This window comes from Notolepis coatsorum (genome assembly GCF_963971535.1).
Source record: "Notolepis coatsorum genome assembly, chromosome: 10".
Classification (NCBI taxonomy): Eukaryota; Metazoa; Chordata; class Actinopteri; order Aulopiformes; family Paralepididae; genus Notolepis; species Notolepis coatsorum.
In genome coordinates, this window is record NC_140174.1 from 44,135,255 (window position 1) to 44,207,343 (window position 72,089).

At 44.6% G+C, this 72,089-nt stretch overlaps 2 protein-coding genes across 2 annotated transcripts in view; both read right to left on the reverse strand.

Annotated features, from left to right (window-relative positions):
- Positions 1 to 17,348: 17,348 nt before the first annotated feature.
- myoz1b (myozenin 1b) lies at positions 17,349 to 34,300 on the reverse strand. The gene is given in 7 exon segments (XM_084322642.1): positions 17,349 to 17,986; positions 21,450 to 21,630; positions 22,857 to 22,901; positions 22,904 to 22,925; positions 23,731 to 23,897; positions 29,958 to 30,051; positions 34,167 to 34,300. Coding segments are annotated over 6 exon segments (732 nt in total). The 5' UTR covers positions 30,043 to 30,051; positions 34,167 to 34,300; the 3' UTR covers positions 17,349 to 17,754.
- Positions 34,301 to 48,552: 14,252 nt separating this feature from the next.
- LOC311235559 (synaptopodin 2-like protein) overlaps positions 48,553 to 72,089 on the reverse strand; it is a gene marked incomplete at its 5' end in the record, with an annotated part of 28,677 nt that continues 5,140 nt past the window's right edge. Inside the window, 4 exons of the mRNA XM_084323028.1 lie at positions 48,553 to 51,648; positions 68,845 to 69,239; positions 69,656 to 69,919; positions 70,748 to 70,899. Coding sequence (XP_084179154.1) covers positions 48,815 to 51,648; positions 68,845 to 69,239; positions 69,656 to 69,919; positions 70,748 to 70,899 — 3,645 coding nt within the window. The 3' untranslated portion in view covers positions 48,553 to 48,814. The remainder of the gene's footprint in view (positions 51,649 to 68,844; positions 69,240 to 69,655; positions 69,920 to 70,747; positions 70,900 to 72,089) is intronic.

Consider the following 72,089-nt stretch of genomic DNA (forward strand, 5'->3'; position numbering starts at 1 on the left):
GGAAGAAAAAATACACCAGTCTTACAGTCTAATAAATAATTAAATGCATTCGAACAAGAAACCCATGTATAGACATAGCAGGCTAAATGGCTAAACAATTGCCAGGCCTACCTGTATGCGAGCCAGGGAAGTCTTGGGCATGTAACACAGCTCTCTTCATCTCAAAGTTTCCGTCTATCCACTGAGCAGTGAGGCTCAACATGCTGGCTTGGTTGAGATCTGAACTCCAGATATCCGTTGTAAAACTGATGTCATTGACATTGCTGTCGAGTAACTTGTGGACGTTGGTGGCTACGATATCGTGTAAGGCAGGCAGGGAGATATCCGCAAAATAACGACGACTTGGCTTGTCGTAGCGGGGCTCAGCGACCTCATGCACCTCGCTGAATCCTTCGTCTTCCACGACTGAAAACGGCTGGTCATCAACAGCGATCATCTTGGTTATTGCCATGGTCAATGCCTTTTGCTTTGGGTGGTTCTTGTTGAATTTCTTGTTCTTTTCTAACGCTTGTTCTATGGTGTTAGTGCTGCTACCGGCTGGTGCTGGTGTAGCTTTCTTCCGCTGCTTGTTAGCATGAGCTAGTTTATCATATTCTTTGTAGACTTCGGGATGCTTGTTTTTTAAGTGTTATCAAATTTGTTGTATTGAACGATTTTACATGAACTCCCCCTCGCATCACCCGGCCCTCACAATCATTGCATACAGCATAGCGAGGATCCTCTTTATACACTGTGAAGAATGACCAAAACAGACGACATGCTGCTCTCTCTCACCAAAGTTTTTTTCCTTCCGCCTCCAGCAGTACTTCGGCCCCGCCCCCACACTCGCATCTAAGCATACACACACGTAAACACAGGAATGGTCACATCGGCCTGTTCACATCGGCCCTATTTTGACATCGGACCGATACCGATGCTTAAAAAAAATTACCATATCGGCCGATAATAAACCGTGGCCGATATATCGTGCATCACTAGTTTTAATGATATGGCCACAAACTGGGCCAGCTCATACTTGAGGGGAAGGGAACAACGTGTAGAGGTGGGAGGGGTCCTTTCAGATCTGAGGACGGTGGACTGTGGGGTCCCTCAGGGAAGTGTGCTGGGGCCCTTGTTCTTCCTCCTTTATATAAATGATATGCAGTCAGCCTGCTCATGTGATCTCCTGCTCTACGCAGATGATTCGGCTCTCATGGTGTCAAATAAAAGCAAAACGGATATTGAAAGCAGACTTAGCATGGAGTTAGGGAATGTCAGTCAGTGGCTGTCAGAAAACCGGCTGTCTCTCCATTTAGGTAAAACAGAATCCATTTTATTTACTACCAGTAGGAAACAGAAAACACAGGAAGGTTTCAAGATACAGTTAGGTAGCTCAGTGGTCACCAGTACCAAATCAGTGGTGTATCTAGGGTGTACTTTAGAAAACACACTCTCAGGGGAAAGCATGGCGAAAAAAGTAATAGCCAAGGTCAACAACAGAATAAAATTCCTAGCTAGAAACTCAAAATACCTAGACAGAAAAACTCTTTGAGCAATTGCAGGGGCACTGGTTCAGTGTCATTTTGACTATGCTTGCTTGTCCTGGTATGACAGTGCCCCCAGCAACTTGAGAACTAGACTTCAAACTGCCCAGAACAAGCTAGTTAGGATAGTCCTGCAGCTCCCCACTCGTACTCACCTAGACCAGCCCCACTTCAACAGCCTGGGGTAGCTCAGGGTGGAAAAAAGAGTATCAATGATAAAGCTATGCCTAGTATATAGAATTTATAAATGGGAGGTGCCAAGCTACCTTCAAAATTACTTTCAGTATGTAAAAAACAACCATAGCCATGAAACCAGAGGTAGAGACACAAACATAGTTCCATTTAGATTTAAACTCATTTCCTACGGCCAGCAGACCTTCCTTTACTCAGCTGCAGTACTGTGGAACAGCCTGCCCAGCAGCATTAAACAGGCCCCCGGGTTAACTGGCTTCAAAAAGCATGTACGATCGATCATGTCGATCATGTCGATCATGAAAGAGAGGGTAGCATTTTTATATTTTTTTGTATCTTCAACTGTATCCATATTGTATCTTAATTCTTAACACAATCCCGCCCAACAACGTATATATCCGTGTTTCGAATCCATGCTTAAAGGACCGAGGACGGATATATCCGTGGCAAAGTTGTTTTGGCTTTTATTCCATTTTAATAACCTATTCAAGGTCGCCGAGCGGCACTGCAGATTTACCCTACTCTTTGAATTCGAGAAAGTGCATTACCGGCCAGATCCTCTTAGGGGCGCTGTATCGATAATGCAGTGTTCCCTGTGGCAGAAGCTGTCTTTTTTTTTCTGGATCGCTAATGTAGTTTTCTACTCACCTGAAGCGATCGCTATTGCCTGTTGCACGGAATACGGTTTGGATCGCGGATTTCACTATGCAATAAGGGGATATATCATCAGCCAATGGACATATCGATCTACATAACCTTATACCTTATAACGCTTATATTCACGGCGCTATAAAATGAGAACGTATTGATGAAAAAAATAAATCTTTAAGCCATTTTGAAGGGATGGTTTATGGTCTCAATTGACAATGAGAATGGACAGATAGCAATACTATAAAGTATAGATTTAGCTCTACAAACAGCCCCACGGACTGTGCAAGTCTGTTTACATAATGCTGGTCGTCTAGAGTGATATTAGACGCATCCCAGTGGCCGCCAATGTGTTAATGTTTTATGATGCTGTTTTATGTTGATGTTTTATGATGTTGTTTTATGTTGATGTATGTCCTGTTTTTTAATACCAGGGACCATGATGGAAATAAGTGCTTGCATTTTATCATGTTTTTATCCCTTGGATGATGTCTCTAATCCACAATCAAATCAATCAATCAATCAATTGAGATGTTTGGACTTGTTTTTTACAACTGAAAAAAAAAGTATTACAGATAGAGTTAAGTACAGAAAAAAGGTACCATTGGGCACCAATACCGAATTCCAGAAACTAGTACAGTTTAGATGTGAACGGTACACAACCCTAGTTTGTTGTCGCGAGCCGCCACGGGGGGGGGGGGGGTCGCCAGATGATTTGAAAAAAATTAAATAAAAAAATTTATGCAGTCAGGCCACTGAACTTAGAAGCAGGCCAGGCCAGTGTTTCTAGTTGCACCAGCGCAATAGTTAGATAACCTAGGTGGGGAACAACCAGGAGATCACTGCAACTCACACAAGTTGGAGAACTATCTCTCTCGCTCTCTCTTGCTCTCACACACACACAAGGGAGCCGCATGTGATTGGTGGAGGGGGGACCCTTACAAAAAACTGCTAATCATTGACACATGCTAGCCTGTAATAATCCCCCCCAGAAAAATCTACTTTGCATTTGATATATTGCAAATATATGCCATCACACACACTGGCATTTAAAGGGTTAGAATTATGAAATGAATATGTGGTGTTATGATCAGGGCTGAAGTTGAATAAGATTGTATTTTTTATCAATTACAAAAAAACTGAAAATCCATAAAAATCTGTGTTGTTGCTAATCATACATATGCTAGCCTGTTTTTTTTAACAATAATTTGTGATGCCATCACAAACACTGGCATTTAAAGGGTACAAATAAAAGAATTCCTGCACCAGAATGCAGGAAATGAAGTCTTTATAACAGAAAAATCCCCTGGTGGGGGACCCCCAGACCCCCTGCTTAAAAAGTGGCCTGACTGGGGCTATATTTTGCACTATATTTCCTGGCCTGAATGATTTCCCCAGTCCGGCCCTGGTTAAAAGCCTCCAATGCTTATTAGTGTGTGTGCGTTTGAACGTTTGCATGTTTCAACCATACATTTCCATTTATTAAAAAAAATATATATATATATATTTTTTTTTTTTATTATTATTTTTTTTTTTACCTACTATAATAGTGGAGGTCGCGGCTCTCTGACACCGTTATTTGGGGGTTGCGGCCTGAAAAGTTTGGGAACCCCTGGTCTAGCCTATGGTCTTTTCTTCTTATGCTATGGGGTTGAGCATGTATAGGTTGTATAGGTCTACCAGCTAGACAGACAGCTGCTACTGACACTGTTTCCTCTCACTTCTCACTGTGTATATATATATATATATATATATATATATATATATATATATATATATATATATATATATATATATATATATATATATATATATATATATATATATAATTTCAGTAAGTGCACTGTATTCTTCTAGGCCCAGTCTGTAATCCAAAATGTAATCAAATGGGTAGAAAAATAAAACAAACAAGAAAAGGAATCTAAAGGGATTTTCATTCTCTACTTGATAGACTGAGCTCTTGATAGAATTTGCTGTATTTTGTGGCAGTGAAAGGTTTGCTTACGTTGATATTATGTTTATACAACACAGGAGTAGAACAGACGCACACTGACCTCTGCCACCAAATTAGTTTGAAAGAAGATGCAGTAATAACTCTGAATTGCATGTATACAGATAGTATCACATATATAACCAAATAGTAAGATTGTCAGAACATTTATGAGTTATGCAGTGATATCAGAAAAGTAAACAGACTTTTCTGTGTAAGGAAATCAAACCTCTATGACTGCGTTCATCATTGTTTCCATGGTCACAGTGAATAAACAAACATGGCTAGACAGACGCTGTGAAGTGAAATTATCTGACTTCGGTACTTATTAGCAAAGTAGGCTAAAAGAAAGATAGGGGGAACAATTAACATTATATTATTTATTCAATATGTTATGTAGCACTTTTATCCAAAGCGCTTTACAATTTGTTCCTCGCATTTTACCCATTCACTCACACATCCACACACCGATGGCAGAGGCAACCATGCAAGGTAACGACCTGCTCATCGGGAGCAATTAGGGGTTAAGTGTATTGCTCGAGGACCAGGGAACAAAATAAGTACCCGCCAACCGCCAATGGCGGGCAGATTTAAGGTTTGGCGACTAACAATGAGAGGTCTGCCCGCCACCTAGCGTGTAGTTCATATCAATACTCTTATTTTGAAAATCCTGTGCGGGTCTCATTTCCGCCCCAAGCGCAGCTCCAGTCATAATATCTATGGCTCCGTCAGCTAGCAACGTTCGGTTCATATGATACTCTTATTTTGAAAAACCCCGTGGCAACCCCTGCGAGTCATATCCGCCCAGTCCGTGCTTCTGCTCGCATTAAAGCTAATCCTGATCAGAGGCAGAGCCATAGTGAACAGCAGACAGTGTGGACTGAGGAAAGGGAAAGGGGGGGGGGGGGGGGGGGCACTCTCCTAGAGCCATATGAAATCCGTTTTGTTATTTTCCAAATCCCATTTTATTTTTTCCCAAATTCCATTTTTTCCGTTTTAATATTTCAGGATTCTGTATTTTGCCTTTTATGCTCATTTTACCATCAGAAATAGTGTCTAATAAGTGGGAATGAATAAATGTCCACAATTGAATAAGATATAACAGTCCATTTAATGTTTTTAAGTGCTGCAACTCAGAAATACAGTTCAATTTTACACAATATTTTTCAATTAATATTGTGACAAAATAAAAATACATATTTCAAGTGTAAACAATAGATACAGCTAGCTACTACTGACATTATCACAATGACAATGTCAGTAACCTAGCTATATCTATTGTATTGTGATGAAATATAGTAATGCATAATTTAGGCACCTTTATTTCGTTTATAAAGGACAGTGTATAATGGCAATCGTTTGCATTAAACAAATGGATGGGTGCACTAGATTTAGCAAGAAGCTATCATTTCCATCTATAGTCCTATGTACTGTAACGTTTCATAGCTATTTAAGTTTATTTAGATTATAAAGGGCAGTGTATAATGACAATCGTTTGCATTAAACAAATGGATGGGTGCACCAGATTTAGCTAGAACTTCTAGAAGCTATCATTTCCATAGATAGTCCTATAACGTTACATAGCTATTTAAGTGTATTTAGTTTATAAAGGGCAGTGTATAATGACAATCGTTTGCATTAAACAAATGAATGGGTGCACTAGATTTAGCTAGAAGCTAAATGTCCTAACGTTATAGCTATTTAATCACAATAGTGTCGCAAGTGTTTTTGCGGGTCCAGTCCACGGAACGTTGACAGAATTAGCAAAACACCTTATCACCGGAGGCATAAAAGTCATTAGGATACTGTTCTGCTCTGAATTGAGGGCTTATTGTGGAATTGTTTAGCTTCTTGACGATGTTAAAACTGAAGCAGCCAGACGCTTGAGCACCGCGGCTGTGTTGTGTGTAACACGCTGTAGAGTCCCCGCCTCCCCGGTCGCGTGTGCACCAAACGTTCCACCCAAAAACGAAATTTCAGTCCAGATTAGGCCAAATTCTGCAATATTCCACGTTTTGCAGTCGATTCCATTTTTATTGGTTAATTCCGCGATTCCGTCCGCGATTCCGTGAACGCGGATTTCATATGGCTCTACAATTATCCTCAACACACACACACCGGAACACACACGCATGCATTTGCTACATCATTCAGTAACATTTGCAGAGCCTTATAACAAAAACATTATTACGGGTACGGGTACGGTATTTATTTTTCTATTTCATTGAACATTGCACATGTTAAAAGCCATTTTTTTTACTCAAAATGTGAGTATTACCAAGTCAACTTGTGTTCTTAAAACAATGACAATAAACATAGTTTTATTAGGTTGAAATAATGTGGTTGTGTACTTATTTTTCTGTTAACTTATTATGGATTGAAAACTGAAAACCTTAATGCACAGTAACTGAACTCGATATTTTTAAGTTCTGGTAACTTATTATTATTTATTTTTTTACAGTGTAGTCTTGCGATCAATCAAAACGTATTTACACGATATACCTCACATTCACCCTCCATTCACATCCTGGTGTTCTCCTGGTGTTCTCCATTAGGCCTGTAGGTGGAGCTATGACAGCACACGTACAGTACACACACCAATGGTGTGTGATGTGTCCAAAAATGAATGGGCAAATGTGAGTGAAATGGTCGCACTGTATGCAGCTGTTTGTCTGCATTGCATTCCCCCCCCCCCCACTCAGATTTAGGGTTGATACAACCATCATAATAATATTGTTAACACTTTGGTTGCCTAAGGTTAAATTAATGATATACCATAGATTGCCAGCGCTATTTGTCTATGGAGAAAGTCCCCTTCTTTGCAGGGCTATAACTTTTTAAATTCTATTGCTACATTGCCATTATTAGGGCCCATTCAAAGTCCTATATGTATTGTTCATTGTGTAGCAACGTTAAACTTTTTCATTCACATATTCATAGTAAAGTATGGTCTAATGTATAAGTATGTTTTCATCTCTTTCTGCAGCTTTCGCCAGAACGTGATATATAGCCCCAAATGCATTATATTGATGATGAAATACAGTTTGATGGCAATCAGCGCGATATAAAAAATTCCAACTAGACGTACTTCTAGAAGTTACTACACGTCATCTGATGTTGACCGGATGGGCGAGGGGGGCGTTTATAATTCCGTGGGCAGCGTTATACCAATCATCTAATGTGGGTCAAATGTTGATAATATCAGTTATTATCGAAGAAGGTAACGTTACACGCTGAAACTCACCCCAGTCTCCGCGCGCCGTTGGGCGATCATCGTCGAGTAGAAATTGTATCATTATGGGATATATTTTTACCCGGTCCATCTCCAGCTTGTATAATGGTATATACGTCCAAATCATGTTGTTTATCGAGTTATTGGCAATCGATCACCGTGTAGCGTGACGAGCCAGAGTCACATGAACCATAGCGAGCGCCCGGAAGTACTACGGTCGTCATGACAACCTCTATTCAACATCCTGTTTTGGCGATTGCGCCGATCGGCCACCAGATGGCGCTCCTGAACCGCCAGAGAGCTCAGTGGGTCCTGCTGGTGGATCTCAGGCCAGCGGAGGGACATTATGAATCCGATCGCAGATTTTTGAAATATTGATATAAGGACGCTGTACAGCGTCCCCCGGCAACTTTAGCATGGCCAGCAAAGACGTGAAAAGACGTGTCCCGGCACTCAAAGTGTTAATAATAACAATAACAATAATGATGTAATAATGTAAAAATTATCATTAAAAAGACCTGATTATGAGAAGAAAAAAATACGATGCAAGGAATATTGTTGAGGCACACTAGTTACAACTATATTTCAAACAGGCACTCCATGTCAAAAAGGTTGCTGACCCCTGGGTCTAGCTGCATCGCCGGAGAATCCTTGCTGGAGCTGGAGGCTACTCAAGTATACACACAGACAGTGGAGCTGTTTGCAGATAGCGAGCATTTTGACGTATTGTGTGGTGGCGATGTCTCGCAGATAATACAACTACAAGTATGATTATAATATATATTTTATTTAAAAAAAATCTTTTATATAAAATATATATATATATATATTTTTAAATCAAAAAAAATTTGGCAGGTAAGAAATATGCTTGGCGGGTAGATTCTTCCCATCTACCCGCCACTGGCCGGTGAGTCAAAAAGTTAATTTCGCTCCCTGCCTGCATCGCCTCCAACTTCTCACCCAGCAGCCCAGGGCCCTATTCCCCGTACCTGGTTCAACTAAGTCGATCAGGAGTCCCATTATCCAGCTTCAGTTAACCCGATGTTTGAAGCCGGGATTTTCATGTTCCTCGAAGGTGGATTCAGTCTCGTTAACTAGAACCAGACTTGAGACCCAGGATAAGTGCGCGCGGCCGCTTCAGTTGAAAAGCCATCACGTATCGATAGCAGAGATCCTGATCTTTTAACGGCATTGATTGATTAATTGATTTAAAACTTTATTAACAGATTGCATTACGGCTCAATCGCCTCGCCGACAAGTTAAATGCGTTATCTATAGGCTAATTTTAAGTCCCTCATTACCCCAATCAATCAGATTATATTTCTTTAAACTTGCCTGCTGGCAGTAGGTTTATGGAATGGATAATCAAATGAGATCTTGCTAGCGAAAATAATTAGTTAAACTGTTATACGGAATAAGGACACGGCTCTCTTACCCATTGATTGATGTATGGTGGATCTTTTACTTATCTACACTGTGGTGTAACGGTGTCTGCTTTTGACTTTCACACAGGCGGCCCGGGTTCAAATCCCACTTCTCCTAGTCTTTTCCTTCTTTTTGCAATGTAGGAATAATTCAATTTGGTGCACTTTGAGAGCTATATAAAGAATGACATCATCAATGCATGTAGATTTATAATATTTTAACTTAAAACTAGGCTACTTCTGCGTATAATCATTAATATTATATTCCAAAAAATTATATTGGAAACACGGGGTTTTGAACACCGGTCGCCCGGTTGCCAGGATTGTGCACTACCGCTGCACCACTGTGCCAGATGGGATAAATTCATTGTTTATACATTAATGAACGAGAGACCCGTGTTTAGAATATTCTTTATTTTGAATGAAGTTTTATCTCTTTATTCTCATTCATTAATGTGACGTCAACGGCTCATTCAATTTCTCAAATCCGTCAAACAGCGCATCTCATCAGACATTTTAATCCCAGTTACAATATCACACAAAATCCACAATCCACGCATAGACACTTCAATTTTATGCTTGAATGAAACAAAATCCAGGCGCTCCTCTCCTTCCTCGCTCCTCATCCACAGCGGAGAATATGAAAGGAATCAGAGCCAAACGAGCGATAGGTTTCAATCATTAAGGATATCCCCGCGGGATTCACATTTGCAATGCTGCGCGTTGTTAAAATAACCACATAATGTGTACATCGCACCGAGCGAGCGCCACGGTATAATATAACGTGCATTATTTAGGACAAAGTGAATTTAGTATCAGCATTTTGGGTCTATTTTACATTTCAAACGCCCCCTCTGGAAGAATGGAGCACAAAAACGTAATTCAGAATGGTATAATGCAGATCGTAGACTGTGGGAATAATTTCAGGAAACGGGCTGTCACTTCTTTGCGGGGGCGTGGCTATGGTTCATCCGGCTAACTTGAACTTAAACCCTGCTCTCAACCAGGCTCAAACTTTTTGATCTGTTGTCATGGTGATTTAGACAATCCAGCTTCGGGGAATGGGAAAGTCCGGCTTAAATCAGACTTGACCGAAAGTTATCCGGCTAACTCAGTTATCCAGGTACGGGGAACGGGGCCCAGGCCTTATGGTATCAAAAGCAATGGAGAAGTCAAAGAACATGACTAGAGCCATATGAAATCCGTTTTATTTTTTTCCAAATTCCATTTTATTTTTTTCCAAATTCCGTTTTTTCCGTTTTAATATTTCAGAATTCTGTATTTTGCTTTGTACGCTCATTTTACCATCAGAAATAGTGTCTAATAAGTGGGAATTAATAAATGTCCACAATTTAATAAGATATAACAGTCCATTTAATAGGGCTGTCTTAAATACTTCGAAGCTTCGCATGGGATTCGAATATGAAAATAAAATTGTATTATTAAAAAATATAGAAATATAAATGATATATATATATTTTTTTGCAAAATCAACTCTGCCTCTCTTTGGTAATTACAACGAGCAATGCTGTTTGTTATTTAAGATGAGGTCGGACTCGGCACTGACAGATTTGTGTTCATTGTGCTGCTTTTATAAAGCCTCAAATGACTTTTTCATGTCATTTGATGAAAGCAAAGTGTTTTGTTTGTCTAAGATTTAAAAAGGTTTAAACTTTACAGCACTGACAAAGTTGAACAAAGTGCTGTACAAGTCCCACAACATAAAAAAAAAAAAAAAAATTATAATTTCTTTATTTATTTTTTTTTTTTACAGTTGATTCCATTTTTATTGCTCAATTCCGCGATTCCGTCCGCGATTCCGTGATCGCGGATTTCATATGGCTCTACACTCTCCCTTTCCCTGTGTGTGTGCGTGCGCTTGGAAAGACGATGAAGTCACTAGTCAGGACTCAGGACAGGAGTATATTATAGTAAACTGAGGATTACTGAGGATGGACAGATAATGTTGATATTCAAATATAAAAAAGTTTCGAGAGGAGTGGAAGTTTGAAGACAGACTAGACTACAATATGATGCGGGGGTGTTGAGTTGAAACAGTGTGTGTGTGTCTGTGTGTGTCCGACCCCACTTCTATGTTTCAATAAATTATTTGCATTTAAAACTATTAATGCTGACTCATTCCTTCAGTCCACTCAAAATTATGCTAATATTCCTTATGTTGTTTATGATATTAATTGAAAATAGCATATGAAAGTATTGTATAGTAATAATAACACATGGTGATATTCTAAAAAGCTATTTATAATTTTTGGCTCGTAAAAAATCTGCCTGGCTGGTAGTTTTTAAAATCTACCAGCCAAATGGCTGGTAAGTCAAAAAGTTAATTTTGTTCCCTGTCGAGGACACTTCGACATGCTGCGCGGGAGGAGCGGGAATCGAACCGGGATCCTCTGGATTACCAGACGGCTGCTCTACCTCCCGAGCCACTGTCGAATAATATGTTGTAATTGAGTAATATGAGAATAGTATGAGTATGTCTGACAGTGAATACAACTCTCTGTGTAGGAGTGTGAAAGAGACCTATAGACCTTTTTCTATGTAATTGCGCTGCTGAGGAAGAGCATCGGCCAAAGTTGATCAGCTATTGATATTAGCAAACACTGAAACTATAAGTGGAGGATAGGTCACAATACTGGGAGTTACTTCTATGTCTCCCAGTGGTAACAGGGAAGCCATATTTGAATATTTCTCTATAATGACACTGACCAATCCTCTACTCCAAATGAAGAATCCCAATGTTATTTCCATGGGCTAGGAAAGTTCAATAGATATTTGTGAATATGAGCTACTCTCTCCTAAAGCCAGAAACCAGAGAATCAATACTCAAACGTGGGATGTCATCAAGTATAAAGTCTGGAGCTGCTCCCCTGACAATCATTGGGAGCCACAGAACGTTTTCTTTTTTATATCCAATTTAGTTTTATTCTATAGTAGCATTCTCAGTTTTAAAATATTAAATGTACCCCTATACTCAGAACATCCTCCTGGGTGCTCTCTGTGTCACCTTTACCATCTCTCCCAATTCATTGTCTATGGAGCAGCTTCAGACTTTATACCTGATGACATCACAATTCTAACTTTTAGCACTCTAGATTTTGGATTAGGGAGAGAGTTCATGTTCACTAATATTTTGGACTGTCTTCAACCATAGGAATGACGACATGAATATAGCTCCCCTTTAGCTGCAACATTCTTTCAATCTCTTTTGAGCTGATCAAAGGATGAATGAAATTTCAGTAGGTGCTCCCAGTTTATCTGGGGACATATTTAAGTGTAGCACACTGCCCGTTTGATCCGCGCCGTGCTGCAACTGCTCCGCCTCTGATCCGCATCTCTTTGATGAATGTAAACATTCTGGAAAACATCCTCCCGCACCCCTCCCTCTCACTTTCCTCCATCCCTCCCTCTCATTTCCCTCCACCCCTCCTTCTCACCTCCCTCCACCCCTGCCTCTCACCTCCTCCATCCCTCCCTCCTCTCACTTCCCTCCACCCCTCCCTCACCTCCCTCCACCCCTCCCTCTCACCTCCCTCCACCCCTCCTTCTCACCTCCCTCCACCCCTGCCTCTCACCTCTCACCTCCTCCATCCCTCCCTCCTCTCACTTCCCTCCACCCCCTCCCTCACCTCCCTCCACCCCTCCCTCTCACCTCCCTCCACCCCTCCCTCTCACCTCCCTCCACCCCTGCCTCTCACCTCCCTCTCACCTCCTTCTCACCTCCCTCCACCCCTCCTTCTCACCTCCCTCCACCCCTGCCTCGCACCTCTCACCTCCCCTCACCTCCCTCCATCTCACTTCCTCCCTCCCTCTCACCTGCCTCCATCTCACTTCCTCCCTCCCTCCATCTCACTTCCTCCCTCCCTCTCACCTCCCTCCATCCCTCCCTCTCACCTCCTCCCTTCATCTCCCCCTCACTTCCATCCACCCCTCCCTCTCACCTCCCTCACCCCTCTCCATCCATCCCTATACCCCTGCACCTCACCCCTCCATCTACCCCTCCCTATACCCCTACACCCCCCCCCCCCCCATCTCACCCAAGCAAAACCTTTCCTATCCCACATTCCTCCATCTCTCCATCGTATCGCTCCCTCCATCCCTCTGTTGTTCCATCACATCACCACTGTTGAGAGGAATGACACATAATATTAAACTCCATGCCTCTTTTTCTCTCTCTCTCTCTCTCTCTCTCTCTCTCTCTCTCTCTCTCTCTCCTCTCTCTCTCTCTCTCTCTCTCTCTCTCTCTCTCTCCCTCTCTCTCTCTCAGTCTTAAGCCTGAGCATTATGGGGAATAACAATACCACATACCTATATATGCATCACATACCTATATATTTCAATAAAGGTAAGTATGGATATTTTTTATTTATTCCATGTTTAATGTATCTTGCCCTCTCTCTCTCTCTCTCTCTCTCTCTCTCTCTCTCTCTCTCTCTCTCTCTCTCTCTCTCTCTCTCTCTCTCTCTCTCTCTCTCTCTCTCTCTCTCTCTCCCCCAATGTAGTTCAGTATAGGTTGGTGACAGCTACACCAGTGTCCAGCAATGAACAATGAGTTGCTAGTGTCCATAAGGACAAAAGCCTTCCTCTCACACACACACACACACACACACACACACACACACACACACACACACACACACACACACACACACACACAACCTCACACATTTTCTCCCTCTATACCGACATTCTTCTCTCCTTCTCATTCACTTCATCACTTCATTCTTGCCTCGATCTCTTTCTCACTTTCTCCTGACCTCTATTTTCCATACTCATTCACTTCCTCTGTTTCTTCCACCATCCATCTCTGTCTCTCTCCCTTCCCTACCCCCCCCCACACACACACACACACATACACAGACACACACACACGTGCATGCACACACACACACATGCGCACGTGCATGCGCGTATATGACACACACACACATGCATGCATGCACGTATACAGAAACACACACACATGCATGCATGCACGTGCACGTATAGACAAACACACCCTGTAAGTGGGTTATGTGTAACTTCAAATAGCCCAGGTTGACAATGGGGAGAGCCCCAGAGTTCATATTCCTCTCTATGATTCACCCCCTAAGCCTCCCTCTCTCCACCCTCATTCTGAGTGTGTGTGTGTGTGTGTGTGTGTGTGTGTGTGTGTGTGTGTGTGTGTGTGTGTGTGTGTGTGTGTGTGTGTGTGTGTGTGTGTGTGTGTGTGTGCATGGTCGCAAGGAAGCAAACAATCTCAACGTACTGAGATCAAGGTTTTCTTCCTTTCTTTTCTTTTCTTTATTTTTTTACAACCTTCAAGGTCATTTTCTCTCCCATATTGTGGAACATTAAAGCACACGGAATGTACACATGCATACAATACAGACGCACACTATGATCAGGGATGCAATACATTATCACCATCGTACAGGTGTCCACTCAAATTCTATTAAGGACAGATATAAAGGGGGTGTGAAATTTTGCTTAATATTTAGGCTATTGCATAACCACCCTTATTTAACGTGCCTGCTAAGAATCACGTGAGCTTTTTATACAGCTTATGACTTATGAGCCAGAGATAGAGATAGAGAGGGGGGGGGCTTTTAGAGGACTGAATGGGACGGCAGGAAAGAGAGAGAATGAGAAGGAAACAGTATGAAATAAGAAATCTGGAAAGAAGAGGGAGAAAGAATAAGGGAAAGGTTAGGAGGGAGAGAGAGAAATAGAGAGAGAAATAGAGAGAGAGAGAGAGAGAGAGAGAGAGAGAGAGAGAGAGAGAGAGAGAGAGAGAGAGAGAGAGAGAGAGAGAGAGAGAGAGAGAGAGAGAGAGAGAAGGGGCTTAACTGTTGATAAGGTCAAAGGAGGCAATCAAGCATCTCTTTCTTTCCTGTGTTCCCTTCATTATTTTCCTCTGTGGTGACCGACTGGTTTCCTCTGTGGTGACTGACTGGTTTAATCTGTGGTGACTGACTCCTCATCACTGAGAGGTTGGTAGAAACCTGGACAAACATGGACCCCCTCTCTCTTCTGACTGTGTTGAAACAGAACCAACACATAGCATGTTGCTCATGGCGTGCTGCTGAATACTGTGAAATAATGAGGTGCGATCATCAGGGTGTCTATTTCAGTCACCCGGGGGGACGCTCTTAAGCGTTTCCAGCATGATGGGACCCTGAAAAATTAACCTCACCCTGCGGGACACAGTCAAAAACATGCTGGTACTCTTATCATGTGAGGAGCCAGGAGACAGATCTAGTGCAACCCATTATGGGTCCCACACCATAGTAGCCAGATAGGGAGCATACCCCTCAAATTTGCCGGACAACCCCATACGCCTACCACCACCACCACCACTACTCACAGAGATGGCATAGATGACAGCAAAACAGCCTATACTAAAATCAATATAAACCAAATATAGAGAACAGCACAGTAACTTATAAGTAACACACTGCTTATAAGTCCAACCAGTAGATACTTACACCCTATTCAGTTTTGGGGTTCAAGATAGGCTATTCTGATGCCTGTAGATAAAACTTAAAGAGATGCAACAACATCGCACCAGCTGTGAGTTTGTGCGCGCGCCCCCGTGTGCGCGCGTGTGTGTGTGTGCGTGTGCGCGCGCGCGAGTAGGAGAAGCAAGGATGTCCGCTCGCTGATATGATGGCGTGCAGCTGCCTGCTCGCCCGGTAATGCGGGCGGCCCGGTAAGGGCCAAAACCAGTCATCTATCATTTGAACTGAAACCGCAACGGTAAATCAATAGTGGCCCGTGGGAGAGATGAAACCAGAGCGTGAATCCACCACAGGAGGATGCGGTCGGCTGGCGATCTATCAACAAGTCCACACCGACACCCCTCAGCCCCATGCCGGTTGCAGCCCCCATACGTCTACTTCTGAACATCGCCACTTGTTAAAACAAGCTGGTTTGCTATAATAGCTGCTAATGTAATAACCTGCGAAACAGATGAACTTGCAGGATGATGGTGCCGTGCGAGCGGCAATAAGTGCGTGCGACCGACAAGAGAGGACAGCTACGTAAGCTATACTGTACCTGTTAAAGGCTAAATAACAGCTTACTTCAGACAGACAGAGACAGACACTCACACTCTCTCTCTCTCTCTCTCTCTCTCTCTCTCTCACACACACACACGCACACTCTCTTTCTCTCTCTCTCTCTCTCTCTCTCTCTCTCTCTCTCTCTCTCTCTCACACACACACACGCACACACTCTCTCTCTCTCTCACACACGCACGCACACACACAGAGGGAGAGCACCGCGAGCAGCAAACAGCCGCACCGTAGCTGATGAGGATGATGATGATGATGAGGATGACACCCACCCTCAGTGATTGTCAGAAGAACACATCTGGAAAGAGACACATCTGGCGACACGCTGACTTTACCCCCCCCCCCCCCATGCTCTATTCTATGCACACGCTCATCCCGTTCCATATGATGGAGTTCAGTGCGTAGGTTACTCACGCTGGGTTCCGTGGTGTCCAGACTCCAGCCCCGGTCCGGTCGCGTGTCCTACCGTGTGATTTAACTGGAGAGAGGGCGAGCCGCGGGCGCATCCAGCTTCCACCAGCGCCATCCAGCGCTGCGTCGCGGCACGCCGCTCTCGCGATACCAAGCCATGTTCTAGCTCGCTGTGAGTATGTGACGTAGTGTTTAATGTTAAATTGTTAAGCCCAATGCCGCCGCCTTCTGGAGCTCGAGTTGAATGGGGCTTGGTAATATCAATGATGTCATTCTGTAGGCCTACCTATGCAATGAGCAGTTACATGGTCACAGAAAGAGATGTTTCACTCACAGAGACACTCTCTCTCTCTCTCTCTCTCTCTCTCTCTCTCTCTCTCTCTCTCTCTCTCTCTCTCTCTCTCTTCTCGCTTACTTTCATTCACACACACACACACACACATACACACACACTACTACTACTACTACTACTACTACTACTACTACTACTACTACTACTACTACTACTACTACTACTACTACTACTACTACTACTACTATTAAAACTTCCACATTTGTAAATCAGTAGATCATCATCATCATCATCATCATCATCATCATAATTTATTTAAGATAATAAACTGTAAGATAATAACCTACAGTCCAATTGGTCAGAGAAAGTGTAAAGCCCAAATCTAGATATTTATTGTTACTGTTGTGGAAATACATATATCGGTACAAGGTGACATGAAGAGTAAACAGTGTTTCTGTAAAGGGGGACTTTATTGAATAAATACACAAAAAAGTGCAGCATGTCCATCTAACTCTACACATGTGTGTGTGTCATCTTGACTTCCTTGTCAGATCCAAGGTTAGCAGAATGCAAAATCATAATAAGACTCTTTCACAATCAGGAAGAAAGGGCAAGAAATCACGTGAGACACCAGAAGAGATTATTATTGTTGTTGTTTTCCTTTTCCAAAAAGTCACTTTATATTCCATGCAAATAAATATACTGTATGTTCAACATGAACGCAGGGGGCTTGTAGGAGTACGCTCATGTGTACTGTCTTTTGTGTGTGTGTGTGTGTGTGTGTGATTTGCGTGCCCATATATGTGTGTACCTCAGATACATTATATGATCAATCGTACTGTCTCTTTCTCTCTCTTTCTCTCTCTCTTTAATAAGACCTCCATATTCGTTTAGCTATACCTTCATTATTTTCGCTATACCATGTGTGTGTGTGTGTGTGGTCCTGCATGTGTGTGTGGGTGTGTGTGTTCACAGGTCCTCCGTCTCTCCGTCAAAGGGCATGGTGTCCATGTCCATGTGGATGTGTGAGTTGTCCTCACTGCAGACCCAGCCGATGGGCGTGCGGTTGAAGGAGGGGCGCAAGCGGATGTCGGCCTGCAGACTGAGCATGGCCTCCGGATCCTCTGAGTCAAGGTGGACATCGGGCAGCTCAAAGGTCAGCCTGGTCGCCTTGTCTTGGCCGCCGTAGGGCAGCGCCGTCCTATGGGAGGAAAGAGGGGGGCGGGATGGGTGGAGGAGAGGGAGGGAGGGGTGGTAGAGATGGATGAGTGTATTCAGCTGCACTAAAGCCATCTAGATATAATGAGTTTCCTCTGATTTTGACATTGAACCTCTATGACCCGGCAATATCACTAACTCGCTCATGAATCCAGTCAGTCATTCGTTTATTCAGTCAGTCACTCACACGTTGCCGCTCTGCCCCCTAGTGGTGTCACACACACGCATTAGGTTGACATCAACGTCAATCACTCTTCCACAAAACGTCGACACAGGTTACCCGTTGAACACCTCATCATAGTAACATCAGTACAACTGCAAGACAGCATTCTGAGTCCTGCTTACTTTTAGTAGCTTATCACAGTAATGTTAGCTCATGGAAAGAATGACTTAAGTTGTCACAGTAATGTTAGCTCATGGAAAGAATGGCTTATCACAGTAACGTCAGACGTCAGTACAACTGCAAGACAGATATTTATACAGATATACACGTGAGTAAAATGTATACACCAGCAAAAATGTGTAAATAATAATAATAAAAAACATGTTGTCATGTGAAGAAAATTTTTCTTTTCTACTTTTATTTCTTGTATTTTTTAACAATTCATGAACGGTTGACTTATTTGGAGACACAAGGTTTTCGATGTTGACGAAATGCCAAGGAAGACAGCAGTGCTTTATTGTTGATGAATTACTGCCGGTTGTCATAGAGATGGATGTTCTGTGGGCGTGGCTTAGCAAGGATAGGCGACTGAGGTTTGTTCATCAGCCTGCGAGGTGAAGCACTCACTATGCTCCAGTATGCCCTGGTTATATCATGTCTCACATAACGTGATAATGATAAGCTAGGGGGAGCAGTGTGTGTGTGTGTGTGTGTGTGCGTGTGTGTGTGTGTGTGTGTGTGTGTGTGTGTGTGTGTGTGTGTGTGTGTTGTGTGTGTGTGTGTGTGTGTGTGTGTGTGTGTGTGTGTGTGTGCAGGCCCGGACTGGCCATCAGGAGCACCGGGAGTTTTCCCGGTGGCCTGGCCTGCACAGATTAAAAAAAAAATTATATAATTATATATTTATATATTTTTTTTTATTATAATAATTTAAAAAAAATTTTGCCAGGGCATTGTTTCTAGTTGTGGCGGCGGAGCGGCACGATCGTTTTTAGATAACCTAGGTGGGTGGGGAACAACCAGGATTTCACTGTCTGCGACAGAGTTGGAGAACTATCTGACTCTCTCTCCCTCACGCGGACACACACACACACAATGGAGCCGTGCTGCCGCTTGTGATTGGTGGAGGCGGGACCAGGCGATACAACTGATTGACAGCGGAGGCAGCGAATGGAATGGCAGATGGAACACTCCCACTTTTCTGAAAGGAGTTGTTAAATCTGACATTACAAAAAACAATATGTGGTGGTTATGATTGGGGCTGAAGTTGAATAAACAATTTATGAAAGAGAGAGTCAAAATAATTCCAAGATAATTCAAAGATTACACACCTTTGCCACATTGGCTACAAACATAATCACTGCAAAGTTATCAAAAAAATAAGAATCTGATCAGACACAAAAGTTAAGTTGTTGTTCCCTTTCTAATTTCCTCAAAAACATCTAGTCTAGTTAATGTGATCAATATTATTTGACAATTGATGCTTTTTGTTGGAAATTTAGTCAGTGAGCTCATACTTTTGAGCTCATTTTATAGTTAAAATGATTGAGACAACGCAATCTTCTGTCTTCGTTGTGCATGCATGCGTGTGCTCACCACACGCGATACATGTGTCACTATTCTGGCAGTGGCTACTGTTATTATAGTATTGTAATGAAAGGTCTGTTATTTAATGTTTGTGTAAAGGGCTATTTTAACTGTGATGGGTAGTGCATCAGTAAAGTGAATATGTGCTCTTGCTCTTGTTTGAATAGGTGGAGAGAGTGGTTAACTGTATTAGTAAATAGAAAAATATGTTGTGCTCTTGCTTTTTTCTTTTTGAAGGTGGAGAGAGTACCATTGCTAGTGCCACAACAGTTTTATTTGGGGTTCATAACAGTACATTGTACTAAGCAATTGTTGGCTCATTAGTTTGTGATTCACATGCACTAAAATTCACCAGAATGCAGGAAATTAAGTCTTTGTAACAAAAAAAATCCGGAAAAAAAGTGGCCTGATTGGGGCTATATTTCGCGCTATATCTCCCGGTATGAATTATTTCCCCAGTCCGGCCCTGTGTGTGTGTTGTGATTGTGTTTGTGTTTGTGCACACATGTACAGTATGTGTCTATCTGTATGTGTGTGTGTGTGTGTGTGTGTGTGTGTGTGTGTGTGTGTGTGTGTGTGTGTGTGTGTGTGTGTGTTGTGTGTGTGTGTGTGTGTGTGTGTGTGTGTGTGTGTGTGTGTGTGTGTGTGTGTGTGTGGGTGTAAGCTAGAATAGTGGAGGCAGTTTTTTTTTTGTGTATATGTATGTGTATGTATGTGTGTGTGTGTGCGTGCGTGGGTGTGTGTGTGTGTGTGTTGTGTGTGCGTGCGTGCGTGTGTGTGTGCGTGAGTGTTTGTATGTCTATGGGGCATATGGGGCGACAGTGGCTCAGGAGGTAGAGCAGTTGTCTGGCAATCTGGAGGTTCCCGGTTTGATTCCCGCTCCTCCTGGGCAGTGTATCGATGTGTCCTTGAGCAAGACACTTAACCCCTAATTGCTCCCGATGAGCAGGTTGGCATCTTGCATGGTTGCCTCTGCCTTCGGTGCGTGAATGTGTGAAATGTGAGTAAAGGGCTTTGGATAAAAGCGCTATATAAAAAAGCAGCCATTTACCATTTATGCATTACATTTACATTTAGTCATTTAGCTGACGCTTTTATCCAAAGCGACTTACAAGTTTTGTACGACAAGTCAGCAGGAAGGGTACAACTCTATCAGCTGAGTAACAATGTTCATCAAAGTGTTGAGTGCTACAATATAGGTTAGTATATTAGGACAAGTGCATGACAGTAAGGTCAGTAGTTAGGGTTATTTTTGCATGTGCATGTGTCTGTCTGTGTGTTTGTGCACGGATGTATGTGTCTATCTGTATGTGTACAAGCTACAATAGTGGAGGCAGTGTGTTTTGTACAGGTATGTGTGTGTGCGTGTGCATGTGTGTGTGATTGTGTTTGTGTTTGTGCACACATGTACAGTATGTGTCTATCTGTATGTGTCTATCTGTGTGTGTGTGTGTGTGTGTGTGTGTGTGTGTGTGTGTGTGTGTGTGTGTGTGTGTGTGTGTGTGTGTGTGTGTGTGTGTGTGTGTGTGTGTGTGTGTGTGTGTGTAAGCTAGAATAGTGGAGGCAGTTTTTTTTGTGTGTATATGTATGTGTATGTATGTATGTATGTGTGTGTGTGTGTGTGTGTGTGTGTGTGTGTGTGTGTGTGTGTGCGTGCGCGTGTGTGTGCGTGTGCGTGTGTGTGTGTGTGTGTGTGTACCTGTTGAAGCTCTTGAACTTGGGCATATCTCTATGGTAGATGATGGGTCCTGGCATGTTCGCCTTCATGGTAGCTCTGAGCTCCTCGTCCCCCTTCATGGCCCGTTCCCATGGCGATACGTAGGTACGCACATACGCTTTTCTCATATTCTCCATCTCTGCCTGGTCTACCTTCTTCTCCACTGTTGGGGAGAAATAAAAATTAAGTGTTTTATCTGAAAAGGGCATATTCACCATTTCATAAATCTGACCAAAAACTTGGTTTTCTGTCATGAATGTGAAACTCTATGTTATTATTAGGTCCGCCTGCCTCTTTGTCCATTAGTCAATTGACCTATGTCAAGCCCCGCCCTCTTTTCTAATGATCCAATTACAACTGTTGCTGTCCAAGGGAAGTCCAAAGGAAGCTAATTGGTCAGTTTGTCGACCAAGACTTTGTTAGTCGGTTAGCAGTTTTTTAGTTTTTCTTTAACACTAGCACAGCCATGGAGAAAATTATAATTTTTAGATGGAAGAGCTGCACATTGATGGGCAAAGAGCCACATGCGGCTTGCAAGCCACGGGTTGGCCACCCCTGCGCTAGACGCTTGCAAAGTGCTGTGACTTTCGTCTGTTCCAACGGCCCATATGTGGAATAAAGTTCTAATTACATTTTCCTGAAGTCATTTTGAAATTTCAGAAACCGTGCCAGATAAAACGGGTACTTTAGGAAAAGTCATTGAGTGACAGAGCTGGAGCTCGACCGAGTGACGACGATACATTTATTGAAAATGCCTAGGGGTCATGTGACCCCTTGTCGGCTGTGCTATGTTAAGGTTTTTCTTCCATGCTGAATGAGTAATATCCTGAAAAATTAGGGATGCTCGATATTGGATTTTTTACCGATACCGATATACCGATATTGTCCAACTCTTAATTTCCGATACCGATATCAAACCGATACCGATATATGCAGGGTCCCCCCCCCCCGCCCCCAAAACGGAATAATTTCAGGTAATTAACATTACATATGTCTTGTCATGGAATTAACACAACATTATGCATACTTTTGACAATAAATAAAATCAGAATTTGTTCTTACTTGCTTGCCTGGGTAAATAAAGGTGAAATAAATGTAAAAAAAAAAATTGAAAAAAAATTGAAAAACGATACAGATAATTTCCGATATCACATTTTAATACCAATATCGGCCGATAATATCGGTAGGCCGATAATATCGGACATCCCTATGAAAAAGGACAATCAATCTCTGGTAAACATCCTTTTGCATTATTGCATGTGGGAAACACAACTTTACAGATTTGTTGCTTTTTCAACTACAGTAAGAATTTTTGTCGAGGACAGCCATTATTGTGTGTGTGTGTGTGTGTGTGTGTGTGTGTGTGTGTGTGTGTGTGTGTGTGTGTACCGTCTTGCTTGGGCTTCTCAGGCTTAGGGGGGGGGACTGGGGGGACATCAGCAGGTTCTGGAGGTTTTGCTGGAAGAGGCAAGAAGAAGATAGTCCTGATCAGCACACACACTCTCACACACACACACACACATATACCATACACACACACACACACACATATACCATACACACACACACACACACACACACATATACCGTACACACACACACAAACACACACACACACATGTTTGTTACTCTCTTTCTCTTTCCTTCCTTCTCACACACATCTTATCTCTCTCCAACGCACACACAAACACACATACACAGACACATTATACAAACACACTATACAAACACATACTGTACGCGTTCTCTCTTTTCTCTCTTACACACCCGCAGGACCACATTCATTCACCTCTCTCTCTTTCAGTGTGGCAGCTCCACCCTCTGGAACTCCCTCCCCGCAGAACTCCGCAACGCCCCAACTCTGGACTCATTAAAAAAACTACTCAAAACCCACCTCTTCAACTTGGCCTTTAACCCCTAATTTCTCACTTTGTATGTTGCGTCTGTCCACTATGTTTGTTACTTTCGTTATTTCCCCCCCCTATGTAAAGCGACCTTGGGTCTTCTGAAAGGCGCTATATAAAACAAAGTTATTATTATTATTCTCTCTCTCTCTCTCTCCCTCTCTCCCTCTCTCTCTCTCTCTCCTTCTCTCTCTCTCTGTCTTCCGCATGACTCACTCTCCCTCTCTCTCTCTCTCTCTCTCTCTCTCTCTCTCTCTCTCTCTCTCTCTCTCTCTCTCTCTCTGTCTCTTCTTTCTCTCTCTCTGTATGTCTTTCTCCTTCAAACACACACACACACCCTCTCCCACCTGTCCTCTCACCATGTGCTCATTGGTGACGATGAACTTCTCCACTCTCTGCTGCCTCATCCTGAACATCTTGGAGCCCTTGTTCTTCAGCAGAGACAGCTCCTCCAGCATGGTGTCCTTGGGCGTCTTGATCTTAGTGCCCAGGTCAAACTCAGAGGCCTCCGGGTCGGACTCATGGTCTGAGGGAGGGGGGTGGAGTAGAGGAGGAGGAGAGGGAGGGAGAGGGAGGGAGAGGGAGGAGAGGGAGGAGGAGGAGAGGGAGAAAGGAGAAAGGAGAGGGAGAAAGGAGAAAGGAAAGGAGGAGGAGAGAGAGGAGGAGAGGGAGGGAGAGGGAGGGAGGAGGAGAGGGAGAAAGGAGAAAGGAAAGGGAGGAGGAGAGAGGAGGAGGAGAGGGAGGAGGAGAGGGAGAAAGGAGAAAGGAAAGGGAGGAGGAGAGAGGAGGAGGAGAGGGAGGAGAGTGAGGAGGAGAGAGGAGGAGGAGAGGGAAGAGGAGAGAGAGGGAGAAGAGGGAAGGAGGAGGAGAGCGAGGGAGAAGGGGGGGAGGGAGGAGGAGAGAAAGCGAGGGGGGAGGAGGAGAGAGAGGTAGGGAGGAGGAGGAGGGGAGGAGAGGTAGAGACATTTAAAGGATGGAAGATGAGATGAGCAGTCAGGTGACATGTGGGAAAAGGTTGGGGGGGCAACAGGCTCAGGAGGTAGAGCGGTCGTCTGGTAATCAGAAGGTTCCTGGTTCAATCATGGCTCCTCCCGGCAGCGTGTCGAAGTGTCCTTGAGCAAGACACTTAACCCCTAACTGCTCCCGATGAGCAGGTTGGCACCTTGCATGGTCGCCTCCGCTGTAGGTGTGTGAATGTGTGTGAGTGAATGGATGAATGTGAGGCATAAATTGTAAAGTGCTTTGAATAAATATATATAAATGCAGTCCAGTCCAGGACTATTCATCGTATACTGATTGATTACCAAACATACTGTATATGGCAGAGGAGTCAGTATCCCCAATATAGTTAGTACAACACCACTGGTTATGGAGAACTGGAAGAGGGAGGGATTTTGATCTGATTAAATTGGATTACAGCCACATTCTCCCCAACTCCGTATAACTGGAACAGAGGCTACTGCAGGAGCGTGAGGGAGGAGGGAGGCTTGGAGGGTTACTAGGCCAACACAGGATGGAAGAGATGCTATTAAGGAATGTCAGACTACAGGGCCTCTTGGAGGAGAGCTCCTAACCACACTTTTATAGAGGGAAATCCTCCTCCTCCCTCTATTCCTCCCTCCCTCCTTTCTGCCCTCCCTTCCACCCCCCCCCCCCTCCATCCCTCCCCTCCCTCCCCTCCCCTCCCTCCCTCCCTCCCTCCCTCCCTCCCTCCCTCCCTCCCTCACTTGCTTGCTTGCTTCCTCCCTCACTCCCTTGCTGTTGTGCTCTCTCTCTCTCTCTCTCTCTATGTGATGGAGAGATCTGACAGATTTTACTGCTCCACACAGTGCTGCTCATAAAACACTCTCCTCTTCTGTCACACACACACACACACACACACACACACACACACACACACACACACACACACACACACACACACACACACACACACACACACACACACACCACACACACACACCACACACACACACACACACACACACACACACACACACACACACACACACACACACACACACACACACACACACACACACACACACACACACACACACACATACATACATACATACATACATACATACATACATACATACATACATACATACATACATACATACATACATACATACATACATACACACATACACACAAACTCACTCTGATATCACTCATAACACCTGGAGCCAGGCCATAAAAATGCACATGCACAACCACACACACACACATGCACATGCACAACCAACACAAACACATATGCATTCAAACACACATATACACCCCCCCCCCCCCCCCACACACACACACACACACACACACACACTCACAGGCAGACATGCACTTTAAAACTGGAATTGTGATGCTGTGGTGAGAACTGTTAGCAGTACCTCATAAATCAGACATCAGTGAGAGAGACAGAGAGAGAGAGAGGGAGAGAGAGAGAGAGAGAGAGAGAGAGAGAGAGAGAGAGAGAGGAGAGAGAGAGAGAGAGAGAGGGAGAGAGAGAGAGGGGGGTGAAATGTGTGTGAGTATGCGCATGTGCAATATGTGTGTGTGTGTGTGAGACAGTGAGAGAGACAGAGAGTAACAGAGAGAGATAGAGAGAGAGTAACAGAGAGAGAAAGTAACAAAGAGGGGGAGAGAGTAATAGAGAGAGAGAAAGAGAAAAGAGAGTAACAGAGAGAGAGAGAGTAACAGAGATACAGATAGAGAGCGTAACAGAAAGAGAGAAAGTAACAGAGAGAGAGTAACAGAGAGAGAGAGAGAGAGAGAGTGTAACAGAGATACAGAGAGAGAGAGAGCGTAACAGAAAGAGAGAAAGTAACAGAGAGGGAGCGAGAGTAATAGAGAGAGAGAAAGATAAAAGAGAGTAACAGAGAAAGTAACAGAGAGAGAGAGAGTAAGAGAGAGAGAGAGAGAGAGAGAGAGAGAGAGAGAGAGAGAGAGAGAGAGAGAGAGAGAGAGAGAGAGAGAGAGAGAGAGAGAGAGAGAGAGTAATTGTGGCTGCAGTAGAGAGTGAAGTCTCAGGGGGATATTGATTAGAGTTAATTCTGAAGAATGTGGAACCAGAGCTGCCTGCTGACTGGGAAGAAACTGGACTGACTGACAGAGACACAGACCACAGACTCTACAGATGGACTGACTGGGACAGGCTACAGACATGATGGACAGACAGACAGACAGATAGACTGGCTATATATATATATAGACAGACAGACAGACAGACAGACAGACAGACAGACAGACAGACAGACAGACAGACAGACAGACAGACAGACAGACAGACAGACAGACAGACAGACAGACAGACAGACATCGTGCCTCACAGATATCAAGACAAGAGAGAGACAGACAAGCACATACCCATGCACACAAATATACAGATACACAGACAGACAGACAGACAGACAGACAGACAGACAGACAGACAGACATACAGACAGACAGACAGACAGGACAGGAAAATAGAATAGAATAGAAATACTTTATTCTTTGTAAAAAAAAAAAAAATAGAATACTGGCATTAAGGATGGATGGGCACACCAAGAAAGGTAGGAGGAACAAACTGACTGACTGACTGACTGACTGACTGACTGACTGACTGACTGACTGACTGACTGACTGACTGACTGACTGACTGACTGACTGACTGACTGACTGGTTGACAGGTGAAGAAGCAGATGGCCAAGCAGCCAGATTCACGTACAAACAGACAGAAATAGACAGTGGGAAGGCAAGCAGAGATGAACAGATTGGTGAACAGAACAGTTAAACAGACAGACACAGATTTTCGCCTGGAGCTAAACTGTGCTGGAAATATCTGTCTGTTGCCTTGTAATCTTGCAAAGCCACACCTCTCTCAGCGAGATTAGATGCCATGGGACGCATTTGTCAATGTGTTTATTCAGTTGTATTAAAGCCCCACTGCAGACATTTTAAGTGTAGATCGTTTTCACATACATTAATTGAATAGAAAATTATCTTTTTGAAATAGTAAATCAATATATAGCTCTTTCTAACTCCAGTGTTTACAAACAATGTACACATTTCATCTCCACACAAAAAAAGAGCAGTAGAAATACAGTATCTACCCCTTATTCCATGGTAGTCCTTGTATGAAGAGCTCTATCAATCAACTAGAGAATGGAGACATGTCTCCATCTCCATATTTTTTATTTGTTTATGTTTGGATCACAGATGAGGCCTTTAACTCTAGTTCCACTGCTGCTTTACATACATTCCTCTGCAAACAAACATGGCGAGAGCAGCTTCTGTCTGATCCAAGGTCTGTTGTTTGGTGCTGTTGTTAATGATGACAGATGTGTGGCTGCCACACCACCTGGCCATCGTTCTTATCCCTCCAGGAGATGCCAAATGCTTGTTAGATATTGTGTTACTTGTACTTGGTGTGTGTGTGTGTGCTTGTGCATGATGAGAACACACGCAGTGATGTACACCCACACCATGCCCTTTACACACAGACACACACACACACACACACGCACGCACGCACACACACACACACACACACACACACACACACACACACACACACACACACACACACACACATGAAAGGCGCTATATAAAACAAAGTTATTATTATTATTCTCTCTCTCTCTCTCTCTCTCTCTCTCTCTCTCTCTCTCTCTCTCTCTCTCTCTCTCTCTCTCTCTTTCTCTCTCAAGATTTACTGTAAATGTCATGCCCAATTATAAGTCTCAATCTCTGGTGTCTGCTATCTATCTTATTTATATCTATCTTCTGTGTGTATGTGTGTGTGTGTGTGTGTGTGTGTGTGTGTGTGTGTGTGTGTGTGTGTGTGTCGCGCGCGCAGTGGTGGGAAGTAACTAAGTATTTTTATTCACGTATACTGTACTTAAGAACAATTTTTCAACTACTTGTACTTGTAGTTTTCACTTTAGGGAACATATACTCCACTACATTTCAAAGGAAATATTGTACTTTTTACTCCACGACATTTATCTGAAGCCATCAGTTACTAGTTACTTTGAAGAAAAGGATTTTGCATAGAAAGCATGGCAAGAATGTATGAAGATTATATACTTTCACATAGGGCTGGGCGATAAAACGATAACGATAACTATCGCGATAAATTATTTCCTCGAAATAAACATGAAACGTGGTCGCAAAGTTTCGATATATCGATTTTCCAAGCTTGGATATGAGCACACGCACTAACAACCAATCAGTGAAGGAGATGGCGACAGCGAAGGAGACCCGCGGTGCACCTCTGGGTAGTAAACAAGGCTGGCTAGGATCATTAGCTTGCACGCCGCTATTTTATAGTTTACGTGTGGAGTGGGTGTGTGGCGTGAATTCTGAGGCCACGGTTAGAGTAGTGTGGGGTATGCGGTGGACGTCGTTGCAATGTATTGGGGCAGAACGGAGTATTTTAGGGTGATAGTACATTGGAAACAAGGCTGGCTAGGATCATTAGCTTGCACGCAGCTATTTTATAGTTTACGTGCGGAGTGGGTGTGTGGCGTGAATTCTGAGGCCACGGTTAGAGTAGTGTGGGTTATGCGGTGGACGTCGTTGCAATGTATTGGGGCGGAACGGAGTATTTTAGGGTGATAGTTAGTACATTGTCATGGGATACACCGCTTGCTCTGGCTAACTGTTAGTTCCATTCTTATAATGCATATGATCCAGTGGCGGTAGGTTGCCCCCTGGTGGAATATAATAATCTATCAACTCGAGACATTCGCAGCAGCAAAACAAGTGAGTCTATTAATAGCCCCTCCATCGGCGCCGGGCATAAGAAGACAGAAATTATTGACAGAAATTATATCGACGATAATTATCGATATCGAGTGATATGAAAATAATTTTATAATTTTATCGCAATAACGTTTTTGGCCATATCGCCCAGCCCTACTTTCACATGTGAAGCCTGTCAACTTCAAGAGGACATAATCAGAGCAGCATAATTGGACCACACACCACTTTAACCTTTAGATGTCAATGGTTGAACATTCCCAAGCACTGGAATACACAAACGTCATGTAGAATGTACGTCATACTTTAGTACATTCAATATCAAATATTTCTCTACTTTTACTTAAGTAGAATTTTGAATAGAGGACTTTTACTTTAACCAGAGTACTAATTTATCTGGGTATTCCTACTTTTACTTAAGTAAAGGAACTGTATACTTCTTCCACCACTGATCTTAACTATATTTTCTGTCTACATGTGTGTGTAAGTGTGTGTGTCCCACATTTTCAACTCATAGTGAATTATAGCTGCTTTAGCTATAGCCTGCTTTATGAGAACATTATTATGAGGTATCTGACATTCGTCTATTAAATTCAAAATGTGTCAGAAAATTATTAAGAAAGCCACATATATGCATGTGCATAGTCTGCCGTGTGTGTGTGTGTGTGTGTGTGTGTGTGTGTGTGTGTGTGTGTGTGTGTGTGTGTGTGTGTGTGTGTGTGTGTGTGTGTGTGTGTGTGTGTGTGTGTGTGTGTGTGTGTGTGTGTGTGTGTGTGTGTGTGTGTGTGTGTGTGTGTGTGTGTGTGTGTGTGTGTGTGTGTGTGTGTGTGTGTCCTACCATCCTGGGAGACGTGGGTCAGGTCTGTGATGATCTTGGAGACCTTCTTCCTCTTGTTGGAGGCAGTAGGATTTTGCTGAGGCATGATTGCAGTCTATTGAATGACACAGAGGGATGGTGACATCAGTGCACCTATCACATACACCGATTCATCTTAACACATTCTGCGCCAAACCTGAGTATAGTCGGGTTTCGCCACCAGCGGTTGAGCACCATACCTGAGTATACTCTGGGTTTGATCCTTTGATCTTTTTCCTTTGATCCCCTCAGCCGGAGCTCCCTAGGTCTCCCTGGCATACCTGCTTACATTGGAATTGCAATGACGATCAAATCTCACCAGGTGGCAGTATCGCCTACCTTTTGAACTCTGATCGTTTCGTTTAGACAGTGTCTGTCCTGATCCCTGTCTGTCCTGACTTGCTCTGAGAGGGAGGAGTTCTTGCAGAGCAATCGCTCAGAGATTTTCTCGCCTCAAAACCTATAGTTTCCCGTATACACGAGTATACACATATAAACGAGTAATCACGATCGCCGATGGGATCACTGGGATTCTTCTTTTTGGAGTACCTTCTGGCTAAGGTACATTCTATGTTTATTTTACCGAACCTGAAACATGTTTCTGTACCGATCACATTTTCGTTACAAAACGTGAAGACACATATGTATATGGTATATACCTTTGATTTGGAAGTATTTGGGGTTTTAGGCGATTTGGGCATATTGCATATAACGTGTCATATCTCGCGATCTATGAAAAAAGACTAGATTATTTTGGAAAGGGGCGATGTTTAGCGTGTAATAGCACACAAACTACAGTATGTAGAAATGAACTGGTTAGACAGTGTTGGACTATGAACAATGCCTGTCAAATGAGCCATACTATTGTCTCCATAGCTATAATACAGAACACACAATGGGTCCGCAAAACATCGCTAAAATGGTCAATAACATTGAGTAAAGTTGGGAAAAGAGCGTGGCGCTCAATGAGTTAATCATCATCTGCCAATCAGAATACTGGGACTGATCACTTCTGTATCAGTAACAGCACAGCCATTTGACAGGCCTGTGCTTTAGCTGCACATTTTATAAACCCAAATGCAATTAAAAAGTATTTTTTCTTATTAAATATTGTGCTGTAAGTATGTACCTACCTTGTTTTACAACCAGGAAATGCCCAAGTTGTATGTATTGTACTGGAAATCTTGTAATCCATGCACATGTTTTAAATTTTTTTACAGTGAATCTCTTAGTTACAACAAGTATGTTTATACATGACGACGCTTTAATAAATAAAAAAAAATGGAGCTTGTTTATACTGCCGACTTGCTGCGACTAGTGGTCAGGAAATTGTTATGGCAGCTTTAAGTGGAAATTATTTTTTGAGTATTTTGTTCAGAATGTGCCTTTTTCCTTTTCTCCACTAGATGTCACCAATGTCGGTTGTTCATATAACTATACAAACGACTAATAAATATGTTTTGTAGATCTCAAGAGCTTGCATTCGACTCTACACTTCCTTGTTTCCTCAGTAATACACCCGCCAAGTGTGTAGACTAGTGCAGTGCCTGTTCAGAGCGTGTGGCCATTCAGAACGCATGCCCGTTCAGAGCGGACCAATTGCTTGGCCCCCAAGTGCTGCTTGCAGTTCTAGAAACATGTGGTATGGCATGCTTGCAGTTTTCTCTCTGTGCGTTCAGTAGAAAGCTATCTGGCTGCATGTTAGCCTATAACATAGCACAATGAATGGAAGCAGACATGGCCGGTTAGTCTTCGGGAGAGGTGTTAGTTGGACAATGCCATTCATTCATTGTGCTAAGCTAGGCTAACGTGCAGCCAGATAGCTTTCTACTGAACGAACAGAGCGTGGTATCTATCTTCTTGTCTCTCTCTGGAGAAGACGATAAGTTAATTTCCCAAAATGTTGGCGTGTTCTTTTAAGAACCGCTCATCCGATCGACTTCACACTTGACACGGCACTCCCTTCGGTCCTCAGAATTACATGTGGCAAGTGTGAAGTCGATCGGACGAATGGTTCTCGAGATATCCGAAGGACAGTTATACATACAGACACGCGGACACACAAACACCTTCATTTATAGTTAGAGATAAAGTTATTTATTTATTATATATTTAAACCACTTATTAATCAGTTATTTAAATCAGATATGGGATGATGGTGCAACCTTGCTAGGACACCTATTTTTAAGTCAAGCACAGCAGGCAGAGCCACCAACACAGAGTCCCTGCGAGCGCCTGGGGGATAGCGCTGTTACTCCATGTATCTGATCTCGTTCCTCCAGCACACTAAAGACTCGGATCGGCCCGGCAGTATATGTCTCTGCCTTGTCTTGTGCACACAGGTCGAAAGCAATTTACGTCGGGCTGGAGGTGAGTCTCCGTACGGGAGAAAGAGCTCCGGGGGGCCTCTTCCATAGGGAGACAGTTAATGTAATTGCTTTTCATCTGCTGTAATTGAAGCTCATTTCCTAGCTGGGGATGCTATTTTTATAGACCCATGTTCCACAGCTCAGTGCTGAGTGGGACTGTCACCATCAACGCAGGACACACACACACACACACACACATGACAGGACACGTACAGACACACACACACACACACACAGGACAGGACACACACACACACACACACATTCAGGTTCCAAGGGAAGCAGGCACTTATAGATACGCACAGGGGAGCAATCATATTCCCACACACACATTTACCGAAAGACACACTCTGACACACACCTGATTTAAATGTGAGACATTGGCCACAGATGAATGGGATATTAGAGGCTTTTGGAGATTTCCATGGCATTAGTTTGGGGAATTGCCGAGGGAAATGAAGGGAGAACTCTCCGAGACCAAAGTGCAATGACCCGCGGCTCCTGTTACCTGCTCGCGGGCAGAGGGGCGCTGCTGTCCCCCTCGTCCTGCCTGTTTTAGCTCCAGATAAATCTCCCGGGACAGCTGAGGGGAACGCCATCAGTCAGCACATTCCGAAACACATACACATCCATCTGTCCATCCAGGCATCCACCTATCCAGCCACGTAACTTGCTCCTGAAAGATTCAGCTTGATATGGTCGCCTTCTGCTCCTGAACTAAAGATTCTGATCGATAGGGTCGCCTTCTGCCCCTGAACTAAAGATTCTGATCGATAGGGTCGCCTTCTGCCCCTGAACTAAAAGCTCTGCTTGATAGGGCTGCATTCTGAACAAAAATCTCTGCTCGATAGGGCTGCATTCTGAACTAAAATCTCTGCTTGATAGGGCTGCATTCTGAACTAAAATCTCTGCTCGATAGGGCTGCATTCTGAACTAAAAGCTCCGCTCGATAGGGCTACATTCTGAACTAAAAGCTCCGCTCGATAGGGCTGCATTCTGAACAAAGATCTCTGCTCGATAGGGCTGCATTCTTAACTAAAAGCTCCGCTCGATAAGGCTACATTCTGAACTAAAAGCTCTGCTCGATAGGGCTACATTCTGAACTAAAAGCTCTGCTCGATAGGGCTGCATTCTTAACTAAAAGCTCTGCTCAATAGGGCTGCATTCTTAACTAAAAGCTCCGCTCAATAGGGCTGCATTCTTAACTAAAAGCTCTGCTCAATAGGGCTACATTCTGAACTAAAAGCTCTGCTCGATAGGGCTGCATTCTTCAACTACCTCAGCGTCATGAGGAAAAGGAACAAGGACAAGGTAAAGTAGGCCACCACTTCAGACCTCAAGTTCCTTTTCGAATTAACTAAGTCCTATTTCAAGTTAATTGGTTAATTATGAAACTGCAAGTCAGCAACAATGGGACACGCACCATACATAGTGTAAAACAGATTGAGTTTAAAGTCAATGTCACTATGATAATGTCTGTATTTGCTGTATCATGGGTGTGGGAGCAAGCGTTAGTATTAGGTTTAGCAGGTGCCTCTGATTCTGCAACTCATTCATTTATTACAGTGTGACATACTGTATGCATGCTTATACATAGCACAGAACATGATATGGCCCTGACAGCGGCTTCGTTGACGGGCCTTGCCCATGCCCACGAAGACCATCATCCATGGTACTTGAACCCGAAATGACGGAAACGTTGCCATAATTTCCAGTTAATCCACAAACATGTGAGGCATGTACGAGAGCGAGTGTGTTGATCTGGGTGTGTGTGTATGTGTGTGTGTGTGGCAGTGTGGCCGTGTGTACACATAATACTCACTCTCTTTGTAGATACCCAGGTATCCTCGGGGGAAGTGAGAAGAGAAGAGACAGAAGGTTCCAGGTGGTCCCAGAAGAGAAAGTATTCCCAGGTAGATTGGAGTCCTAGAGCCTGTTTGTGACTGACTGCCCTCCTCTGCAACCCAGGAGAGTGTGAAACCCTATAGGCAAGTACTCCAGCAGTGTTACTGTATGGACCAGGCCTGGAAGGGTGGGTGGGGGCGGGTGATGGAGGAGGGTGGGGGCTGGTGGTGGGGTTCAGAGTTCAGAGGTTGATTGGGAGACTGATATTGCCTTGCAGATGCTCCACAGGGTCCGTCTATCTATAGACCAACAGCCAGGCTGGGAAAACGACCTCCCCCCCTTGACAAGGTGTGTGTGACACTTGAGCAGTGTCGGTTAGCTACATGTCGTTAAATTACTAGTTTAACTAGACGGTTGGGTGGTAGTTTAACTACATTCAAACACTTGTAGTTTTTTCAGTAAAAACAGGGTCATGTAGTTAAGGGGATTAATTACAAACTACATGTTGAAAAGTGAGGTTTTACCTGCCCTGGTCACTAAATCAAACACACCCAAACTTTACTCTGTGTCAGTTCAGTTAATAATAATAATAATTCATTTAATTTATATAGCGCTTCTCAATGACCCGAAGTCGCTGACAGTAGTCGGGAGCAAAGTAAAAACAAAGAAACAAAAACAAAGAAACAACAAAGAAACAAAAACAAAAGGAACATGAGACCATGGGGGGAACAGGGAAGACAGCATGAGATAGGACAAAAAGATAGAGCGGCAGGAGACAGACATCAATCAGGTTGGAGGGGGGGGGGGGGGGGGGGTGGGGGGTTATGGGTGGGGGGGGGGGTTGAAGGCAAGGGAGAACAGGTGGGTTTTGAGGGGAGCTTTGAAGGTGGAGAGTGTAGGGGAGTCTCTGATGGACTGAGGGAGGGAGTTCCAGAGTCTGTTGTGTTAATTTAATTTGACAACCAATTTATTATTCTTAATATTGATTTTAGTTTAAGGTCTTTAATTGTGAAGAAGCTGGTCGTTTGTTTTAGAGAAGCTTTCCCAATGCTGTACTTAACTCCACACAGAGGTAAATGGCAAATGTTAACCATATATGCTGTCTAGGTTGCAAATTGAGATAACATTAACATCTGTAAAGTAAACCACTGGCCTATAAAGGTTTTGTTAATAAAGTGGTATGTGGTACAGTTAGGCTGCTCTGATTACGTCCTCTTGAAGTTGGCAGGCTTGATTGATTGATTGATTGATTGATTGATTGATTGATTGAAATGTTATTAACAGATTGCAGAATGGGTACAATACAGTACAGCTCAATACACACAATTGTTAAGGGGATGCAGACCAGAGAAAGACTTCCGTCTTGTTTACATCAGTGTCCCCCATTTTCAATTCATCATAACATATATGACATACATGACATACAGATAGACAGTACTGCTACATCTAGACATTAAATGACATACCAGATCTACAAATATACAGTACTGTTTATGAGTACAAAAATAGTCTAAAAAGAGAGTATATACATTTGAGGGGGAAGAAACTGTACATTGGAGGAGGTTGGGTAGGTGGGGTGGGGTGGGGTGGGGGGGTAACTGTACATTGGAGGTGGTTGGGTGGGGGGGGGGGTGGGGGGGTTGGGTAGGCGGGGTGGGGAAATTGTACATTGGAAGGGGTTGGGTTTGGACATTTACAGGGGCCAGTTTCTAATTGCAATCTCCCGTAGGTGTTCTTTGAGAGTGGTTTTGAAGGTGAGTATGTGATTCACATTCCTTTACAGCTGTGGGTAGGGCGTTCCACATTGATGTGGCATAATTGCAAAACGTGTTTAGTCCCTTGTTTGAGCCGAATCTGTGTTTAACATGATTTGTGGAACTCCCTCTGTGTTGTGGTCGTGGTATTCACTGACCTTTGGGAGGTATTTTGACATGTACATGGGTACCTTGGTGTAGTGTATCTTGTAGACCAGGCCCATTGCAAGTTGCTGTACTCTGTCGTCTACTCTAAGCCATTCTAGGTTGTCAAAGTGGGCAGGGGTGAGGTGGGTTCTTGGAGTAAGGTCAAGCAGTAGTCTGACCAGTTTGTTTTGAGATGTTTATAATTTAGTTTTTAGCGCCTTTGAGGTGCTTTGGTACCATGAGGTGCAAGCATAATCGTAGTACCCTTGAATGAGTGCTCCTGCCAGAGTCTTCAGGGTATTCTTGTTTATCAGAGAGGAGATCCGGTACAAGAATCTAGTTCTTTGGTTGACTTTTTTGATTACATTGGATGCCATTTTGTCACAGGAAAGATTTGCCTCTAGGATGGAACCCAGGTATGTAATTTCATCTTTCCTTGTGACAATATTGTCACCCACTGTAACTGAGAAGTCGTCGGTCTTGCTGAGTTTGTTATTTGAACCGAAGAGAATGGACTCTGTTTTAGCCAGGTGTAATGATAATTTGTTATCAGCGAGCCAGGTGCAGATTCTGCCTAGTTCCGAGCTGAGGATTTTTTCAACCTGTAACTTGTTCTTGTCAGAGACCAGCAGGGCTGAGTCGTCCGCGAAGGAACAAGGAACAGGAACAAGTTGCAGTCACAAGCTGACGACATGTCATTTGCATAGATTAGGAACAGTAACAGTCCTAGTATGCTTCCTTGTGGAACACCACAGCTCACTGGGAGAACATTATCTTCATTCTTGCCATGTTTTCTATGCAAAATCTTTTTCTTCAAAGTAACTAGTGTAGTATATTTTGGACAAATATACATATTCTTAAATGGCTATTCTTAAATGTCCTATAGTCAAGGGAACTTTGATTAAATTGTAATTATCACTGAAATTAGGTCTTCAATATAGAGAACATTTTGATATTAAACTTGGCATATATTATAAGTCACAGGTACCGGATTAAGAGTGAATTTACTAAAGTGTCAATCTATTCTGTATAACTAACTTGAGTTGTCTATCAATATAACTGGTTAACTTAGGATCATCTAAGGTGATAATTTAGAAAAGCATGGTTTAAGACTTTACTGAATTTAGGTAAACCAGTTGAATAAATTAAATAATATGAAATGCCATATATATATATTGAACTGATAATAACTCCAGTGAATGTGAACTTTGTGATTTATTCTTGGACGAAACTGTTAATGTGTTATGTTGAAATATGTGTCTTTGAGAGAAGTACCTTAACACTTTGAGTGCCGACGACGTGTATTGTCATCTTATCATGCCCCCCGTTGAGTGCCGACGACGTGAAATGTCGTTTGATTTTTTTATTAGCGATCTGAATTCATATTTCATCAACCGAGTCTCCCGTTGGTACAGCAGACCCTCTAGGACAGGGGTCGGCAATTAGGTCTGGCCACGGGCCAAATTTTCCCCAAGCCATTGACTGGCGGGCCAGCACCAAAAACAATGGCTAATTTAATATAATGATAGTGAAAAATGCAGCACTGCGGCGGGTGCATACACATAATAATAATAATAATAATAATAATAATAATAATAATAATAATAATAATAATAATAATAATAATAATAATAATAATAATAATTAATAATAATAATAATAATAATAATAATAATAATAATAATAATAATAATAATAATAATAATAATAATAATAATAATAATAATAATAATAATAATAATAATAATAATAATAATAATAATAATAATAATAATAATAATAATAACTTTATTTGTATAGCACTTTTCATACAGAGGTTGCAGTTCAAAGTGCTTCACAACAGTAAAAAATCGCAAATGGGGGACCCTGATGTAAACAAGACAAACGTCTTTCTCTGGTCTGCATCCCCTTAACAATTGTGTTTATTGAGCCGTACTGTATTGTACCCATTCTGCAATCTGTTAATAAAGTTTTCATTCATTCATTCATGAACAGCAGATCAGCTGTTGCAGATCACCGCAGCGAGTGATGAACACAGATCAGAATGCATGAAAACACGACTCACCATAACTGCCCTGGGCTTGTTTCAGTCCTCCAAAATCCCTGCTAATGTTTGAAACATGTAAAATATCCACTCGCGAGTCGCCGCCCTCCAATTCCAGATTGGCGTTGAATGCAGCTACTTTATCTGCCAACTTGAACACAGTTGTCATCATTGCCTCGAGTCATTTGCTATCTTGTCGCCACATATTATGCAGAGAGGACCTCGGCATGCAAGAATCACCGACCTGTTGCGATAAACCCGTATTTTAAGTATGACTCCTATTTATTAAAAGAAGCTTTATGTGTCTTGGAGGTCGTAGGCTCCTCTTCTGGCTCCTCGGTTGGTATTTCCCCGTTGCAAAGAAGCTATCCAAAGACGTTTGTTTTGTTTTTTTTAACACATTTTTGCTAAAGTTAATCGCTCGCATCCCGAAGGCGGACGTGAAAGTGCGTTAGGGAAAATATACACGTGGCCCGGTGGGACTATTCCATTGGTTCTCCCAGTCGCGTGTATGCTTTACCCAACCAGTTGTGTTTCCGGGTGCAAGTTTTGCGCTCTGATTGGCCAGGTCATGTGACATGTGCGCCAATCGTGGGACAGCAAGTTCTGCGCCTATTTCCGGGTCTAACAGCCTGCAAACTACCTGGCGTTCTATCGCCATGCTCTAAGACAAACGCTAACCTTAACCAACTTCGAAAGAGTGCCTAAGCTTAACCATCTAAAGAAGGGCAGGCGTTCTATCGCCATGCTCTAAGACAAACTCTAACCTTAACCAACTTCGAAAGAGCGCCTAAGCTTAACCAGTGTAGACACTTGCGGTCCCACGATTGGGCGTACATGTCACATGACCAGAAATGACCTGGCCAATCAGAGACGCGGAAACACAACTGGGTTGGGTAAAGCATTCACGCCTCCCAGTCCATGTGACTATTTCTAGCATTTCAATTGGCTATAGTGACAGACATAGATATGATGAATAGATAGATACAGCTTCACAAAGACACTCTGGCGTCACGAGTGAATATTTCCTGTGCGTAAAATAAATATCATATTCTCAAAATAAACTGACAGGCCAGAAATTATTGCTGGCGGGCCAATGTCGGCCCGCGGGCCGCCTATTGCCGACCCGTGCTCTAGGAGCTCAGATGGGAAAATACCGCCCCCTATCGTCTATCCCTGTGTAACTGCAGGCCATTCGATTATACTGCTGGATCTGTGGAGGTGGAGCCAACTGGCTCCACTGTGCTGGCAAGCCATCTGATGAACATGGAAGTGATCGCGAGTTGGAAAGCAGCGTGGAATATATATTTACAGCAGCCAATAATCAATCAATAAACGCGATCGATATTTGGAATGGTGATCAGGAATTGGAATAATCTTTTTGGAGAACATCTGATCTAAGGTAAGGAGTCTATGTTACCAGTTTTAGGATAATCAGAGCTGTATTCACTGAGATATCAGCATGTGCCGTGTGTGTATGTGTGTGTGTGTGTGTGTGTGTGTGTGTGTGTGTGTGTGTGTGTGTGTGTGTGTGTGTGTGTGTGTGTGTGTGTGTGTGTGTGTGTGTGTGTGTGTGTGTGTGTGTGTGTGATGTTGAGGAAATGAGAGAATAGATTTTTCAGCCCGCTTCTATAGCGTGCATAAGTACACATATACTATCGATAATCTAGCGTTTATTTGAAAACGATTCATAAATAGGCCGACAAATGACAACGTGTCTAGTGTATTCGAGAATATTCCAATAAATGCCGGGTACAGGGTACAGTTGGGTTGATACCAACGCAGGTACAGAGGACAGAGTATCTTTATCAGATACGACACTAGTAATAATATTTTCTTTGAAATGTAGTGGAGTAAAAGTACAAAGTTCCTTAAAATGGAAACACTCAAGTAAAGTACAAGTACCTACAAATTGTACTTAAGTACAGTACTTGAGTAAAAATATTTAGTTACTTTCCACCACTGCCTATAGGGATGATAAGCTGGTAATGTTCCTGAATGAATAGGTATAGGTATAATCTTTGAGTGTGGACATTAGTCACGGGTACTTTAAGATACATACACCATAAAACCATCAGAATGTACTATTAATCCCCAATTTTCTGGGCGCCCTCTGCAGTTTAGGGACAACTGAACTATTAAGATAAGATATATTTTATTATCTCAAAGGAAAATGTAGAAATTAAGGCAATATTTAAAAATCTCTCTTTCTCTCGCTCTCTCTATCTCTCTCTCTCTGTCCTTCTTTCACCATCCAGGGGACCTTTGGGTTGGATTAGCAGCTCTAGGCCTAGTCTGGACCTGCCAACAGCTGTACGTGTCCTCATGTCACTGAGTGACCACTCTGTACTAGCAGATGCTAGCAGGAAGGAAGAAGGTGGAGATTAATGGGCAGTGTGGGAGGGAGTCTGTTCGACAGTCTTACTCATCATCAACCACCTGCCCTTTTGTTTTATTTATCTATTTAACCTTTAATCGAGCAGAAAGGTCATTTAAGATGTTTTTTTTCTTTATCCTGCCGGTCTGGCGTTCCTACCATAACAACCATGATACGTTCAAAGGAAAACGAGAACGACCATCTGACCTAACGTGACCCTCAACCCTGACGGTGAGAGGACGGCCTACTGGCCGGGGGCGGGAAGGGGGTGCACGGTGAGAGGACCGCCTTCTGGCCGGGGGCGGGAAGGGGGTGCACGGTGAGAGGAGATTGGTAACGTAACAGGGCAGCAGTAATTCCCTTCCACATTCAATCACATTGTAAAAAAAAAACCATCATAATTTAGAGTTTATCACCAAGCTAAATAACTGAAGATTAACAGCTCTAAAAATAGGTGATATGGGCTGTATTTGTGGGTGGCTGTGCATGCTCACTTGAGAGAGTGAGACAGGAAGGGAGGGATGAATAATATTCAATGTGACCAAAGGTTAAAGTGCCACCACATTCATTACTTAAAGTGCAGTTGCAGCCTGCATATTTCTGAATACCAATATATATATATATATATTTCACCCAGGAGGGAACAAAGTATGTTGTATATGTTGTATCTACCACTAATACGGTGACGTAGTAGAAGCAGACGGGTGGACAAGGCTATAGTTAGAGGCTAAAGTTAGCGCCACCTGTCACCGGACCCCGGGCAGGGTTCAGAGGTCAGGTATCTTTCTGAAGCAATGGTTGGGTTTCACTGCTCCAAGGCCATCAGCTGGCTGTCACTGCTTGGTATTGATAGGCCAATAATCATACAGGGCCTTTTTAGAGTAATTTATTAATCATAACAAATGAGATTAATAATAATAATAATAATAATAATAATACATCAATTTTGTATAGCGCTTTTCCGAATGCTCAAAGACACTTTACAGAGCAAGATAAACAATACAGTTTTAGTAGGAAAAAAATGAAAATAAAGACATTGTATAAAAGGTGAGAGAGGAAGGAGTTCAAGGCTTGAAGGCAAGGGTAAAAAGGTGGCTTTTTAGGGCATTTTTAAATGATGAGAGGGTGTCTGCATGACGGATATGGTTGGGCAGGGCGTTCCAGAGGGTGGGGGCAGCTGCAGCGAAGGCCCTATCGCCCCAGGTCCGGAGTTTAGTCCTGATGGGTTGGAGGAGGTTAGCATCTGCGGACCTGAGGCAGCGGGTAGGCGTGTGGTGGGGAAGGATGTCAGAGAGGTAGGACGGGGCCAGGTTGTTGAGGGCTTTGAAGGTGATGAGTAGAATTTTGAACGGAATCCTGTATATGATGGGGAGCCAGTGGAGATCATGGAGGATGGGGGTGATGTGGTCAGAACGGCAGGTGGAGGTGGGCATGCAAGCAGCAGAGTTTTGGACATATTGTAGTTTTTTGAGGATTGTTCGTATTTTAAATATTCATCCAGTCTCTTTTGTATAATTTATAAAAATAGATTGATTGTGTCAGGGGATTTGTTTGCTTTTGTGAAAGTCAATTAAGTATTCTTGGGAGAAGGGAGGTAATGTTATGTATTTATCATTAAATATTCAACCATCAGTGAAAATATCATGCATCAGTGTAACTGGTAATGAGAGATGAGTATCAGAGAGGCTACTAATGCTTGGGAAATATCTGAGTCACAGTGCCTCTCTGTGGTAGATGTGCTTTTATGACATCGATATACAGTACAATTTTACAGGCTATTGTAGATCCTGTGACAAAAAACTAGTTTCATTCAGTGATTTCAGAAGAATCAAGCCATCAATCAATCAATCAATCAATCAATCAATCAATCAATCAATCAATCAATCAATCAATCAAGTGTAAGTCAATGAGAGAGAAAGGGAAAAGGGGGGGATTGTATTGACAGAATTTTTACTGAAGTAAACAAGTATTTTACTCAACGTATGTATTATTTACAGCATTGAGGTCATTTTACTTCAGTATTTCCATTTTATGGAACTTTCTTGGGAAATATTTTACTTATTTACTCCACTACATTTATCTGAACCCATCAGTTACTTGTTACTTTGAAGACAATTGTGTTGTATACATTACAAACCATGGGATAATGTGATAAATGTGGTGTACTTTCATGTTTTAACCTGATGATATAATCAGAGCCAGCAATACTGTACCACATACCACTTTAACATAACCTTTAGAGGTCAATAGGTCAAGGGTTGAATGCTCCACAAGCACTGACGTACACAAACAGCATATAGAATGTGTACGATTCATGGGGCGGCTACGTGGCGTAGTGGGCAAGGCACTCGCCACGAATGCGGAGACACTGGGATCGCCTGTTCGATCCCAGCGCTCCACATTGCTTTCAGTTTAGCTGGTCGTCCGTACTAATACACATTGGCCGTATTAGGGGGTGGGAAACTGATGGGTGGGGATCGGGCGTTGTGGACAGCGACTCCTACAGGTCGGTTGGTGCGCTTGCGCAGTAGAATCAGGAAGTGTCGGGGGCAGCGTGAGCCTCCCACGCGTTACTCCTCGCCACTGAGAGATCGAGCTGCACAGGTGAAAAGATGCGACTGCTGTTACCTCAAGTACCGGAGGGGACTTGTGCTATGTATGACTTAGTCCACATTGCAGCCGGCTTGTGGGAGGCAAGAAACAGCGTTCGTGACAGGGGAGGGTTGAATTGGATGATACGAAATTGGGATGGGAGAAAATATGGAAAATGGGAGAAAAAGTGGATAAAAAAAACAAACAAAAAAAAGAATGTGTACATTCACTTTTGATACTTGAACTATATTCAATATCCAATATGTCTAACCAGTGGAATATTGTGAATATTGCCACGGCTGTGATGTGCCTGCAGCCACGAGAGTGGCGTAGGCATCACAGAGTGGCAATATTCAATCATGATATCCCACTGGTTCGAGTGTATTATTGCCTTTATACAGCAAGTTGCACCGTTGGGAAAAATATAGGATGAATACAGACAATTTGATATCGATTTCAGTGAACTTGGCATAGAATTGTTTTTCCTAAAGCTGTATTGTTGCTATGGAATTTCAAATGGAGTAGGCTATCAACCAGCTTGGCAACGCAAACGAATGACGTATTAGTCTAATTTAACCCGTTAACTATAAACAAGTGGATAGATATAGAGGACGGGCCTACATCTAACGGTATTCATAAAAACAACATTATTAGACATGCCAATCCAACGAAAGATGAGCTAGACGCGCTGGAGAGAAGCCGCAATTAATCCTTCAACACCACCAAATCAGATACCCTAGATGGGAAAAGAAAGGCATACACACATTGGGGGATATCTTCGATAACTCTGGTCTCCGCTCTTTTCAGGATATATCCAACGGATATGATCTCCCCGGAACCTCCTTTTTCTTTTATTTACAAATAAGAGAAGCTCTGAAGGCTCATGGCGTGCCATGGGACACACCACTAGTGCATCACCGCTTTCACAAATTATTTTATGACAAAGAGACATCGAGAGGCTTCGTTTCTGACTTTTATCGCCATTTACTCATGTCCTCGTATAAAGACCTTCCCCTGGATACGATTTGGAGAAAGGATGTCCCGGAGTTGGATGTAGATTTTGATTGGGATGCATATCCTCACACAACCCAGATCACTAACAGATTCACCTAAATTTTATTCACAGGACTTATTTAACCCCTAGACGATTGAATTCAATGGGTCTCAGACCTGACTCTTTATGTACCTTGTGTCCAAACGGCGCCACAGGTACATTTATGCATATGTACTGGGAATGCCCCCCTGTTGTGAGTTTTTGAGAAAATGTTACATATCAGCTCTCGGACATTTTCTCTTTAACCATACCTGTATCTCCTTCTGTATTGTTATTGAATGATCTCTCTCAATTACCGACCTCTATACAGGTGAAAAGACTAATTTTGGCCGGCCTCACAGCCGCAAAAAAATTTATTGCCTCACGTTGGTTTCACCCAGACAAACTCTGCCCGAAGGTATGGTTTCTCACCTACCTTGATGTGATCTATTTGGAGATATCCACGGCACGTGTTGTAGGGGTTAAGGAATCTAATATCGCAATTTGGTTGGCTGCAGTGGCAAAGTTAAAAGAATGCATATAAGTTTGGGAATTTGTTTTGATTTGTTTTGATTTTTGTTTTTTTTACTGAATAATGTATTGTGAGTGTGACTCATGTTGAGGTCCTTGGGTGAGCGGGGGGGGGGGGGGGGGAAACGAGCGAGTGTCCATGTAGGATGATCACTGTACAGTCTGTATCAGTTATTGTCTTGTCATGTGGTGTTAAGTTATTGTCTTGGGAAGTCTTTTTATGTATTATTATTGTATTGTTTGTGATATATGTTTTGTTTCATGTTGGAGAAAAAAAAGAAAAAGAAAAAGCAAAAAAAAAACACCACCAAATCGACGGCCTGGGCATTGAACTGGAACTGTCCGAGGTGCTGATGACTTTTTTCGACTTTCGCTTGCATTAGACTCCTCTATATCTATCCACTCGTTTATAGTTAACGGGTACGTTAAATCAAACGGAACGTTGTCCGCCGAGTAGGTCATGTTGACAGTTTCCGTTTGATGAATGGCAGTTGAAACTTTCTACAACATTCTAAAGCCAGCGCAGTGGTATATTCATGGTGATTTAACCGTGAGTGTATCATGAATATACTCACGGCTTAGAACGCCCTCGACCAATCACAATGCGTGGTCGGACCTACCTGTTGTATAATCAAGTATAATCTCGAGTGGAGGATTTATTTGTTCTGACTACTAAAGTATTATTTGAAAAAATGTAAGTAAAGGAACTGTGTACTTCTTCCACTACCTCAGTAAGAGTTCTGTGTTTTATAACAAGTCAAACTTCATCTTTGTTATACAGTATGATCTGAAATGTGCTTAGGCTACCGTCTTCTCCAGAGTCAGACAAGAAGATAGATGCCAATTTCCTCTCTGTGCGTTCAGTAGAAAGCTATCAGGCTGCAAGCTAGCCTAGCTTAGCACAAATAAATGGAAGCGGATATGGACCAGCTAGCCTAGCTGTTGGCCAAAACTTAAAAATAGTTGATCATATCCACTTCCATTAATTTGTGCTGAGAGATAATTGGTATCTATCTTCTTGTCAGATAGGCGTGTTCCTTTAAACTGGCCTATGGTACACTGGACTACTGCAGTGCTAGACTCTCATGTTCCTTCACTCCTCCTATCAAATTATTCCGCCCTCTCTAGTCATGGGACCCAGGCTCTTTGAAACATATCACAAACATATTACTACTTTTGTCATGTGGGAACCCACCAGAAGAAGGCTCGTGATCCATGTTGGGTGCTGACCCATAGTTTAAGAAACCAGGGTCTAAACTGATTGTACATCATTCAGTACCATGTCCATCAGTCAGAAATGTGCGACTTTGTTATTGTGATATGTCATTGGCACCCAATGACCGAGTCATATTCCTTGTGAATCCACTGTCCTTGTTGAAGGGGGGTGGGGGGCATTCTGATTCTGAAAGTGTGAAAGAGAGAGAGCGGGGGGGAAAGAGAGAGAGAGAGAGATCTGGTGTAATGTGTGGGTGAAATGGGAAGAAATAGAATGACAGCTGAAGTGACTCACATCTATTTTTATTCCAGTGTGTGTGTCTCTGTGGCAGAACCACACACTGCATTATATCTGCATGTTAACAAGTCATCTGAGCACGTATTGAGTCTGTAAATCCTTTCTTTGTTTTGTTTTTTTTGCCTCTTTTCGCCTTTTCTCGCAATCTCCCAATTTTGTGGTTATGCCAATTCCCCTCGTGGTCGTTGCGCTACCCTACTGTTGGTCTGGGGAGGGTGTAGACTACCCTACTGTCGGTCTGGGGAGGGTATAGACCACCACGTGTCTCCTCTGTCGGTCTGGGGAGGGTGTAGACCACCACGTGTCTCCTCTGTCGGTCTGGGGAGGGCGTAGACCACCACGTGTCTCCTCTGTAGGTCTAGGGAGGGTGTAGACCACCACGTGTCTCCTCTGTCGGTCTGGGGAGGCTGTAGACCACCACGTGTCTCCTCTGTCGGTCTGGGGAGGGTGTATACCACCACGTGTCTCCTCTGTCAGACTGGGGAGGTGTAGACTACCCTACTGTCGGTCTGGGGAGGGTGTAGACCACCACATGTCTCCTCTGTTGGTCTAGGGAGGGTGTAGACCACCACATGTCTCCTCTGATACATGCCGAGTCGCTAGACGCTTCTTTTCACCTGACAGCCAGGAGTTTCACTGGGAGAGCATAACACGCACGGAGGTTCACGCTATCTCCCCCCAAAACCCCTTTGTGCTGAACAGGCGACCCTGACCGACCAGTACGACCGCTCCGCGAACACTTCCAATTGTGTTTGTAGGGACATCTGACCAAGGTGGAGGTACCACTGCTGGGAATTCAACCCGGGTCTCTGCAGTGGTAGGCGAGGGCTTAGACCTCTGCACTCGGCCAGATGCCCAATCCTTTCTTCTTAAGTAAACTAAAAGATCAGCCAATGAAGGCAGGATCATTTCACTTTGCTCCAATGCAATTTAAATAGGTTTAAAAAAGGATAACAAGATCTCAAAATAAAGACAGATCATGCTTTTTGTTTGAAGGCAACGTTGCCTTCAAAAGGTAATGTATCTCCCGAATTGTCAGACTTCCTTTGTATTAAGAAAATAAGATTTAAAGACTCAAAACTAGATTAAATTACTTGTCATGGTGGAGATTTCTTTTTTTTGCAGTGCAGCTATAAACAGACATGTCTGACTTAAAACAATAACATAAAACTACACCAAAAAAAAACTCCTCTCTCTACCTCATTTACCAGATCAGTGCTCTTAACCCTGTGACATACTACAGAAAAAGAAAACACCATGGCAACCCCACACACACTGTTGCACAACGCTACTGTAGCACTGCACTGTGCAATTATGACAAATAATGATTCTCATAATCACAAAACACAAATCTTTATAGTAGGTACTTATTTGTAAAATAGAAGGGAAAAATGACATTAACGTGACAATATGACAAATTAGTGCAGCTACAGAGGGTACAATACGCTTGTATGTATATTATTACTAAAATGAAAACAAACAAAAACGTTACATCATCTGGATGGGACGGCAGCAGACGTGAGGTATGCAGACCAGTGAGCGCATCCTGACCTTTTACAGCTCAGCAGATTCCTTGACTCTCTGACATATCTCTTGCTGGTAATTCTTTACTGTTGACCTATCTCAAACCCTGCCCTCTTTTCCTGATCCTTCAATCACAGCTGTTGCTTCCCAGGGAATCAAGAAAAGAAAAGAAAAGACCACTCCACTCTGTCTCCTCTCCTCTCTCTGTTGTCAGCTACCTCTCTCTCTCTCTTTCTCTCTCTCTCTCTCTCTCTCTCTCTCTCTCTCTCTCTCTCTCTCTCTCTCTCTCTCTCTCTCTCTCTCTCTCTCTCTCTCTCTATCTCTCTCTCTCTCTCTAAACAAGCTTGTCTTTTGCACATTCTCCCATTCTGACCTTTCAGACTTTATTCTTTTATTCTCTCTTATTTCAACAATATTTACAGTGAACAATGCTACATTGTGTTGTCCTCGACGATCAAAACCACATCTCTCTCTCTCTTCTTGCCCTTTCAATGTGCTATCAATACTTTTTTTTCTCCCCCACTTGGCCTTTGTCAGTTTCCCCACAATATTGTACATGTCCTTTTCCAAAACACTGTGTGTCCCCATTAAAAAAACAATAGAATTCAACGGATTAAAGGGAAACTCCATCTCAAAAACAAGATTTGGCTCGAATGCAATTCGGGCCGTATACAAGTGTCCATGTGGCTGACGAAGCATCTTTCTGGTAGAATCCTTGTTTCCGTGGCTCAGAGGATGACATAATGTATGAATCAACCCATTTTTTTTTTTTTTTTTTTTTTAGTTTTGTTTGTCAGGATCTATTTCTAGCCTCTATCTAGTTAGTATGAAAGCATGTGGTGGAATTTCCCTTTAACAAGTGAAAGTAGAGAAAGCTAAAAGTGACAAGATGTGCTATATGGGTGATAGATCCAAACTCGACACAGGTCTAGGTGAAAATAAACGTGATTAATATCATTCTAAACCTAAATACAGAATAACTATATGTTTCCCCTATTTGAGCGCTGACGGCACATGGACACAATTGAAACGCCTCCATTATCTGTCACGTGTGCATCTCCCTCAGAGCTCGGGTCTGTGGGTGGTCAGTTCAATAGGTCCAGTGTCACTTCAGTGCATGGTGGATCCAGGGCGCCAGACGCTGGGCTGTAGCCCCAGGTTGGAGGTGCTGAACCTGGGCTTGGGGACCCTGGCAGGCAGGTAGCTGCTGCTGCTGCTGAATAGAGGCTGAGAGGCACGACCGGGGCCCAGAGGACTCAAGTCTGGGGCGCTCTTAAACCCCCTGTTGGCCTGTGCGCTGTTGGGGGGCTGGAGGTGGGAGAAGGTAGGCACCAGAAGAGGGACACTGTAGGGAGCAGCAGCAGCAGAGGAGTAGAAGGTCGGGAGCTGAGGCAGGGGGGCGGTGGGGGCGGGGGGAGCAGCTAGGGACGCGGAGGACCACTGTGGTGGAGGCTGGTAGTGTTGGTAAGGGGCGGGTGGAGGGGAAGTGACGTCATCGCGCCACAGTCGCTCCCCCAGCGTTGTGGCCGAGCGAGGCACAATGACTTTCAGAGAAGGCCCCGTGGCTATGGGAGGGGGCGTGGAGAAACGCTTCACCTCATACACGCGAGCCGTCTTCATTGGCCCCTGGGAGCCACCTGTGACCCCTTGCTGATGCTGATAGGCAGAGGGCATCTGGGGAGTCCCACCCCCGTAGCTGAAGAGAGAGGAGTTAAGCTGATAGGGCTGGTGGCTCATAATTTCCAGAGGCATCAGGCCTTTCTTCCCTGCTTTAGAACCACCTGGCCCAGGCCTTGCCACCTCAACCTTCTGTGGCTTCTGGGCCTTGAGAGGGCAGGAGGGGGAGAGGAGAGGGTTGTAGCTGATGGGAGGTCCGGCACGGATGCTGGAGGAATACTTCCAGGTAGCAGGGAGGGAGGGGGTGGGGGAGGGCTCTCTGTTTTGGGCAGGAGAGTAAGGTGTAGCAGCGACCGAGGGGGAACGGTCCACCACATAGCGATCCATCCTGCTTTGTCTGCGAGCAAACAGCTGGCCTCCCTTACCCCCCAGCTGGGGCACCACCTGTGGGGCCTGGGGTTTGGGGGCTACAGGAGGGGGCCTGGGGCCCCTCTGAGCCTGCATGAAGTTACAGGCCTCTGCCCCCAGCCTCAGCCAGTCCTCCTCAGGCCCTGACTCGTGCCCAGCCTCCCCACCGGCCCCACCACCAGTGTGGGGCACCGCGGCACCTGTCCCGGGCCCGTCCTGCATGTTCTGCAGCATGGAGAGCAGGGCTGGGTTGGGGGAAACGTCCTTCCTGTTCTGCACCGCGCAGAACATGGGCTTCTTGTTGGCACGTCGACGAGCCTCCTGCAGGATGCCGGTGCGAGTGGCAGGGACAGAGATGCGCTGCTCGCGTGACGCCAGTGAATCAGAGGCAGGAGCCTGAGGTGGAGCTATGGTTGCCATGGCAGCAGGGGTCTCTGAAGTCACAGGGTTTGTCATCTTGATGTAGGGGTTGAAGGACAGGGGTGGAGGAGGTTGACCGTGGGCAGGGGGAGGGGGAGGAGCCTGAACGTAGACCTGGGCCTGAGCAGGGGGCTGAGAGGAGAGAGGAGGGGCAGTATGGTAGGAAGGAGGCTGAGGAGGGGGAAAGGGCTGCGTGTACATGACGGGAGGGGAGAGGGGCTGAGCAGGTGATGGATAGAGAGGAGGACCTTGAGCAGAGGAGGGGGAGAATGGGATGGAGGGAGAGGAGAAGGGGGCATGGGGCACAGAGGACTGGGGAGAGAATGGAGGAGGGTTTGCAGGAGGGTGGGAGAAAGGAGCCGAGGCCAGATGGGAGGGAGGTGAAAGGACAGAAGGAGGAGAGTGGACAGGAGGTGGGGAGAAGACGGAAGGAGCCGATGAGTTGTTGCTCCTAGGAGGTATGTAGAGGGAGGTGCTGGACACAGCTCTCCTGGCCTCCGGCCCCGGTGGCTGGCGGGGAGTTGGGATGGTCACCATGGATACAGCTGCCATGGGTTTCGTCACCGTGGTTATAGTAGTTGGTTTGGGTTGGGGAGGGCGGAACGTCACGGGCACCACAGACAAGCGAGAGGAGGTGGGGCCAGGAGTGAAGGGCCGCGCAGTGCGATTCAGAACACTCGCTGGGTTAGGGTCAGTGATCAGGTTGGGTTCGGAGTTCATTATAGGGTTAAAGTTGAGGCCGGGGTGTTGTTCAGGCTGAGCTGGAAGGGCCGGATGGGAAGGTGGGCTCAGAACCACACTAGCCCGACTGACACCCACTGATCCGCCATTGGTCAGAGAAAATGCTGGGGGAGACATGGGGGCGGGTTTATTAGCAGGGTCGAAACTGTAAGGCTGATAGGCTGAGCTTTCCAGCCCAGGACTCTGATAGGCTGAAAACTCCAACCCTGGACTTTGATAGGCCGAGTTCACAATCCCCGGACTTTGATAGGCCGAGCTCACAATCCCTGGACTTTGATATGCTGAGCTCACAATCCCCGGACTTTGATATGCTGAGCTCACAATCCCTGGACTCTGATAGGTCGAGGTGTCCAGCCACGGGTTGTGATTGGCCGTTGGTGTCGTCGGTGCCGTCGGCACTGCAGACGGACAGGCGGAGCTCCTCCTGTCCAGCACGTCCAGATAGCCACTATCCCACGTGGGGTCAAAGCTCGCCGAGAAGCCCTCTTCGTCGACCTCAGAGCCACTTTGGAATGAACTCCCTCCTTCCTCCTCCGTCTCCCCTCCCGTTTCTCCCTCTGTCTCTGTCCCTGTGTCTCCCTCTGCTTTGCCGAAGCAGGTGAGCGTGTATTTCTTGGCCCTCTGTCGGCGTTTCTTGAACATAAGCACCCCTTTGGAGTTGGGGTTGGGAGCGTCCGTCAGCAGGGAGGCGATGGAGCGGCACTTAGTACGAGCCTCTTTCACCTGCTTCTCCACCACGCTCTCGCCACGCTGCAACTCTGAAATAGAGGAAGAGGAAAGAGAGAGAAAGAGAGTGGAAGAAAAGAGAAGGGGTAGTAAGATCTCTGATGAATACATAACTGACTTGCAAATAAATCAATGTATAATGTAAAAATGTATAAACAACGTATAACGTATATCATGCCAGTTAGGGTACCTTGTGTATACTGCACCTGTGTATACTGTTTACTTTACTTTACTCATAGTATATAATATATTCAGATTCTAATTCTTTATTTCCCATATTTATTGTAACATACTATAACTGATAAGACCCTCATCTGCACGTTTGATTACACTGCTACTTTCTCATATTCTTAATTATGAGTTAGTTAATTAGATTGTTTACACTGTTTATTATTATTTATTTATTTATTTATCATATTTGTTATATTCAGATCGAATTCGAATGCCTATATTTACGTATTTCTACTAATACCATGCCCATACCTGTACCCCCCCTCCATTCTGCTATGATGCCCAAATTTCCCCAAGGGGATCAATAAAGGGATATCTTATCTTATCTTAAATAGCACTTGGAGAGATGCTGCATCGTGCTACAGTACATGGCCCCCTGTAAACCCGCACTCCAGTCATGAATGTTTAGGACCAGTTAGACTGAGGAGACTCATTATAATATCGTGTAGTCCGGGTAGACCTCACATTGACCTCACATCAACCTCACATCAACCTTGCTCGCATCCCCACCTAGCGTTCCTCAGCTACAGTAGCTGAAGGAAAATCTTGTTCATCGACCATCGTGGTCCTCCTCAGTACTATAGAATTCTATATGGATACAACTTTGACCACCTTTGACATATGTGGAAAAAATTTCAATAGTTCAAGTCCTCGACTGACTACCAACCAAGACTAGATCGAATAACAAAAGGCGCATGTTATCACAGTCATAGACAGAAATCCCAGCACACACACACACACACACACACACACACACACACACACACACACACACACACGTGATTCCAATACCGTGTGTTAAAGACACGACAGACCCGTTTGACTGTGAGTGATCTCTAGAGTATTATCTCAGTGCAGAGCGATGATGACGAACAGGGGGAGAGGAAGAGGATTACCAGAGACAGACAGTGGAAAGTGGTGTGGATTTAAAACTGAGAATTCCTCCTTCTGTCCAACATTGAGTCATACACTCCAGGACAGTTAGATCAGAGAGAGAGAGAGAGAGAGAGAGAGAGAGAGAGAGAGAGAGAGAGAGAGAAGAGAGAGTGTGTGTGTGTGCGCGTGTGTGCACTGCAAAAACGCCAAGCTTAGCGAGGGATTTTATATTGTATTAAGTCTCAACATACTTATTTCAAGAAATGTTGTGTGTGTGATATTGTTTAGACACTGCGTACTGCTTACTGTAGATTATTTAACTTGTTTCAAGAATCGTACTTGTTTCAGGAGAACGTAACTAGTTTTAAGTAATTTTCTCTGAACAAGTTCCTTATTTCATTATATTATTTCTTGTTGGGCTATAATCTGATAATCAATAGGCAAATGTGTCTTAACAAGATTACAACATGAGTACGATAAGGCTTAATATAAGATCAAATCCCTTGCTAAGCTTGTGTTTTTTTGCAGTGTGTGTTTGTTTGGATGTTGTGTGGATGGTTATTTGAGAGACATTAGTATCTCATACATATCTCTCAGATGAGTAACCGCACAAAAAATACTTACAGCACAACTACTAGAGTCTAATGAGGAGGCTATGCACACTCCCAAGTCCAAGTCTCTCTCTCTCTCTCTCTCTCTCTCTCTCTCTCTCTCTCTCTCTCTCTCTCTCTCTCTCTCTCTCTCTCTCTCTCTCTCTCTCTCTCTCTCTCATTAAAACAACATTTTGTTCAGCTAGACAGCTACATAAGCCAACAGGAAAGCTGTATGTCATACGAATACACATGTATCACACCAGTTCTCTTTGTGTCATTTCAATCTCCAGTGAGGGAAATCTGCTTCTGATATCACCATATCATATCTGACATCACCATATCATATCTGACATCACCATATCATATCTGACATCACCATATCAACAAATATCACCAATACACCAATCACAGGCCTGATTAACACTTGATTAGCAGTGGCTCTAATAGACAAAAAAGCGAAGAACTAATAATGCTGTTTTATAATAAAACAAACGCAGCTTTACCTGAAACACGCTCAAATCCGGTTTACGCTATTAAACGTAAGGGTATTATTCCTGTTTGAGTCCGTATAGAGCGAGTGTGTCTGCGCCTTACCTGCGTAGACAGTGTGAGAGACCGCCTGCCCGTCCGGATCCGACCTCAAGGGACATGTGAGGTCCCTCATTTTACAAGTGTGAGCAGGTCCCTTATTGTTCCCTGGCACTCACACACGCACACACACACACAGTGTGTGCCAGTGGTAACTGTTTTGTCTTCTTCTCCCCTGCTCTCGGGGACCACAGCCCATGTAAAGAGCTTTGTCTGTCTCCTCTCACCCAAACCAATGCATGATGTCACCTCACTATTCCTGTCTGTCTGTCTGACAGACACCACACACCTGTCCAGGCTCTCTGTGACACATGCACACACACACATGCACACACACACACACTCACACACACACACACACACACACACACACACACACACACACACACACACACACACACACACACGCACCTCCTCATCCATCACGCTCAACATAGGGGCCCCCCAGGGCTGTGTTCTGAGCCCCCTCCTCTACTCCCTGTACACACATGACTGCGTAGCACAGCGGAACAACAACACCATCATCAAATTAGCTGATGACACAGTAGTGGTGGGCCTGATCTCTGCCAACGACGAAAGGGCCTACCTGGAAGAGGTAGAGAACCTGTCACAGTGGTGTCAGGAGAACTGCCTCTCCCTGAACGTCAGCAAAACAAAAGAGATGATTGTGGACTTCAGGAGGTCGGGGGTCAAGGACTACAGCCCCCTCAGCATCGACGGGGCACCGGTTGAGAGAGTGAACAGTTTCAAGTACCTCGGAGCCCACATATCCGAGGACTTGACATGGACCACACACATTGACAGTGTTGTGAAGAAGGCACGACAACGCCTCTACTTCCTCAGGCGCCTAAGGAAGTTCCAAGTCAGTCAGAAGATCCTTAGGAACTTCTACTCATGTACAATAGAGAGCATCCTGACCGGCAACACCACCTCCTGGTTTGGGAATAGCACTGCACAAGACCGTAGCAGACTACAAAGAGTGACACGTTCAGCCGAACGCACAATTGGAGGGGGGCTTCCCACCCTCCAGAACATTTACAACAAGCGGTGCAAGGGGAAGGCTAAGAGAATTATTAAGGACTCGAGCCACCCGAACAACTGCCTCTTTGAACTGCTGCGGTCAGGCAAGCGATACCGGAGTCTTAAGGCGAGCACAGAAAGACTCAGAAGAAGCTTCTATCCCCAGGCCATCAGGCTGCTAAACGAACAATAAACACTATGCAACAACCATCAAATGCACACAGCACACACACCCACACGCACACACTCACTCAAACAAACAACACACTGCAGCACCCACTCTCCACACTTTAGATCACACAAACACACTTTACACTTTATATTTATTGATAAAGGATTTGCACTACAACTCGTACACCTACTGTGAATTGTACCTAAATTGCACCTCGTCCCATTTCTGCCTTGCACTATATAGTATTGTATATTAGTACACTGCACAGTATTGTATATTGTATGGTAACTCAGTTACGTCTATTCTGCATCGAACATTGTACATATGTCTAAACTGAACACTGTGACCTCATTTTTTTACTTCTAATTTTACTATGTTATTTTATTTCATACTTATCTTGTCTTGCACAGTCTCTGGAGCGTAACAGTAAGAAGCATTTTGTATAAAAGTATTCTGTACTTCTGTATGACAACTATTAAAGAAACTTGAAACTTGAACCAAGATCCAAGGACCGGGGGATTCCCATACACACCATACACAGAGATGTGCCAACGGGGCATCATGGTAAGAATCAAGAGGTTTATTTGTCACATACATACCAGGGCATACAGTGAAATGCGGGTGGTCATGCCCGCATTGATTGTGCGAAATACAATAATAAAATAGCCATAGAAAAAATTAAATAGGTAAGACACAAGATATGCATGGTAAAAAAAGACATGCTAAGTTCCTGAGAAACTGGTTCCTATATACACTACTATACAATATACAATTTACAATTTTAACACTTAATGTATCTAAACTATACTATACAGTACCTCCTTCCTTTAAAGTGACTTTCTATTTTTTAAAGTGACATTTTGTTTAAAGTGATTGTTGTGTGTGTGTGTGCGTGCGTGTGTGTGTGCGTGCGTGCGTGTGTGTGTGTGTGTGTGTGTGTGTGTGTGTGTGTGTGTGTGTCTGTGTGTGCTCATGTGTACTTGTGAGTGGAGAGATCAGTGTTCTGATGGCCTGCGGGAAGAAGCTGAGCCGGAGTCTATCTGTTCTTGCAGCGTGTGACCGTAGGCGCTTGCCTGACCACAGCAGCTTGAACAGGCTTTTGTTGGGGTGGTGGGGGTCTTTCATTATTCTGCAGGCTCTGGATTTGCACCTCCTGTTATATAAGTCCTGCAGGGGTGGTAGTGCAATACCCGTAGTACGCTCTGCTGAGCACACCACTCTCTGGAGTGCCTTCCTGTCCTGTGCCGTGCTGTTTCCAAACCAGGCAGTGATGTTTCCAGTCAAGATGCTCTCTACAGCCCCGGAATAGAAGTGTGAGTGGAGTATCTTCCCCGATACTCTGAACTTCCTTAGCTGTCTCAGGTGATAGAGGCGCTGTTTCGCCTTTTTCACCACAGAATCTATGTGTGCAGTGGTGCAGTGGCAAATTGACAGTAGGTCAAACGCTCCACGCGCGTGCGCGTGCGCGCGCATGCACAGTTTTTTTTGGCTGCTCTCGTCCTGCAGCTGGATACTATTGCCTCACAGCGCGGCCGTCAGCGCGCGGCCCAGAGAGCGCCGCTGGCTCTGCGGCTCTGCAGCTGCATGCTTCTCCGGGAGTCCGGTTGGATAATGCCATGTAAAAAGCGATTGCGCGTACTTCAGCCTCAGTGAGCAAGGTATAACGCCGTTATACCGAGTTATACCAGCACTGCACCACTGTATGTGTGTAAACCATGTCAGGTCCTCTGTGATGTGGACTCCCAGCAGGGGTGTAAAGTACTTGAGTAATTGTACTTTGTGGATTTGTACTTTACTTGAGTATTATTAGGTTTGTATACTTGTACTTTTACTCAATTACATTTCAGAGAAAAAAAACATACTTTTTACTCCTTACATTTAAAATGCAGACCTACAAAGTACAAAGTACAAATCTCGCAGGTCCAACCATTTTAATTAGTATATTTGTTTCCCTGGCCGAACTAACGTTAACGTTATTAATCCTGCGGCCGCACTTTATTTTAAAACAGCCAATCAAATCCCCATCAATGGAAAATTAACCCGCCCATACCCATGCTGATTGGTCCTTGTGCAAGACTAGAAAGCAGGGATCTTTGATTAAACACCTATCAGAATAATAGACAGTCAGAAAAGAAGTGTTTAATTTAAATTTTTTGTACTTAAGTACATTTAAAACTAGAAACTTTTTAACTTTTACTCAAGTGTGTTTTTAGCCAGATACTCTGACTTTTACTTGAGTACGATTTTGAGACGGTACCCATACTTTCACTTAAAGGGGAACTATCTTATAAATGGCCTTTTTGAGTGTTTAGCATTGTTTCCTAGCTATGTGAACTTATATTAATATGATCTATGTCTCAAAATTCTCATATTGGTGCATTCTTCCAATTCTCCTCTCACAATATTCACCCTCACTGAACTGAGTCATCTGAAAATTTGCATATCTGTGATGTCAGAAAGACACCGCTGCATGTTAATGTTGAGATACAAGATGAGCTGCACACAGTGGCACCTGCACCTGCACCTGCAGCCCAGGCTCAAAACGGCTCGAGATCTTGAGGTAGAAAAATGCTGTTTTTGAGGACTTGATTAGAAATACAAAACAATGAATAAAAAAAATATATATATTACAGAGGTGTTCCATAGACTCACAGGAATTGTGTAAAAGTGCCCAAATAGTGAAAGAAATAGTAAAATAGTTCCCCTTTAAGTATAATTTCTGGGTACTTTTTACACCCCTGACTCCCAGGTACTTGAAACTGCTTACCCTGTCCACGATAGCCCCGTTTATCCACAGTGGCGTGTGTTCCCTGCTGTATTCTTGTGAGGATTGGCTCGTTCCCCGCCACACGCTTCTTCAAGGTACTGTGTTGATTGGTGCATTCCCCGCCACACGCTTCAGGAGCGATTACCAATTCCATCACGCACCTGTCGTAGTTTGTGATTAGCGCTCCAGAGGCTTCATATACTCGGACCTTCTTTCAATCGTTGTCGGGTCGTTTTGATTACTACTGCTACTGCCTGTCTTCCCCCCGTTGTTGTGCCTCGTCTACTTTCCCTCCAGGACATCTTTGGATCGCCGCTGGTGAATATCTTGATCATCCGTTTGGAGCTACGCCTCGTTGCCCGCTTTACGCGTTTGCGCTTTGGTGAGTTTTGGAAACAAACCTTTTTGGATTATCTGTTTTTGTGTGTTTGGATAACACTGAAGAAATACCGTTTTTGTTTTGTACTGGACTCAGCTAAATTGTGTGTTTGGATAACACTGAAGAAGTACCGTTTTGTTTTGTACTGGACTCAGCTAAATTGTGTGTTTGGATAACACTGAAGAAGTACCGTTTTGTTTTGTACTGGACTCAGCTAACTTGTGTGTAGTTTACACCGAAGATCAAGTCACTTGTAATTCATACTGGACTCAGCTAAGGCAGGACTGAACTGCACTGCCTCTGTGTACTGTTGGACTGTTGTTGATCTCTCTCTCTCTCTCCGTTTCCACTCCGAGTTGGATCTGGGAGTATCTGCAGAGCCGCAGCGGCGCCTACGCCGATTCCCCACCTCTAACACCGGGAGGATCTGCAGAGCCGCAGACAACTCTGCCGAAGGCATTCTCCTTTTTTGTTGATTCAGATTTGTTATTTGGCTCCTTTTGATTCTGTAATAAATACGCCCTAGTGTTTGGCTAACTCTGAACTACCTGTCTGTGCCGTACTGTTGAGGTCGGTTTCAAACCCTAACATTACGACCCGACCAACGACCACAGCCTACAGTTAGGTGCGGCTGCGGCTGCTGTACAGGAGCTCCGAGCCCAGGTCCTGCCTATTCAGGAGTCCCTTGGCTCTCTGGCTACCCTGCAGACAGCCCAGGGTAATCAGCAGGCTGATATTCTTCACCAATTACAAACTCTGAGTGAAGCATTTAACGCCCTGCTTGTAACCCCACCTGCTTCAGGAGTCTCGGCCAGAGCACCACCCGCAGCCGTGGCGGGCCCCGCGTCTCCCGATCCCGCACCTCGGGAGCCCCGTCTCTCCGAACCACGTTTGTTCAATGGTAACTTCGAGGATTGTGCCACATTCATCATGCAATGTGAGTTGGTTTTTCTTCATCAACCCAGCCGATTCACTTCAGAGGGAGCCTGAGTGGCTTACATGACTAACCTGCTCTCAGGCCGGGCAGCACAGTGGGTTACTGCCTCCTGGGCAATGAGGGCTGATTTTTGTTTTTCCTACCCAGACTTCGTGTCAGAGCTCCGCAGGGTTTTCCACCACCCAGCCCGTGGCCAGAACCCAGGAGCTCGGTTGGGCACCTTCCAGCAGGGCAGTGGCGGGGTCACCGACTACGTGCTGGAGTTCAGACTGGCCGCAACGGAGAGCGGTTGGAACGATCAAGCGCTTCGTCTCACCTTCATGAGGGGGCTCAACGACGCTGTAAGGGACCAGCTCGCGACCCGTGAGGAGCCTGAGTCCCTCGAGGACCTATTCAACCTCGCCATTCGCATCGACGAACGCCTCCGGGAGAGAAGGCGTAAGAGAGCCCGACTGGGACCCCCAGAAGATCCCCAGACCCCCCGCACTCGTGACGGTACTGCGGTCCGTCCTGCTCCCACCACAACTGGTGGTTCCTTCCCCTCCCGTTCGGTGCCGGAGGAGGAACCCATGCAGCTGGGACGCTCACACCTTAGCCTGGCTGAACGGGAGGCCAGGTTCAGGTCCGGCCTTTGCCTCTACTACGGCCGGGATGGGCACCGTATCTCCAACTGCCCCACCCGGCCAAAAGACCAGGCTCGCCGGGACCCCAGGAGATCCTGGTGAGCCGCTTTTCTTGTTCCCAGAACCGTGCACCACCTAGCCGTCTGATGAGCGTCACCCTGGCCTGGGCGGACCAACAGGCGACGGTGGAGGCACTCATTGACTCGGGTGCTGACGAGAGTTTCCTGGATTTCGAGTTTGCTACCCAGGCCAACATTCCGCTAGAGGACCTCGTGAGACCCTTGGAGGTGTTCGCGTTGGACCAGCACCGCCTGGCTGACATCACTCAACGCACCTGTCCAGTCCTTCTCACCATTGCTGGTAACCACGTTGAGAGACTCCAGTTTTTTATCACCAGATCCCCTCTTGTCCCAGTAGTCCTGGGCAGGCCCTGGCTCGCGCTGCATGAGCCCCACATCGCCTGGTCCTCCGGTACCATCAGGGGGTGGAGCTCCGCCTGTCATGCCCAGTGTCTTCAGGCGGCGTCCTGTCCCTCGCCCCGGAGCCCCCTTTGTGAGCCGCCCCCGGACCTCTCGACTATACCCCCCGAGTACCACGACCTCGAGGAGGTTTTCAGTAAGTCCCGGGCTCAGGCCCTTCCGCCTCACCGGCCTTACGACTGTGCCATCGACCTCCGCTCAGGGGCTCCCCTTCCCGGCAGCCGCCTCTACAGTCTGACCGTCCCTGAGAAGGCAGCGATGGATAGATATATCTCTGAGTCCTTGGAAGCAGGCCTCATTCGGCCTTCCTCCTCCCCGGTGGCGGCCGGTTTCTTTTTTGTTGGGAAGAAGGACGGAGACCTTCGACCCTGCATCGACTATCGCCAGCTCAACGAGATCACCATTAAGAACAAGTACCTCTTCCTCTCATGAACTCCACCTTCGAGCCTCTCACCCAGGCTACCGTCTTTACCAAGCTGGACCTCCGGAGTGCCTACCATCTGGTCCGTATCCGAGAGGGCGATGAATGGAAGACCGCCTTCAAGACTCCCAGGGGCCACTACGAGTACCTGGTAATGCCGTTCGGCGGTATTCCAGGCGCTCATGAACGACGTCCTTCGTGACATGCTGGAGGAGTTTGTGGTGGTATACCTAGACGACATCCTCATTTTCTCCAAGACCCTCGAGGAACACATCCAGCATGTCCGCCGTGTGCTAGAGCGCCTCCTCCACAATCGGCTCTTCGTCAAGGCAGAGAAGTGCCGATTTCACTCCGACTCCGTCGATTACCTGGGCTTCATCGTGGAGAGCGGCTTGACCCGAGCTGACCCTTGCAAGATCCGGGCCGTGGAGGAGTGGCCGGAACCCACCTCTCGGAAGGAGCTACAGAGCTTCCTTGGGTTCGCAAACTTCTACCGAAGATTCATCCGGAACTACAGCCAGGTGGCGGAACCACTTACCAGGCTAACCTCTCCCGCCCTGCCGTTCGACTGGTCCCCAGCGGCGTGTGCTGCGTTCCGTTCCCTCAAGAAGAGGTTCACCACCGCCCCGGTCTTGCTCCACCCAGACCCCAAGAGACAGTTCATTGTAGAGGTGGACGCCTCGGATACTGGACTAGGGGCTATCTTGTCTCAGCGATCGGCAACGGACCAGAAGGTACATCCGTGCGCCTTCTACTCACGTCGTTTCCTCCCTGCCGAGAGGAACTATGACATCGGCAATCGGGAGCTGCTGGCGGTTGTGGCTGCCTTGGAGGAGTGGCGTCATTGGCTAGAGGGGGCCGAGGAACCATTCACCATTTGGACGGACCACAAGAACTTGACGTACATCCGTGCTTCCAAGCGCCTCAACAGCCGGCAGGCAAGATGGGCCAGCTTCCTCAGTCGGTTCGACTTCTTGCTGACTTTTCGCCCTGGTTCCCGCAACACGGAGGTCGACTCCCTGTCCCGGTTACACTCCAAGGGGGCTCCAACCACTGAGGACCCGACTCCCATCCTCCCAGAGGCCAGGGTGGTGGGAGTGGTCACCTTGGGCATCAAGGGGGTGGTAAGGCATGCCCTACGCTTCCATCACGCTCCCGGCAATGTACCTGTTCATCGCCTCTTCGTCCCCGACTCAGTCCGGTCCCGGGTCCTCCAGTGGGGCCATACCAGCCGGTTCGCCTGCCACCCAGGCGTTCATCGCACGTTCTCCTTCCTGGCTCGTCGATTCTGGTGGCCCACCATGAGGAACGACGTCAAGGAGTTTGTACTGGCCTGCGCGGTCTGCGCCCGCAGCAAGGCCTCCCACCAGGCACCCTGGTAGGTTAGTTGTAACGTTAGTTTAGGTTCGTGTTAACGTTAGATAATGTACAAAATAAACGTATTCCACTGCTATAGACGTCGCTCTTTTATTTTGAAACCCCCCAGAAAGGAAGTCATTATATTAGCTTTAGTGTTAGCTCCGGTTAGCTCCGAGCGTGCAGTAGTTAGTAGTATATTATCAATACCAGCCATTGGATTACTGTTTTCTAAATTGGGGAGGCTTTTAATCGTCAAGGTAAGAGGATTTTAAGTCATGGTATCCATAAACTTCAATCGGTTCGGATCCTTTGAATGAATGAGAATGTAAACAAACACGGCTTCCACGTAGAAATCACTGACTGCGCTCAGAGAGGAGTCGTTCGGCAAAAAATTGTTCCGAGTATATCTGCTTAGAAAACGTAATTGTCTAATTCAATTATTTTTTATTTCTCCACGTGGTAAATACACAGGTCACAACATGTTTACAGGAACGTTTTGGAGTTGTATTTGGAGTGTATTTGGTGACTGTAGGGCACTGTAGGGAACGTCAGGCTCTAAAACCCCCCCACTTCCAGTGATGAAGCTAAGCTACGCTAACGGAGTGACTGTTCCCTAAGCTAAATGCACGCACAGAGACAAAAAAGGTATGTATCTTCTTGTCTAACTCCAGGGAAGATGTTAAATAAGCTAATTTCCCAAAATGTTGGAGTTTTCCTTTAAGTACTAAAAAGTAAAAGTAAAAACTTTTTTTCTGACTGTCTATTCTTCTGATAGCAGGTGTTTAATCAAAGATCCCCGCTTTCTAGTCTTGCACAAGGACCAATCAGCATGGGTATGAGCGGGTTAATTTTACATTGATGGGGATTTGATTAGCTGTTTTTAAATAAAGTGATAACGTTAACCTTAGTTCGGCCAGATAAACAAATATACTAATTAAAATGGTTGGACCTGCGAGATTTGTACTTTGTAGGTCTGCATTTTAAATGTAAGGAGGAAAAAGTATGTTTTTTTCTCTGAAATGAGTAAAAGTACAAGTATACAAACCTAATAATACTTGAGTAAATTACAATTCCCAAAAACAGTACTTAAGTATTGTAGGTTATAGAGAACAGCCTGCTCATTACTCTTCACTGATCTGCCATTTCTCTGCTGTTGACACCCACACACTATGTGACACCATGCTAACGTTACCCCTGCGCACACAAAGATATACACACACACACACACACACACTATCTAAGCCGAGTGTAGAAAGGTGACCTATGTGTATGTGCGAGCATGGGTGTGTACAGTATGTGTGTGTGTGTGTGTGTGTGTGTGTGTGTGTGTGTGTGTGTGTGTGTGTGTGTGTGTGTGTGTGTGTGTGTGTGTGTGTGTGTGTGTGTGTGTGTGTGCGTGTGTGTGTGTGCGTGTGTGCGTGTGTGTGTGTGTGTGTGTATATGTGTACCTATGCTGAAGCCAATTTGTTTGTTTATTTGTTTGTTTATTTATTTATGGATCCCCATTGGTCTACACCCATGGGTGAAAGACTATTCTTCCTGGGGTCCTAACACACAACCTACAACATTACAGTGCATTACATTACAGTAACAAAAAAACAATAAAAACATAAACACCTTAGCCTAAGCACATTCTCAACATCTTGTGTGTGTGTGTGTGTGTGTGTGTGTGTGTGTGTGTGTGTGTGTGTGTGTGTATAGGTGTGTGTGTGTGTGTGTGTGTGTGTGTGTGTGTGTGTAGGTGTGTGTGTGTGTGTGTGTGTGTGTGTGTGTGTGTGTGTGTGTGTGTGTGTGTAATGTGAGAAAGGGCAGGCCCCCAGCCACCATTGTCCTCTCGTCCTCTTCAGTGAAGCCCTGACCAGATACCCTGCAGTCCCTCTGGTGGACCCTGGGACTAGAGGTCATGTTACACTGTCATCTAGTTAGAACAGAGCTATTCATTATGATCACATCATCCTCATCATCAGCAGCACCTGATTATCATTGGTCAATAAATCACTGAGGCCACTGTCAGAATCAGTTAATCAGGAAGACAATTGATGTTATTAACCTGAGGGGTCGATGATGTCACTGTGGAGATTAATGTATTTCTGATACTGTACATGACATACAGCAAATACACACATTCACACACACACACACACACATACACAGAGACTCACTCACTCACTCACTCAAATACGCACACACAGACACACGCACACAAATACACACACACACACACATTCACACACATGCACAAACACAGACACACACACACTAAAATACACACATACACACACACACACTCAAAATACACATGAGCGCACACACACACATACACCACACACGCACACACACACTCAAATACACACATACACACACACACACTCAAATACACACACACGCAAACACACACACACACACACACTCAAATACATACACACACACACACACACACACACACACACACTCAAATACATACACACACAACACACACAAACACACACACTCAAATACACGTGCACACACACACTCAAATACACACACACACACACATACACGCACACATACACCACACACACACACACACACACACACACACACACACACATACACACACACACACACCACATATTCAGCTGTGTGGATCTGTAAGTCAGAGTAATGTCTGGCTATAAATACAGCCTATGAGGCAAATGCTCAGAATACTGACGGAAAAGATAGTTTCAAATGAGGAGGGGTGAGGGTGGGGGGGCGAAGAGGAGAGGAAATAAATTGAGGGGGAGGGGAAACACCTCTATAGCCGTAACATCTGACGCCACGTGGCCAACTGGCCAACTCCTCCGCCTGTAAAACTTGATAATTTGAGGGAGGTTCAAGTTACCAAAAAACACCACTAGAGGGAAGCGCTGCTGATGCCTCATAAATACTAAGTATAATTACACATCCACAGCAGGTGATAATAAACCAATAAACGTCACCTATAAGCTGAATATACTGTAAGGAAGCTACAGTGTACGGACCACTTCAGACAGCTCAAAACAAATTAATGAGAGTAGTCCTTAAGCTACCTCCACGCACACACCTAGGGCCAACTTTCTTTAGGCAACTACACTGGCTTCCGGTCAATAAAAGGGTAATTCACATCAAATTAGGTCTCACACACAAGATAGTTCAAAATACAGGTCCGAAATATCTATCTAATTATTTTAATCGATTCCGTGACAATCATTCATACTCCACTAGAAGGAGCAGTACGGATTTTATTCTGCCAAAATTTTACTCCCTAATGGGCACAAATACTTTTTTATATTCTGCAGCACTGGAGTGGAACAAGCTTCCAGTGGCCCTGAAAAACATCGAAGAGGGGGGAAGTTTTAGGCCCTGTTTAGACGGAAACGCTAGCAGGTGAATCCGCAAAAATATTTTTTCGGATGTGCCTTTCGTTTATACGGAAACAGCGTTTTTACGGGGTGAAACCGCAAAAAAGTGAGACTACCTTCCAGGGTGGAATTCCTAGAAACGATAAACCTTTGCGCTATCATCTAAACTGTCAAACCGCATAAAACGATGACGAAAGGGTTGTCAAGGCTCTCGGCGCGCGTACTGCTTACATCACAGGCATGCGCCAGTAGCCTAGAAGCGTAAACAAAGCATGTCTGATTCTATCCATGGCGATCACCTGAAGGCTACATTGGCAGTACTTTTAAATACACAAGAATCTGTCCCGCGGCTATCACAACTATTAGTACTGGACGCCGCCCACTGTCTGTGAGTGACTCTGCTTTGGTCCAATCACATTCCCCACCCACAGTCTGCGAATCAGAGGCAGAGTAGGGCGGGTCTTCACAGCACGTCATGTGACATATGCGCCAATTGTGTGACAGTGGGGCTCCGTCGTCTCGAGTCGTTACAGCGTCGTCTGCACGCAGAATTCCATCCCAAAAGGCTAGTCTAAACGCAAAATTCAAAGTGAGACCGCAAGACGACTTTTGCGGTTTCTGTTCAGACTCTCTCCGTCTAAACGTAGCCTTAGACGTGCCACAAATAAATGGCTAGCCAGTGAAGTATAGAATAGCCACGTCTAGGAAGGAGAGGGTAGTGTTTTTATGGGGTTGCTATATGTTTTATTATGATGCTCTGTTTTTTATTATGATGATCTATGTTTTATTATGATGCTCTAAGTTTTATTATGATGCTCTGTTTTATTATGTTTTATTATGATGCTCTATGTTTTATGATGTCTGTCCATGTCCAAAATCAGGGACCATGATGGAAATAAGTGCTTGCACTTTCTCATGTTTTTATCCCTTGGATGCTGTCTTTTACTCCACAATAAAAATCAATCAATCAATCAACCACCTTCTTCTATGTTTCGTTGCAGTCTTCCATTGTTCCAGCCTTGAAGGTAATTGGATGTGCGCGGCCACTATACTGTAAATGGTTACAGTAAACAGTTGTCTCATAAACAGTAAGGAAATCCTCTCTAATCTTAATGGGCTCCTGCTGTAACGTTCCTAGGGCCGGCCGGTTATGAAAGGAACAGTGAACATTTCCTCCCTCCTAACATTGGTCTCCTACCTCCTAGTGGTCAGCATCAGATGGGCCAGATGAGACAAGCCACCATTTTGTGTTTCTTTGTTATTGTTGATTTGATTGCTTCATGTTTGCTGTCCTTGCATTTTCCTTTCCTTGTGTAATGGTCTTCCCCTTGTCTGGTTGTGGTTTGTGATATTGCCTTTGTTATTGTTGTGTATTGATTTAGTCTAGTTTGTGGTTTATTGTTTCTGTATGTTTGGACTGGCCTCACCAGGTGTTGTCACTTATAATTAGCATAGTATTTAAGTATGTTGTCTTCCTCTGTTCTGTGTGGCGACATACTTCCTGTTCCTCCCCGTTCCTGCCCTCGTCATGTTGCACTGTGTTGTCATTCTGAGTAAGTGTAGTGTTTTGTTGTTTACTGTTATTTTCCGTATTCTCAAGTTCTGTTTCACTAGTACCAGCACTGCTGCACCGTTTATGTTCTTTTGTTATTTGTAGTTTAGTCTTGCCTTCTCTGTTCTGAAATAAATAGAACACCACCTTTTGTGAAGAGCAACCACCGTCTCGTTCTCTGTCATATTGTAGTTCTGGGGCTCCTCCATCCTTCTGCTTACTGGGTTCTGTTCTCCCCCTATTCGTAACACCTGCGGCTGACCAGATATGATCGTCCTCTTGGTTAGAGCAGCAAGTGGATTGGCCACAGCAAAACTTGTCTGAAATTAATTCCCTTACTGAATTGAATGCCAGGTGGAAGTTTGTAAATTGCCGCACGCACGCACACACACACACACACACACACATACATACATACAGTACACACACACACACACATACATACATACATACATACATACATACATACATACATACAGTCAGGGGCGTAGTTGGGGGGGGGTAGCTTAGGATGATTCCAAGGGCCCAGCACTGGAAGGGGGCCCCAAATTTTTTTTTACTAGACATCACTCAGGTGTATTATTGATGCTCTCATTGATACTATGTTTGTTTCTGAAGTGTGTGTGTGTGTGTGTGTGTGTGTGTGTGTGTGTGTGTGTGTGTGTGTGTGTGTGTGTGTGTGTGTGTGTGTGTGTGTGTGTGTGTGTGTGTGTGTGTGTGTGTGTGTGTGTGTGTGTGTGTGTGTGTGTGTGTGTGTGTGTGTGTGATATATAGAGAGAGAGAGGGGGGGCTTTGGTAGACTATTGCATTGGTCCATTCATTGAAGATGAACGCAATGCGACATCCTTTACTAGGCTCACCCACCAACAGTGCAGGTGCTGAACTGCTGATCCGAATGTATGGGTAAAAACCATATTATGCGTTTTCATCAATAAGAAAATGGCACACAAAAAAATCCGCTCGCGCGCTTACGCGTGCTCACATTCACTGGGGGCCTACAAATACATTCTTTCATGGGGCCCAGAATCTGGAGCTACACCCTTGCATACAGTACACGCACACACACACACACACATACATACATACATACATACATACATACAGTACACACACACACACACACACGTTTGAAGAGAGTACCTGATTGAGCTGAGTACCGGTTTGTAATGTTGCGCACGCAATGTAAAGTTTAATCAAAGGTGGAACAATGTCCAAAAGTACTTTATTATTATTATTCCTACCAGGGCGGCTAGGTGGTGCAGTGGGCAAGGCGCTCACCACCAATGCAGGAGACGCTGGGTTCGAGCCCAGCTCTCCGCATTGCTATCAGCTTGGCTGGTCGTTCATACTAATACAATTGGCAGTATTAGGGGGTGGGAAAGCTGATGGGTGGGGATCGGACGTTGTGGACAGCGACTCCTACAGGTCGGTTGGTGCGCCTGCGCAGCAGAATCAGGAAGCAACGGGGGCGGCGTGCCCTCCAAAAACGCAGACCCCCGACGCTGAGAGATCGTGCTGTGCAGGTGAAAAGATGCGACTGCTGATTCCTCGAGTACCGAAGGGGACACGTGATGTAAGGCTTAGTCCACATTGCAGCCGGCTTGTGGGAGGCATGGCCTAACAGCGTTCGAGACAGGGGAGAGTAGAATTGGACGATACGAAATTGGGATGGGAGAAAAATTGAAAATGGGAGAAAAAGTAGATAAAAAAAAATAATATTATTCCTACCACCTTTCCTACCCATATGGCGCAATACCATGAACACAGCCCTTTGGCCGGGGCTGTTTTAATCACCTGGTATCACCCGTTACTTGAGTTCAATCACCAAGATGTCTGTGATGTTGGTGTAATGGAATGGATACTCACTGGCTTGCCGTGCCTTCTCCTTGTAGGTAGTAGACAGCTCATCACTCATGGGGGTCTGCTGGGGTCCAACCATGGGCACCAGCTGTCTGCTAGAGCTTAGCATCAGAGCCTCTTTAGCCCGCTCAGGACACACCAGCGGTGAGCAGGCCAGCATGACGCAGCCCCCTGTCTCCTGGAAGCCACTGTCCCCCTCTCCTTCTCCCTCCACCAGCCCCTGGTCGGGGGTAGGGGTGAGCGTGCGAGGGGTGAGAGTATGTGGGGTGTGAGCTGGAGTGGACCATTCTGATTGTATAGGTTGGTACAGGACCTCCCTGCGAGGAACGCCAGGGAGAGGCTCCCCCAGAACGGGCATCTCCCACTGGCTCTGCATGCCTCCGTCTGGGGCACTCTCATAGCTGAGAGAGAGAGAGAGAGAGAGAGACAGACAGAAAGACAGACAGAAAGACAGACAGACAGACAGACAGACAGACAGACAGACAGACAGACAGACAGACAGACAGACAGACAGACAGACAGACATATAGATAGATAGATAGATAGATAGATAGATAGATAGATAGATAGATAGATAGATAGATAGATAGATTTGAGATCAAGACAGAAGACAGAAGAAAACAGAGATATATCATGTAAGCATAAAATGAGAAGCAACAGGCCAGATTCACGTCAAAGAATGTCATATCAGTTTTCTTAAAGTAAAATTTTTTCAGATAAACCAATACTATTCTCCACACCGGTGGAAGAAGATCATAAAGTCACACTCAAGAATCTCCTAAATCAGCATTGAGTCCGCCATCATGATCCCTCTCACCCGCTCATCTCTGAGGTCTCCTCCTCCTCCTGGTTGCCATAGCGGCAAGGCAAGCGTGCATGGGGGGGCGTGCGCCGCGGGCGACGGTGTGTGTGCATCTGCGTGTCTGCGTCGCTGTCCGTCTCTCCGTAGTACGCCTCGCTATCGGGAGGGGAGGTGAGGCATCTGGGGGCCATGGTGGGCCGCTGAGAGGAGAGGGGGGCCATGGTGGGGGTCAGGGAGGAGCGCGGGGAGGCGGAGCGAACAGAGGAACCAGAGGGAGCCCTGGAGTGAGACAGAGAGTATGGTGGATGATGTCAGCGTTCATTTTCATGTGTACGTGAACATTATAAACCCATGTCTTTCTCTTTCTTCAGCTAACTTTCAACTAGCATAAAACTAAACACATGAACTAAACTGAAATTGAAAAAATTACAGTTGGAGTAAGATCATTTGAATTTTTTGTTAGCAAAGACGTGACTGAACAAAGATTGACTGAGACTAAAATACATTTAGTCTCTCAAACAAAGTACATTTGTTGTTGAACATCAAATATCACATTGTAGGCAACTGTTGCCTTTATAGAGACAGAAGTATAACATAATATCTGACTCCTCTTTCTCTATACCCCCAAAAATGGATGTGACAATTACTAGACAAAGATATTGTTGGCTAAAGCTAGATGAAAACCAGATTGGGTGGAATGTAGTCAATTACAATTAATAAATTAATAAATTATTTAGGCAGAAGACAAAGACTAAAACGAAATCTTAAATTGCTGCCATTACACTGGCTTGTCTACAACAAAATATACTTTCTACTATATATTTGTGGATATTATGCACAGTAAGTAACTGACTTACGTAAGTTACATAAGTCATAAGTAACCTTATGTTGTAGAATGTGGGACAAAGCCATGTCCTTTTGTGTGTGCGTGTGTGTGTGTGTGTGTGTGTGTGTGTGTGTGTGTGTGTGTGTGTGTGTGTGTGTGTGTGTGTGTGTGTGTGTGTGTGTGTGTGTGTGTGTGTGTGTGTGTGTGTGTGTGTGTGTGTGTGTGTGTGTGTGTGTGTGTGTGTGTGTGCGCGCGTGCATGCTGTGTGGCTATGCTCTGACCTCTTGACCCTCAGGTTGAGGATTCCTCGCTGTGTATCGATGAGAGTCATTGCCTGGGCGTGACTGAATTCTGTACACATCTGATCGCCAATAGCAACCAGCTCGTCATCCTCCTTCAGCCCTGCCCTGCATGCCTTGCTGCGCCTGCGCACCTGCAAAGAGACAGTAGGGTTAATGACACAGTTATACACACATAGCTCCAGGGCAAAGTTGCCCTTGAATGCATGAAGGTATGTATGCAGAGAGTCCAAGGCAAGCTCCTGAAGCTCCACTCATACACTGATGATTAATGTGTTCGTTCATGTATTCCTTTTTCTTTATGTATCAAAATTGTGTTCCATATCCACACACCTATGATCATCTCTTTCATAGTTTCAGTACCATCACCTTCATCAAAAAAGCTGATTCATCTAAATGAACCTCAAAATGTACCTCTTGTGAACTGCAGACATTATTTCCTCAACTATGTCTTCAGTTTTCCTTGAGCTGGGCCTACTATACTGCCCTGTCAAGGCTAACCGCAGTAACTCGAAAAAACTCAAAATTTAGTTATGAGTGAAATTGAACTTGTCAATAAATGTTTTATCTTGTGACCAAGTTTCAGATGTTAATGTTGCTCAGTTTTGGAGATATGGGGTTTTAAAAACTGCAGTAACTACAAAATTACACTCAAAACCCAGGCAGACAGCAGTAACTTCCAAACAGTGAAACTGAGAAAAATGGCTTTAAAGTGTTTTGACTTGCCATCCAAAATGTGTTATAGGTAGATAGATGATAGTACCCAGATTTAACATGTATTAATGAAGTAATCTTTAGGCATACAAAAATATGACGTGATTTTTTTTAATTAACCCCAAAAAAGCAGATACTGCACTCTGCTGCACGACTTCCTTAAATAATTATACAGGTAATGTACAGGCAAAGTGCAGTAACTTCAAATACAATGTTGTTTTCCCTCCAGCTTTCATAACTTAACCTAGCCATTTTGAAAATGAAATTTAACACCTGAATATATTGGAATGATGATGATCCAAATAAAATGGCTAGGTTAAGTTATGAAAGCTGGAGGGAAAACAACATTGTATTTGAAGTTACTGCACTTTGCCTGTACATTACCTGTATAATTATTTAAGGAAATCGTGCAGCAGAGTGCAGTATCAGATTTTTTGTGGTTAATTAAAATAATTACGTCATATTTTTGTATGCCTAAAGATTACTTCATTAATACATGTTAAATCTGGGTACTATCATCTATCTACCTATAACACATTTTGGATGGCAAGTCAAAAATCGTCCCTCTACTTCGAGTTTATTTGGGGGACAACACAGCCAAGCTCTTGTC